Source organism: Capsicum annuum, chromosome 6 (genome assembly GCF_002878395.1).
Source record: "Capsicum annuum cultivar UCD-10X-F1 chromosome 6, UCD10Xv1.1, whole genome shotgun sequence".
NCBI classification, from domain to species: domain Eukaryota; kingdom Viridiplantae; phylum Streptophyta; class Magnoliopsida; order Solanales; family Solanaceae; genus Capsicum; species Capsicum annuum.
The window spans coordinates 11,470,051-11,542,139 of record NC_061116.1 but is presented as its reverse complement, the minus strand read 5'-3'; the positions used below and the strand labels follow the sequence as shown (position 1 = coordinate 11,542,139).

At 35.2% G+C, this 72,089-nt stretch overlaps 2 protein-coding genes and 1 pseudogene across 2 annotated transcripts; 1 reads left to right on the top strand and 2 right to left on the bottom strand.

Moving 5' to 3' along the window:
• Window positions 1–1,776: 1,776 nt before the first annotated feature.
• LOC107873539 (small GTPase LIP1) lies at window positions 1,777–17,090 on the bottom strand. The gene is made up of 7 exons (XM_016720422.2): window positions 16,457–17,090; window positions 5,665–5,756; window positions 5,423–5,564; window positions 4,664–4,968; window positions 3,218–3,271; window positions 3,003–3,133; window positions 1,777–2,228 (listed from the first exon to the last, which is right to left on the bottom strand). The coding sequence occupies exons 1-7, from the start codon at window positions 16,548–16,550 to the stop codon at window positions 2,042–2,044; spliced, it is 1,005 nt and encodes a 334-aa protein (XP_016575908.1). The 5' UTR covers window positions 16,551–17,090; the 3' UTR covers window positions 1,777–2,041.
• Window positions 17,091–36,191: 19,101 nt separating this feature from the next.
• Window positions 36,192–42,024, bottom strand: LOC107875131 (annotated as a pseudogene).
• Window positions 42,025–53,579: 11,555 nt separating this feature from the next.
• Window positions 53,580–70,187, top strand: LOC107873540 (putative late blight resistance protein homolog R1A-3). Its single transcript, XM_047414640.1, is given in 11 exon segments — window positions 53,580–54,912; window positions 56,355–56,424; window positions 57,086–57,163; window positions 58,588–58,658; window positions 59,496–59,622; window positions 64,508–67,304; window positions 67,307–67,387; window positions 67,390–68,257; window positions 68,906–68,999; window positions 69,233–69,410; window positions 69,505–70,187. Coding segments are annotated over 4 exon segments (3,762 nt in total). The 5' UTR covers window positions 53,580–54,912; window positions 56,355–56,424; window positions 57,086–57,163; window positions 58,588–58,658; window positions 59,496–59,562; the 3' UTR covers window positions 68,214–68,257; window positions 68,906–68,999; window positions 69,233–69,410; window positions 69,505–70,187.
• Window positions 70,188–72,089: the final 1,902 nt, after the last annotated feature.

Here is a 72,089-nt window from a genome sequence, read left to right as displayed (position 1 = left end):
TTCATAGCCCGACTACACATCCTACTTTAAAGCCCAATTAAAACATTCATTACATATACAGAACTATTAATCCCATTACTTACCAAAGGCATTCTGTTGGTAGATAGTGGTGGTGTAGACGAAAGATAAAGGGAGTGAGGTAGCCAAGGTGGCGATGATGGTGCGGACGAACAATGAAGGTTATGATGGTGGTGGACTATATGTATTAATCATAAGTAAATTGAACAATCAATTATTAGATTTTTTATGAGAATGATCAAAGTGGCGGTGGTGGTGAGGACGAACGACAGAGGGGTGGGGTAGCCAAGGTAGCGGTGATATTGCGGACGAACAACGGAGGTGATGGTGGTGGTGGATTATATGTATCAATCACAAGTATCAAGACATATGCACGTGTATCAATCATATGTATCAAGACATATACATATGTATCAGTCATATGTATCAAATAAATGTATTTAATACATATATAGATACATATGAAAAACTTGTGTACTCTTTCATAATTTTAAGGATGATGCATATTTTGGTCATTTTAATGAGTTCACCATCCGCATTCAGTTTGGATATTTTTCAATTGATATATATGGTATTTTATTTAATTCTGTGATACATTTTATACGCACATCATTGATATATTTTATCCCGTGAGAAACGACATGTGTAAAACTGATATAGTAGCATAAAATATATGTATTGGTGTTGTTAATTAGTCATCAAAAAGATATACATTACCAATATGATACATTTATTGTTGGAATACTGGTGATACATATGACAAGCACATTGTGATAGTGATTCATATTTTTTATTTATTTATAAATGTACATCTAACATATGTTTGACATATGTAAACTATTTATTTTTGGTGAGAATAAATTTTTAATAGGTATTGAGTAATTTTATCAAATGTATCATCATGATACATCTGGAATCAAATGTATTTATACCACGATTTGCACCTAATTTTACTCTCTTCAATAATTGAAAATCAGTTGCTTCCTTATTTAACTAACCACTAAATTACAAATGTATCATAATGCATATGTATCAAGGCTAAAAATATGTATCACAAATATCAAAATCCGGGACATCATATAATTAAACAAAATTATGGAAAAAAGTGTTAGAATCCATTAAAAATTCAAAATTTATGTAAGTCACCCTCGATTTTATACCAAAATAGTAGAACAAAAACATTCAATATGACGCAAGTAATACAAAGATTTTGATCCCAGCGTGTGTCTCAGATAATACGATAATCAAACAATTGAGCAACATAATCCTAAATTTTGTATCGGGCTCAAAATTCGTATCCAACTAATCAAAACCGTCTCAAGAGGTCATTTGGTACAAAATGAACATTAATTCCTGAGGAAAATGGAGGACTGATTTATCCTAAATTTGATTAGAGATAATAATTAGTCCAGCAATTTTTTCATCACATCATTTGTATTACAATGATGACATAAGTTATTCCACATATATGATGGAATAATTAGTCTATTCCACTATGTCTACAGTAACATATCAATTTGTGTAAGCTTTGATTTATCTACCATTAACCTGTCAAATTCATGAGCACAAATTTGTCAAGGTAATCATACTCCACCAAACTTGATTTATTATTACTTAGATTATATTAAATGGCATGTACAATAGGAACTAAAAACGCAATTTTTTTCAAATAACAGTGATGTCCGATCCAATTTACACGCACAACATAAAGTCATTAGATTGCACCAACAGTCAAAAAGATAAATGTACAAACATATATGGAGAGTGGAACACTGTCATAGCAAATTTAAATAAACTTATACACCCTTTTCCGATACAAAACAAAGGGAAAAAAAAAGGTGCACACTATAGCAAAGATCTTTATATGATGAGCCTTTTCAACTTTACCCTACAATTTCAACAATCCCACAATGAGTCAAAAAGAATGAGTTAGAAACATTTTATAAGACAAGCTTTTCACAGATTAGGACCTGAAAATGTGTACCATTACATGAAGAAAAAAAGAGAAAAATAAGAAAGATAATCAGACGTTAATATCTGAGCGCTTGTATCTGGCAGTGTTGATGTCTTGTGTGCTGGCAAATCTGGGGATGCTATAGTTTTCAGGTGTAGACATGGGTTGCTGTGGGTAAAGAGTGGGAGGCGGTGTGAGATTGCGTTGAGCTGGTAAAGGAGGGAGTGTGTTGTACTTGTAAGATTCACCGATATAACTGCAACAAGCGGAAGACAGATTATGAATATGATTTAAAGAACATGTAAACGTAGATGGAGTTGGTGTAAAAAAGACAAGTAAGAAGACACGGCTGTCACTGAATATGACACTACTCTAAAACATAAAATTCTCTCCATCCCAACAACCACAAACCCAGTGAAGACCCATAAAAGATAAGAGTGTACACCTTACCCCTACCTCGAGGAGGTAGAGAGGCTACTTCTAGGAGTATCTCCATCCCAGTCAATCATAAATTTGTCTTGACACCCGACACTTCTGAACAAGTATAGCACACATTCATCCACTAGTATGCACAAAGCTAAAGGTGTAGTGACTAAGTTAATATTTTTGGACAGTTATAAAAATATTTTTACGTGATAATTTTTTCCTGCTCTCCTCCCCTTGTCTTAGAGAAACGAGTTATCTATCTAGCTCATTCAAGGTGACCATGACATTCTATCCACAACACTTGGGAAGTTCACCATAAATGGCCACATGCCAAGCATCACTTCTTTTGGGTGATGGAACACCAGGGTTTACAACACTATTAGGAAGGTAGATATTCAACTATGCTCACGTTCAACATAAGGAGAAAAAAAGACCTCATCACCCAATTACCATTAAAACATCAAATAGACTCTCATAATGCAAATAACAAATAATTGAAGGGACTTGTGAGAGATTGCTTTATCCCACAATCCCTACTTGAAATTTTCACCCACAATGGAAGGCTTTAACAGCACCAAATTTTCACCGAATTCCACAGGCATACCTTGAACTTTTACTTTTGTACAAGTGATCATCATCATTTGAAATTTCGCTCGATCCCTGCAGTGGTTTTTGAACTGGGGAAGACCAATGATTACCAGGTAGATCATCTGAGAAGTATCTCCTCCTGATTAACTGAAAATCGCAAACCCCACACTTCAATAATGTAGGATAGATTAAGTAAATCTCACTTTAGATGCAAAGGAATAATATACAGACCATGCGGAAAAACTTCATGACAGCTTCTTTGTCATATCTTGCTCCCTTAGCGGCCTGCAGGATTTCAAGGGCTGAAAAATATTACATATGTAAATCCATTGAATCTTACTTAAAAAGAAAATTGAACTTCTTACTAACCATATATCAAAGACATGTATAAACTTACAACAACTAAGAGCAATGAGATACACTCAACATTTGCCATGATTATTGTTTCAAGACTTACTACAGCCAGATGCATGTTTAAAATTTCGAGGAGAGTTGCTGGGGCAGGGTTTGTGGGAAGCAAGAGTAAAAGAAAGCAACTGGGGTGTAGAGAGAGCATATAATTTGATAATAAGCTGGAGAGCATGTCCATAACTCAAAGCACCTGCTTCTCTTCATGTTTACCAAAATTCATACAGAGAAACTCTTACAGAGAAACCGACATTCACTGGCAAGTATCCTCACAATTAGGAGGCTCCTCAGAGAAAAATCAACTGGTGGGAAACAAAAGCTGCCTATTCCATAAGCTCTCTACGAGAGTAAAAAAGTAAAAAAGTTTCTCTTTAAAAGCTTCAGATTAACCAATGTCACACAGTAGCTACTGTTCTTTTCTCCTTTACTTTTTGGGATTTGGTTGCAATGTAATGAAAAGGCAGCCTATGATGAGTAAGGTCAAAACAAATGTTTTAATTTGCCAAAATCAAAACACATGTTGACGAACAGCTTAGACCTACAAGAACATCCTCCTACTAATGGACTGAGATATGTAGCGAGTAAAAATTCAGCCATGAAGAAGAACAAAAGGATGGATCAAAAAACATGGTTTTGACAATTAACAAAGCAATTATTCAAATACAATTAGTTCCAAACGAATAACAAAAGTATGATCAGAGAATTTCAAGCATGAAAAATCTATCCAGAAAAAGTAGAGAAAATGAAAAATGGATGAAGGAAAACACATCCTGTCCACTAGGTTCAGTTGGCAGATTATTTAAGTCAACAATCTCTTTCTTCATGTATGAGACTGTCAGCTTCATATTCTAGTAGCAGGCAACCATTTTTTTACCTCTTCAAACACAAGAAAATGCGCAGTGGTAGAGCTTAGAAGAAGGTCTGAGAATGAGGTAACTGATTTCCTTCAGATTTAAATAAGAAACCTTTCTGCATGCACCTCCCTAAACTGCTACTCTTAATAAGCATTTTTAACCCAACAAGAAGATGAAAACTTATATTGCTACGCCAATAAAGACTTGGCTTGACGAGAGGGAACACTGTGTCAGACCACAACAAAAGCTGACCTTAACGTACTAGCATAGACAAATAAGTAACGACCCTTCTTCAGTAACAGCTTAAGTACCAGAAATTTATCTTGCCGGAAGACAACTGATTTTTATAACAAAACAAAATCACTCTAGAAGTTTTCAATTGTGAATCCATACAAGTTGTGTCGTATAAAATTACCGCAATAAGACCTCCACCACCAGGAAAACTCTCGGTCAAGGGGATCTCTTCGCTAGAAGGAAGTAGACCTTGCTTCTCAACCCACTGTCGAGCCATATCAACAAGATTGCCACTGCTTCCTCTAATACCCTCTTTTGCAGCGATATCTGCTTTATTGCCAATGACAATGTAAGGAACAGGGAGACCGCCAGGACCACCTGAAGCTAGAGGAGCCGAGAATGTCCCTGCTGTTGCTATCTCTACAGCCCACTTCTGCAAGCTTGTCTTTGTCCTTCTTTGAGATAGATCATATACAAAGATAACACCTAAAGTGGAAATTGAAAATCATCCATATTAGTTTTCATCCGACTATCACCAGGATGAATAGTTATAAAAAGTGCTTCCCACTGCCTTAGAGAGAAAGAGAGAGTATAAAAGTAACACCTCAAGTGGAACTAAAAATAATTTCACCCAACTATCATCAGAATTTAAGAACGTATACTTCACAGAAAGAGAGTCATCCATTAAACTCTCCCTAATGAAGGAAAATTCAGGAACAAAAATTTGATGACAACAAACATGTAAGATCTCTGAGTTCTGTTTAAAAGAACAAACATAATCAGTTATCTAGAAAGTTTTCATGCTTTAACCATCTTCTGATATTAATTATCAGGTATCAGCTGAAGGTCATCCAGAACATATATTGTAACTTGTACGAGTGTGCATAGGAAATTCTTTTTGGTATATAAAGCAGTTTACGAGATGAATCTAGTTGCTCACCATTAATTTGCGAGTAGAACAGAGATCGACATTCTTTGTAACGATCATGTCCTGATATATCCCAGAGTTCAATAAAAAAATCTCTCTCGGCATCGCCTTTTATGCTAGTTGAGGAGCTACCAGAATTTCCATAAGTAGTGTGCTTTACAGGAGAAACAAGAAAAGATTAGTTTTGATATGGGCATGCATTCACAGCACACTTTTCATAGTATAGGGAGAACAAAATTAACTGTGAATCATACTTTTACTCCGACTGTACAGCCAATTGTTTGAGGAGGGTGAGGCGTGGAAGAACCATTGAGAATCAGATGAACAAGAGAAGTCTTTCCCACACCTACCAGAAAATATGAAGCAGAAAAATGGTGAAACGGAAACTGAAAACAACGAATCACTGTGTATAAATAAAGAGGGAGAAGCTAATATCCTGAACTTCTTACAAAGTCTAAATATCGCAGGAAAAACATCAAACACCAGACAGGAAAGACTTGAACACTTAATAAGAAGACTACATCAGATGGACTTAAATTATATAAATTGATGACTAAAACCTAGTGTACCCAGCTAAACACTCCACCAGTGCTTCATCTGATGTATCCAGGACATTTCATAGGCTAAAGCCAAGCACCATAGCAAAAATAGTGGCTCCATTTAATGTTTCTTACTTTTCTTATGTTTGTTTTGCTTTAAGGGAGTACAAAAGCAAATAACAACAAATGGAGAAAGCAGGAGAATGACTTTTCTTTGTATATTGCTTAATATGATAAAAGGCAGGAGATAGACTTTTCTTTGTATATTGCTTAATATGATAAAAGGCTATTTATAAGCCTCCGGAAACAAATTTACTTGGGCAAAAATGTTTGCTTACCATGCGTGGGTCCATCTACTTGGACACCAAGATTAGCTACGAGCCACATGGGCATCCAACACTATTTTTACAACACTCCCCCTTGGATGTCCATGAAAAGCTATGTTGCTCGGACTCTTCGAAAATGTCAGCAGGTGTGTGTCGGATTCTCCAAAAGTAGTATATTTTGGAGAATCCAACACGGGTGCAGCATCGAATGTGAAGAGTCCGTGCAACTTAGATGGAAAATTAAATGTTTATATAGGTAAAAATCCATTGAACAAATTGTGTTGATTGCGTGTTATAAAAGTAAAATCATGGCAATAACACGTTACAAAATAATAATAAACTATCAAGACAACAAGAGATATAACCAAAGAAGTTGGAGGAAGATAGAGATTTAATTTCTCTTCAAAGTTGATGTACAAATGAACTAAATTGACTTTCTATTTATAGAAGAACAGAAGCAACTATGTAAGCTACTTGCAAGCTGTTTGTTTGATTGCAAACTTATCCGACTAAAAGCTTATCCGATTGCAAGCTTATCCAATAAACTGTGTAATAGACATCCAAATAAGATGTTTTTTTACTTCAGGTAAGTATAGGATTCAGAAGCTATGACACTAGTAGATTGTCCTGTTGGGACATTAATTCAGATAGAGACATTCTCTGCAGAAATATGTGACTTGGCTATCCTCTTCAAATCAGTAAATGTATCTGGCATTTGATTGCTATTTTCTGCACATGGATGATCCTCTAGACCTCTTGTTTGCAAGCTTATCCGATAAATTGTGTAATGGGCATCCACAATACAGTGCATTTATAATACTCCCTCTTGGATGTTTATTAATAGATAATATGTCTCATTAAACCTAAATAGGGAAACCCAGTGGGAAAAAATTCTAGTGAAGTTAAAACAGTGCATGTATCTAGTATTACACATTGCTAATTGCCTCATTAAAAACCTTATCCAAGAAAGCTCAATGGGTAAAACATTAGCTAATGGAAAAAGAGTACAACGACGTTGACGAGATATCATTTTTAATCGGTTAGCAATGCAACTTCTTACTGAGATCTTATCACTTCATTATTTTCCGGTACCGGAACCTCTTATGAAACCATGAGGTGGTTTCATGAACTATTATGTCGTAGGCTTTTCAAGAGCATATTGCATCCTTATTATGATCACTAACTCTTCTCATTTTCAAGAATTATTGCAATTGAAATCAATTGGTCTGCCATGAAAGAGCATTTCTAGTTGAAATATAAAATTAATTTTAGATCACAAATGCTTCTAGCATTATAACTAACTTATCTTTTGAATAAAGATCATACTGATGATAATTCAGTACATATTTATACGTGGAACCTTTCGTCATAATCTCATTTTGATCCATATCCCCCCGTATGCGACCAGGAGGTCTAGAGGGTCATCCATTTGCAAAATTGCAAATCAAATGACAAACGCATTTACTAATTTGAAGAGCATACCTAAGTTATATATCCTTGCATAGAATGTGTCTATCTGAATAAATGTCTTAATAGGACAATCTAATAGTGTCATAACTTCCGAATCCCATACACCCCTAAAGCATGGTAGATCATTGGGTTCCAAGGATAAAAATCATGCTTTTTACCCATTTTTATTAAGGTAACAATGTATTCATCAATACGAAAAGATTGTATGGACAACAATAGAACAACAAAAAGAAGAAAGCCCTCCAAAAATTCTAAGATGGCATCAAAATCATCGATGCAAAATTCTCTACACCAAAAATCACATTCAAATACAATTCATCTTTACTTTATTTATTGGATTACCCTTGTTCTCAAAACATCTGTTATTTCTTTCCCTCCCGATGGTCCACAAATGCACTTTTTATCCTTAATACACCATATTACGGATTTTCATTTATATACATAGTTTATTGGATAAGCTTGAAATCGGATAAGCTTGCAATGGGATAAGCTTGCAATCAGATAAGCAAAAAGTAGTTAGGCATAAAGTATGACATGGCCCGACAGTTTCTTGGATAGCCTGCAAGTAGCTCAAGCAAACACCTTGCAATCAGATAGTATTACTTTTGCACTTTTGTACATGCATTTTTTATTACAAAGAAGGCTATTTATAAGCCTTGAAAAATACTTGAGAAAAAAATATGCTATGGCCCCATTTTGATTACCTTCCTCGCGTACGTATAAGATTGAATCCATTCAATTTCTAAAAAGGATTACTAATCCTCAACTTACTGGGCACAAAGTGATGGACATCCATTTTACAACACTCTCCTCCCTTGGATGGACATCTATGTAAAACAAAAATTCTAGTGATGTCCATAGGATAGGATGCATATGGTTGAGATCAGTGATACATTTCATCAAAGAAAGATGTTGTCTGACATATGATACCAAATGGTACAAGTTAGTGGGGCAACTTTGTGCCCAAGTAAGTGGGGCCCACAACATACTTTGTGCCAAGTATTTTTCAAGGCTTATAAATAGCCTTTCTTTGTAATACGAAATGCATGAACTGAAGAGGAAAGAAAAGTGATCTTGATACTTCCTCTCTATGCATTTGTATTTTAGCATAGTACATCACTTTTATTTTATAACACGTTATCCGCAAAATATGTTATAAAGTAATTGTGATGCAAGTTTAGTGAAATGTGTTACACAACAACTTTTGTTATTCTATAAATAGGAAGTTTATTCAATTCATTTGCACATCAAGTTTGAAGAGAAATACAATCTCTCTCTCCCTCCAATTTCTTTGGTTATATCTCTTGTTGCCTTGATAGTGTATTGTTATTTATAACACATTATTAACACAATCTTTGTTTGATCTCTGTTTGATGACTAAAACCTATTGTATCCAATAAAACATTCCCCCAGTGCTTCATCTGATGTACCCAGGACTTTTCAAAAAGGCTAAAGCCAAGCACGACTGTGAAAGCAAAACAAACACTTGAAAAGTAAGAAGCATTAAACGGAGCCACTATTTTCACTACCTTCCCAACTATATAAATTTCCATCCCCACAAATAAATTTAAATGGTGATCCTCAAAGTTGTTTGGTTTTATTGTTGTTGCTTTTTGTTTTCCAATAAAATGGTGACCCTCAAAGATTATCAAAAGGATCCAAAGAAGCTGTAAGCTGTAATTCTTCTTTCGCACAAATAAAGACAAATATGGGAGCTATGGAGTCATTTTTTGAAGTGGAATTTCAATTACTAGCACCTTATCTTGCTTCCACGTACAGTATGATATCCGTGCATCATTTGCTACATATATAATGGCCAAACTCCAAAAAGTGCTTCAAATTATCTTATTAATGGAAACCCCCAAAAGGGCTTCAATTAGTCCAACTATTTTAAAATAGTCAATAAGAAGCTGAAACTGAAACTTCAATTAAACATTGCTTGGCATATACTTGTCTGCATTTTGATTCATAAATAAGAAAATAACTACTTTAATTTTGTTCAAGATTTGTAGGATGTCACCGACTGATAATCCGTTTCAGCAAAGTGTTACCTGAAAGAGAGAGAGAGGGGGATAATCTCTTGATGCAGTATTCCATTCCACGTCAAGGACCATGATATTAGTCCAGCTTATTTAAGTGGAAAAATCAAAGCTTGGAATGGGAAAAGTAACTATAAATATATAGTGGATCGTTGCAATATCCGTATCAAATGGTATGTGGACTTTGAATATACAGAAAAAGCATTCCTTGAGCTGACCACATTACTCGGGTATAGGCTTATGTAATAGAGTGGAGCTGCTTTGGATATTTTGACCTTATGGATTGGAGCATTCATATTTTTATAGACTCTTGAATGATGAGGGGAACAGACACATTGTGTTAGGGGAGCTGGAGCACTCAGAGGAGTGTCGTGATTTCAGTTATTGTAGACGTTTTAAGGTAGAGGAGGTAAGAGATGCTATTCAAAGGATATGAAAGGGGTAGGGCGATGGGGCCCAATGAGAGTCCAGTGGATTTTTGGAAGTTTACTGGCGGGGCTCATTTGAGGTGGTTGACTGAATTGTTTAATGTTATTTTCAAGACTGCAAAAATGCCCGAGGCGTGGAGATGGAGTACTACGATTCCTTTATATAAGAATAAGGGTGACATCCAGAGTTGCAACAACTATAGAGGTATTAAGTTGTTGAGCCACACTATAAAGATTTGAGAGAGAGTAGTCGAGTGGAGGTTGAGGAGGATAGTGTTTATTTCGGAGAATCAGTTTGGATTTATGCCCCGTCGCTCGACGACGGAGGCAATTCACCTGGTGTGGAAACTGGTGGAGAAGTATAGGGAAAGGAAGGACTTACATATGGTGTTCATTGACTTGGAGAAGACGTACGGCCAAGTTCCTACGGAGGGTCTTTGGAGATGCTTGGAGGTAAGTGGGGTCCTCGTGGAGTACATAAAATCGATTAAGAACATGTATGATGGAGCAAAGACTCAGGTCAGGATGGCGGGAGATTCAAAGCATTTCCCTGTCTTGACAGGGTTGCATCAAGAATCGACTCTTAGCCCGTTTTTGTTTGTGTTGGTGATGGATGTGTTGACATGGCGTATTCAAGGAGAGGTGCCTTGGTATTTGGCGATGGATGTGTTGATGCGACGTATTCAAGAAGAGGTGCCTTGGTATATGGTTTTTGCAGATGATGTTGTTTTGATTGACGAGACGCGATGGGGTGTGAGAATGATAAATTGAAGGTTTGGGGACAAACTCTTAAGTCTAAAGGATTCAGGTTGAGTAGGAGCAAGACTGAGTATATGAAATGCAAGTTTAATGGCTTAAGGCAAGAGAATGAGGTGGTACTAAGGTTGGATTCCCAGATTGTTTGTAAGAGGGATAGTTTTAAGTATCTCGGGTCCATGATTCAGGGGAATGGAGAGATTGACGAAGATCTCCCACCGTATTTGGGCAGCAGGGGCGGACCCACATGTATAGGTGGGGGTACACGTGCACCCGTTAACATCGAAAAAATTGTGTATATATGTGTGTATATATCTTTAGAAATTCGGATATATGTAATAGTGCACCCAAAGAAAATTGAAAGTGAACCTCGGTTGCACTAGTTGGAATCAGCAATTCCATCCACGCGACCCAGGATCAATCCCCAGATAGCGCAACATTTTCCTTTTTATTTTCAGTACTTCAAGTTTAAAGGCTAAAATATCAAAATTGTTGGACTAAAGAATTGAACCCGCGACCTTGTTGTATGATGAACACGCCTTTACAATTAAGCTACCACAACCAATTGCTAAAAAATGTTAAAAGTCAACATATTTGTTGAACTTCATATTTTAAGAAAGTAAATTAAAGTTATTAGCTTAGAACTCATATCTGTTCTATATATTTATTTTTTCAGTATTATTCGTGTCATTGACGACCAATCGAATATGATAATATTCTTTAATCGACACTGAAGATTTTGCTAACGTCTATGTTAAGATAATATTAGTGCACCACAGTATTATCAAAAACAAAAAGCGCAAAAAAGTTTCAAGGTCCATTGTGTTTAAGCACAAAGTACAAATAAAGCATGAGATTAAACAAAAAAAGGCATAAAAGGAGAAAAAATATAAATATATATATAGTCCAAGACTAATAATATAAGCATGAATGACAAATATATGAACAAATAAATTAATTTTTTTTATGAAGTGAAATATCAATTGTTTAGTGTTCGTCTCTTCAGAAAGCCTCATTGACACGGGAAAGTATATCTTAGAAATTAGAACCTAAACTACACATTAAGCGACGCGAGCTCTCAACACATTTTGAGTCTTGCTTCAAGGCTTATGCGCGCCTTTGACAATACCGGTGCAGCCACAGACTTCAAATCTTGGGTTCGCCTCTGTCGGGCAGGATGGATGAAGTGGAGGCTCACCTCGAGAGTGTTGTGTGATAAGAAGATGCCGCCCAAGCTTAAGGGCTAATTCTACAGAGTGGCAGTCCGTCTGGCCATGTTGTATGAAGAGGAGTGTGAGCCGGTCAAGAACTACCATATTAAAAAATTGAAGGTGGCGGAAATGCAGATATTGCGTTGGATGTGTGGGCTTATTAAGGGTGATAGGGTTAGGAATGAGACTATCCGGGAGAAGGTGGGAGTTGCTTCGGTGGAGGACAAGATGCGGGAAGTTAGATTAAGATGGTTTGGGAATGTGATGAGGAGGGGCACGGATGCCCCAGTTCGTAGGTGTGAGAGGCTAGCTTTGGATGGTTTCAGGCGGGGTAGGGATAGGTCGAAGAATTACTGGAGAGAGGTGATTAGACGGGACATGAAACAGTTACAGCTTATTGAGGACATGGCCCTAGATAGAAAGGTTTGGAGGACACAAATTAGGTTAGAAGGCTAGTGCGTTTGGGTGGGTCGTAGCCAGTAGTTAGGAGAGCTTTGGGGTAGTCGGGCAAGTAGTCGTAGGGCTATGTCCATAGGTTGGAGTTGCTAGTAGGAGGGCATGGGTGGGGGGTGCCTTTGGTTCGTTAGTGTAGGGTATTACTTTGTCTACATCTTGTTCATGCTTTATTATGAATTTGTTTACTATTCTGTCTTGAGCCGGGGATCTATTGGAAACAACCTTTCTATTTCTCCAGAGGTAGTGGTATGGACTGCATACATTTTACTCTCCCCAGACCCCACTATATGGGAATACACTGGGTTTTTTGTTGTTGTTGTTGTCATTCAAAGCTTTATTTGGACTTCGCTGAAAGAATAAGAACTCGCAATGTGAAGAATTTTACATTTAAATTCAGTAAAGCAGAGCAAGAGAGGCAAAATGGAGCTGTATATGGTTAAGGGAATTTTAGAACTGAAGCGCCTGCCGATAAAGTCAAAATAATTGGAATCGGAGTAGTTGGAAAAAGCTGAAGATAATGCTAAAAGATTTGAATACAACACATGCATGAAATTCCTCAGTGGCCATGCTTATGTAGGAAAGCAGTGGAAGAAAATGATAAGCAGAAAAATAAATTGCATAAAGAAGCATCCCGTGGCGATTCTGATGACAATTATACACTATCCAGCAGCTAAAGATCTTCATTAGGAGGATCTGAAGCATTTTCAGTCTCATTGGGTGAAAGGTGCCTGTGATTGTCAGTACTCTTGAGACTACCTCACTGTTAAGCTGGGAAGCCATGGTGAACATGTTGCCAGATAAAGAGCATAAACCATCCTCTTCGTTCGAATGACATAGCCATCAACTGGTTAGATTGGTGTGAAATAAAAGTTAACATCCAACAATTTTTCAGGGGACAAATGGGAGGTCAATTTGATAATGCTGGATAGCCTCAGATCTGCAGTTGAAAGATTGGCCTCCATCTGATTACCCCGTCGCTGCCTGGAGTTTCATAGCAGCTTGCCTTTTAAGGAGTACACATATCCACAGAGTGACTAACCTAAATCTTGCTGTCAAACTGCTAAAAGGGTCGTCAAAGCCTGAGATGCGACCATAGACAATTATTGCTTATGAGTTCCTTGCATTTAGAACCTGTGACTAAGCTGCATCATGATATGTCTAATAGGGTGAATGAGTCGACACAACTATATTATATTAAAAGTGTGAAGGCCTTAGAAATGTTGTTTCAACTTTTTGCCCTTCATTAAAAGTCTCCATAATAGACAAAATCGTCTTTTCACTTTTTTCCTTATTTTTATGATACTAAATATTGACTGTAATAAATATATCCTTATTTGAAAAGGGTTTTTGGTTGTCTTATTATGGTTAATTCCTAATTTTATGGTGTCGTCTTTTTGTTTATCTTCTTCCCGCCCTAGAAGTAGCACGATAAGAGGGATTGATATTATTGACTCAATGATAAAGCACTAACACCTTCCTCATTGGGATTTCGTGAAAAGACGATTTTATCTAAAGATTAGTCTCTAAATAAGGGGCAAAAAGTTCAAACAACACTTCTAAGGCACTTCGCACTTTCAGTATATCGGAGATAGAGATTGGAGATTGGAGATTAGAGATTAGAGATTAGAGATTATTAGCAATTCAAGTTTTATAGTATTAAATAACTTGGGATAAACGTGCAACGTATGATCCCATAGAATAGTACTCAAGCAATAATCCGACAGCTGACCAGCTTTCAGAAATGGGAACATTGTAAAATAAATAAAAAACATGTTGCCCAAAATAAAAGGGAACTTCAGATGGCTGAGGACAAGAAAGAATGTGAAAACGAATTGTTGCATGTATCTGAGCCAGAGGGAAAGACTAGTGCTGGAGGTGGTAACAAAAGGTGCAGTCAATAGTACAAGCAATTACGAAGCAAGATAAGGAATTAAGTGATGAGTGCAAAGATAACTCTGTGCCTGAACAAGGGAAGAATTTGAGAATATAGAAGGTGGATCACTCTGGAACATCTTTAGAAGGAAAGATGTACCGAAGTTACAGGAACATCTCAGGGAGAACTTTAGAAACTTCAAGCATATCCACTGCTGCGTGATGCACAGGTTATTCACCCTATGTACAAATGGGCTGAAAGGACAGAGAATGCTGAATATGTTGGAACTTCAGGGAATTCAGGCATGTCCACGGTTGCCTGGTGCACAGGTTATTCACCCTAGGTATAAATAGAGCTGTATATAGCGCTGAAAGGCCAGATAACGCTGAATAGGTGCATATTTTACTTCCCGAGCTTCTGCTAAGTTAACAAAGTCACTACCACAGAAGCTTAATGCATTAGAATTTAGATGTACTAACTACTGATTTAAGCATCATAAAACATTTTAGTCAACAAGTAACAAAGCCTTCAGGTTAAAGTTCTTAGTCACATTTTGAATCTACAACCTAATGGATGTTCAGGAGGAAATTCAGCAGACAGTATCAGTTACTGTACTATACAAAAGGCATTCAGAAGATCATATCCAAAACATTCGGTTCATTTCAACCAAAGAAAAAAAAATGAGGATATCCATTTGGATTGAGCCACAAAACCCACAAGATGATTTGTCAAGAGAAAATGAGGATAATGTTTAGGTTGTACATACTTCTAAGAATGAGTACGTGTACCAATATCTGTTGTCATCATAATATCGAAAGAAATTCATTTTATTTTTTTCTTGATAAATATCTCATTGTAGAAAAAGTTATATTTGTCTACTCTTAATAATCAGCTTTTCCCATACATTTACACCATTACCAAATAACCCCTAAGATGGTGTTCAATAGCCTCTAACGTATAAACAATCATCTCATCACAGCTATGAACCAGACTTTAACACAATTGTAAGACGCGGTCACACTCTAAATGAGTTAGATCAATCATTACTATGTTTTTCAAACGGATGTAACAGTATGTAGTGTGCCCATTATCCTCCAAATTTAGTAGGTTAAAAGTAATTCTTGCACTACATTTTAATGTCCATTGCCAATTCTTTGATAACAATAGAAAACAACAACTCTTAGATTATAAATACACTCTTTCTTCATCTTGCATTGACCTAAATTTTCCAAATTGCGAGAAGTCCAAACTCCAAATGAACCTATGTCTTTGTTATTTTTTTTTGGATAAAGGTGGTGTCTGGGCTAGTTGTGCACACCTCAATTATTCCACCTGGTACTCTCTACATACCATCACTTTCACATGCATCAAGTAACCCTACACACTAAGACCTAAGCAGATGAGAACAAATAACCAAATGTTCCATCTCTATTGGAATTTGGGACCCTGATTTTCCATAGCTTTCACCACTTCATCGATTACTAAGATACATACTTGGTGCAGCCCATAAGTAACTACGTCCAAAAATCAGAAAACTCATAATACTCGCATCTACTTGTTATCTCCCGTCTTCAATCATTTCTGAATCTATGCAATTATATTTACCATCACTACCAAAGGGCAGCCCGGTGCACTAACGCTCCAGCTATGCGCGAGGTCCAGAGAAGGGCCAATATATTATACGCAATCTTACCTTGCATTTGTGCAAGGGTCTATTTTACCATCACTACCAGTTTCTCAGAACACTAAGTTTTACCACCAAACTCTGACCTATTGACTAGAAACCAAGTTCAAGACGATACATAACTAGTAATCTGCTTAAGAAAACAAAGAAAAACATCCTTACAAGTAACAAAACACACACAAGAAAAAAAAATGGAAAGTAGATCAATATAACTAATAGAATAAAAAGGAGAAAACAAAAAGCATTTGCATTGTAGCTCAATACCTGAATCTCCAACAACAAGCACTCTAACTTGTCCACAAGGTGGTCCACCATTCTGGTCTTTACTCTCCCTTTCCCTTTCCCTCCAAAACATCATCTCCTTAAAAACCCCAAATCAAAACCAACACAAACAATCCAATTTTTCCCCGAAAAATAAGAAGTTTCAAACTTTAAAAATTAAGCCAAATCAGCTAATCAACTCAAGAACCATAAATCAAGAAAAACGAAGAGATTTTTTGGGGATTTCGGGACAGGGTGGGTCAATTCGACGAGCGGGAGCCGATTCCGGCAAAAATTTCGCCTGACAAAACTCGAAAACCAGCCGGATTCTCACCGGTTTCACTGTCCTTCTCGCCGATTTCCTCTTTCAATCCCGATCTCTCTTTTCCTCTTTGTTTCTCTCACTCTCCCTCGTCCCTTAGTTCCTTTCTCGCTCAATCTCTCTCAAACTCCCTCCATTTCTCGATTACTCCATTTTTCGTGTGTATCCCGTGTGTGTAGTGTTGTGGTGTGTGATTCGAAATCTGTGAGTGAGAGTCGATGTGAATTGTTCGTCTTCCCCCCCTTCTCTATGAAGCTGTTTATATTAAATTAAAAAGGCGAGGGGCCCCCAAAAAACGTGAAAATGGGGTAGAGCAGGGGTGTTCATGGTTTGGGCGGTTATTGATTAAAATCGTAACTAAATCGATGAGAATCAAATTGATGGTATTGTTATATTTGGTTTGGTTTGGTTTGCTTTGATTTTAGAAATTTTTAGGGGTATTCATGGATCGGTTATTGGTCAAAATCATAACTAAACCAACTTCGTTGGTTTTAAAATTTCTAAAACAAAACCAAACCAAATAAAAAAATAATCATTGGTTTGGTTTTTGTCGGTTTAGTCGGTTTGGTTCGATTTTTTCGGTTTATAACTTTACCTAATGATAAAAGTTGAAAAATTAAAAAACAAATTCAATCTAATGTATGAGATGTCAATCGAGTGTTGTATATCAACCTTGAAACTATGATGTCAACTGAGTATTATATTTCGGCAAAGCCATGACAACACCATATGAACACTTCTAAGAAAATATTAAAAAGCAATATTTAACAGAATGAACACATAAACTTCTTGCTCAACAAGGTTAAAAAAAGAAATTAAAATTAGTGATTGTCTATAGTCTACTGAATCTCAGCTGTAAAATTCAATATACAACAAGATATTATTTTCACAATTAATATCATTTGTCATTCAAAATGAGAAATTCATTTAGAATCTCATAAGGTACTGTCAATTGGATAAAGACATATGACTGAATGTGTTATGACTAAAGTTAAATCATGATTAAAATATAAAATGTAACAAATATTTAGATTATATTTATGAATAATATATAAATAATTATAATATATATATATATATATATATATATCGGTTCGATTTGGTTATTTTATCGGTTATTTTAGAGTAAAACCAAACCAAACTAAATTAGTATCGGTTTTTTAAAATTCAAAACCAAACCAAACCAAATATCAGTTTTTTTTAATCGGTTTGGTTTGAATCGCGGTTTGGTTTGGTTAAAAACCAAACCGTGAACACCCCTAGGTACGAGGGGGAGCACGTGGGTATGGGGTTGTGAGGTGGAGTGGTGATGAGTTGTTTAATTTTTATAGGTTAGGTTGTTTTCTTTTTTATGCACTAAAGGTAAATTAAGGTTTGTACAAAGTAAGGCCTAATCAGGCACAAAAACATACATGTCGGGATTAACATTCCCGTTGCTAGACACTGTTCGGCTAAAGGATTTTCTAGCAAAATCCTCCCAAAAAACTACTCCTACGCTAGCTGGTGGAGTTACAAAAACATGGAGTTTGTCAAAAAGATCCAGCTCCGATCCTTTATTTGCCATCAAGTCAGCCACTCTATTTTGCTTCCTGTAACTATGTTAGACTGGTGGTCCTCCCAAACTTCTCAGCAATGACTTGCGTTAAAAGATTGTTGGGTCATATAATAAGTTACCATTTTGTAGCATGCTAATGATTTCCTGTGAGTCAATGCAAATTTCTAGGGGTTTGAGATTCTGTTCTAGGGCCAATTTCAAGCCTTCATTTTAAGGCCAAAAGTTCCATGAGATTGTTTGTGGCATGGGTGAAGCTTTTTCTAAAGCCGATGACCCAGTCGCCACTGCTATTCCTTATGACACCCCCAATACCATCTCTACTAAGGTTGCCAAGGCAAGACCCATCGATATTTAACTTGAAGTGGTTAGAGATTGGGGGAAAGGGGCAGGAGTGGTGCTGCAGAGCTGATGGTATTCCACAGCTTCAGCATAGGGAATGCTAAATCAGGGTTGGGTCTGAGTGTTATGAAAGTTATTAGCATTCCTAGTTTCTCATATGTGCTAAAGACAATCGGGGATGAGGGTTCCCCCAGGAGTATTCCTATCAAACCAATCACTCTTCAAGTTTCTTCAAGTATTGGACCAGTTGTTGGTGTCAAACATAATGAGCTGGAGATGGTTGTTATCGTCATATTTTTAGATGAGCTTCTGCCAAATCATCTTGGCAAAGCTGCACCTCAAAAAGATGTGTTGTTGGTCCTCAGGGCTGAGGTTATAGCTGTTGCAGAGAATTGGGATGTTTAAGCCCTTTTTTGAGAGAGTGACTCTTATGGGGAGATTATTGTGGTGCATTAACCACAAAATGGTCTTGATTTTATTAGGAACTCTAAGTTACCAAATCCAATTAGAAGAGGTGGTGTTATCATGGGGATTTGGCTCAACAATTTTTAGATAGTAATAGGCATTTTTACAAGAGAAAGTACTATCTCCCTTCAATCTCCAGAGGGGGTGTCCCGGCTAAGATAGCTAGTTAGTGAGAAAGAGTTTTGGATGTTCAGGGAGATGTTGTAGGGGAGAGGACTAAGGTTCCACCTCCCATCCTTCCAAATGTCCTTAATCATAATGGGAGTAGGGGTTAGTTGGATTGGACCCTGGAGAATAGTGGATAAGAGAGGCATTCTGGGGATCCATCTATCCTCCCAAAACTTAACTTTATACCCATCCTTGATAGCCAAGAAGAGGGCATCCTTGCATAGATTCCAACATCTGTGGATGCTATTCCAGGTCCTGGAACCCCTACTGGCTGCCCTTCTTCCTTTTCCATATTTAGAAATCAGAGTGTTGGCCCAAAAGGATGTGGGGTTAGTATACATTCTCCAGGCCAAGCTGCAGAAGAGGGAATCATTCTTAATGGCAGCAAGCTGCATCCCTAGCCCCTTATCTCTTTTTGGTTGAGTGATGGTGTCCCACTTAACCAAGTGCATTTTCCTTTTGGCATCAGTCCCAACTATTTCACTAGTCGATATCCTGATCAACAAACCATTTCGAGGCTAGACTCGAAAGACTCTCTCTAAAATAATCCATGAGTAATTCTTCTTCACCTCCAGCACCCCTTAATTGGTTACAATAACACCTCAAATGGGCCACTGGATCTCTATGTCCATCATACTTTTCAAACTTTGGCATCTTAAAGCCAAGAGAATGGTTAACACCTAGAAACATGCATAAATATTTATAGGAAACATTTTTATAACCCCCAATTCTCTGCAAGTTTCTCATGGCCTGTTCTAAACTCTTTAATTTCTATGTTATGCCTTTCTGTTATTCTATTGCAACAGGTTTCTCTGTATCGAATGGAAATGCAGGTGGCGGATTGTACCCATACGGATCATTCATTTTTAAAGTAGTATCCAGGGATAATACTGATCACCCGAAACCTTCAACACCGGCTCACTAGCAGATCAAGGGAGCATGATTGTTTGACAAACATCATAAGTAGGAAATTTAGGTGGTGGAGGAGCCATGAACACATATGCCACAGGTGGTGCTGGATGGGCAGAGGGCCTCTGTTGAGGGACTTTCAAAGGCACACTAGAATTGCTAGGATAATACTGATGTGGTGTAAATCCTGGTGCATGCAGGGACGTATTAGTGGAACCAGCAAACTGCACTTGAGATAGCGGTAAGTAATTGGAAGTGTTTTTGAGATCATCTTGGTATGGAGGAGGAGGCATGCCACTGAACCATGCTCGATCATCTCTGTCAGTTGTTGTCTGAGTCTCAATATCTTCTCATTATGTTCTGAAATCCCTTCCCCAATACTTTGGTTCGAGTCAATGAGCATATTTTCTACTTCTTTGTTGTCCATGATAAGCTTTTCTTTTAATCCGGTTAAGTAAGGATGATGAACCAGAGTGCTACAAACCAACCACTTCTTATCTGGAAGAACATGATCATCAAAGACAAAAACCGTTAGGATTAGGTCACACAACAAGCATGAAAACCATATTGTATGTTGCCCTAGATTCATTAGCATTTCTACCTGCCTTTGAGGGTAATAAAGTTATTTTAACATCATTCCGATCTTTTTTTGCAACTTCTTCTTACACTCTATTGGCATTTCGCCTTTTTCTACTTTTTGTCCTCGGTTTTTTTTTCTCTTTTTTGTTCTATTCCTCTTTTTCTTTTCTTCCTTCGCTATCCTTTTCTTTCTCTTTTCTTCTCTCACTATTTTCTTTATTTTTATCATTCTTTATGTCTTTTTCCCTCTTTAAAAGGGTAAATTTAAGAGAAAAAAGAATCAAAATGATTAGATTGAACCCAAAAGCAGGTTTCCTACGTATCATGTTGTACAAGAATTAGATCTTGCGTAGTTCAAAAAGTTAGGCCAATAAATGACCAACCAGACTATCTTTCTTTTTTTTTTTTCTTGAAACTTTAAGAAGAAAAAAAATAACAAATTTTCAAAAGAATTGATGAAAATCTTTCTGATTTTTTACAGCGTTACAATTCCTATCCAAAATAAAACCTACGATTATTAAAGAAAAAACTTTTTGGGTTTTCGATTTGCATTTCATATGAAAAATGTAACTTGTAACTATTAAAGGAAAATGTTTTTATATTTTTCTTTTAAATATGTATAAGAAACACCTACTCTAAATGAAGAGTTGAAATTTTTTTTTTTGAATTTTTTAAATAAGATCACCGAACTCATGAAGGGCTACCTACATATCTCACTCTCGAAAGAGCAGAATTAGGTGTGCATAGTTCGTCCAGTTTGAAAAATTAAAGAATAAATAACTGAATGAAGCTTGACTTGAGAGACATGACCACAAATACATAATGAGAACGTCAATAAAATCTTTTTTGAATTTTTAATTTGACACTTAACATGAAAATGACACCAACAACTATGGAAGGGAAATCTTTTTAGTATTTTCGTTGTATGAAATGTATAAAATTTCTACCATTTTTTTTTGAATTTTTGTTTTATGAAAAGCTCATATTGAAAAGAATCTTTGTAAAATATTTGAGTTATGAATGCATGCTAAAGGAACAAAAGAAAAATCTTTTTGAAGTTTTGATTTTTGAGAAAATACGTGCCAAAGGTAAAAAAATCTTTTTGAATTTTTGATTATAGAAAACAAAAGCCATAAAGAACTCCTAAAAACTACGATACTCTTTTCTTTTTTCTCTTTTTTTTGGAACTTTAGCTTGCCTAATCACATGCTTTTCCTTAATTCTAGCACATGCTTACCCAAATCAGTCTGTCAAATGACCCCATTACTCTCAGAGGACCAGATGGATCTCGCTAGGTCTCAACATGATGCAGATAAAAATGTCTTAATGGTTGACCTACACTGAGGTTCAACTAACAAGGCTGTTCGGAGGAGCGTATGGTTGATAATGACTGTGATTGCTTTCCACCTACTTCATACCAGCCGATGGCTCTCCCTCCTAAAATAAGGGTGACTCAACGAATAGTCGTGTATACAACATATACTACGGGACTGGTCGCGAAAGAATGACTCAGAGTAATGCATATGATGTCAGATATAAAGCGGTAACACATAAGAGAAAACTCTAAACAAAGAGCACATAGGCACTCAATAATCATGAAATAACAACATAAGCGATAACACATACAAGGCGTCTATACACCTATAGTGCCAAACTAAGCCGATACAACTCAATATTGAAGCTCGAATTCTTAAAATCCCCAGCAGAGTCGTCAGAGCTGTCACACCCCCTTTTTACAAAAAAAAAAAGATATTGATTTTAAGTTCAAAAAGAGTTTTATCATTAAGTGACAAAAAAAAACAATTTATTTCGAAAAGGACTTTTAACAATCAAAACTCAGAATCGTCACTTGACATAAATCAAGTGTGCCAAGTCACCTTTGGAAGTCCTTTTTCAAAATAATTTTTGACTCTTTAAAATTGATCCACAGATAGAGATTCCAGTTAAGGAATTCTATTGACCAAGGGGAAGGTGTAAAGCATCCCTCGGTCCCGTGGTTCGACCACGGTCGCTACGTGAAGTATATCGGTTAGTATGACACTATGAAATACATAAACCACACAAAACACATAACACGTAAACAATCATACAGCCAAAAAGCCTAAAAATAATGTCAAGTTCAATTTATTACAAACCAAAATTAAAAAAAATGCTGAAATGAAATCCTAATCTATTCTAATTACCCTAATTATACTTTACCCGATGCCTCGGGCCTTGATCACAAACTTGCTTCGCATATATGATACGTCGGGGCATCCCCTAGTGAATGAATACAATTTTTCTTGGGGCAATCCCCGGCCAAATGAATACAATTGAATCAAAAGCGATAAAATAAAATTATTCAACAAACATTTCAAACATTCAACAATCCATAACCTTAAATTTTACCTAACCAACCTATCGTTTGCCTACCTATTTCGACCTAGCATGACACTATTGCGTTCGACAAAATTAACATCATTTCAATCCAACAACAAGCAATGAATCAAACTAACTAATACTCACCTTTTTATCAATTTTAAATTCCGCACCAAAACAACTAGTTTTAAATCTCAAAAAGAGATTCCATTTTATCACACAATTCATAGCCAAGGAGACCAACAACGAATCACTACCAACAACTATTCACCACCAAAAAGGATCAACCAATACACAAATATTCAATCCATAACACCAAATATCATAAACAATAAAATAAAAAAAGTAAAAGAGTAGAAATGAACCTCAATTTGGAGCTTTCGAAAAGTGTTGCTTAGTTAAAATAAAGAATTCACTTTCGATAACCTAGACTCAAACCTCAACAACGAATGAACTCCAATGAGAAAATCATGAAATCCAATTCAAATAGAAATCCACAGAAATAAATCGAGCAACCTAAAATAAAAGTATGAAAATAGAAGACCCGTGTAGCGATTCCCAATGACACCTCATCGAAATCAGCTCAAATGATCGATTTTGGATTATTTGGCTACTGGAATGCATTTTTTGATGGGATTTTGCCTAAGAATTCAAGAAAAAATGAAGATATTTTGGGGGATTTTGGGACAGGGTGGGTCAATTCGATAAGCTAGAGCCGATTTCAATGAAAATTTCATTGAAAAACTCGAAAACGCATTGTATTCTCACCAATTGCATTGTACTTCTCATCAGTTTCCTATTTCAATACCAGTCTCTCTCTTCCTCTCTGTTTCTCTCGCTATTCTCTCACTTTCATTCATCCCTTAGTTCCTTTCTCGCTCAATCTCTCTCAAACTCCCTCTATTTTCTCGATTACTCTATTTTTTGTGTGTATCCAGTGTGTGTAGTATTGTGGTGTATGAGTCTAAATCTATATGTGTGAGTCGATGAGTGTATTGTTCGTCCTCCCCATTTTCTGTGAAGCTGTCATATATTAAAAAGAGGAAGACCGCCAAAAAATATGAAAAAATTGTAGGAGGTAGGGGGTACATGGGTAAAGAGGTGTGAGGTGGAGTGGTGAGTTGTCTAATTTTTATAGAGTAGGTTGTTATTTTTTTAGAATGATGATATGTGAGAGAAAATTGGAGATTAAATTTGTTAGAAGTTATTTTGTTTTCTTGTGAGGGGATTTTTTGAATAGGTGAGGGTGCACATTTTTTTGGTGAGGTTGTTATTTTGTCTTAAGTGGAGGGATCGTCATACGAGGGTGAGGTACATTGTACAATGAGGATAAATGGGTAAAAGTTGACTTTTAGGAGGGACAAAGTTATGTGTCTACAACCATAAGATTGAATATCATACACTGGATTAATCAAAAACTCAATACAATAGATCTATAACAAATCTTGAAATGAGTGATTTTAACTTTTTAAGTTTCAATGATTTTCTTTGGTTTTACTTATAGCAGCATAGTAGTGATTGGAGTATAGGTTTTGTTAATTTTTGTTTTTGCGAAATCTATAGAGATCAAGTAAAGGTTGTTCATAAAGTTCTACGAAGAGACAATTTAGACGGTTGATGTTGTCACCGACTAGAATTAAGCAAGCCCAATTTGCATTAGGCTTGATCTAACTACTTCTAGCTTTTAAGGAAGGGCAACCAACAACATACTCATTCTAATCACAAAAATGGAGTCTTAATAATGTAACAGTGTATTCAGACTTTAAAAAGGCTTTTCCCAAACACCCCTAATACAAATATTCTCTCCTTATTAATATTTGAGCTAATTCCACTCAGTATGGCTATGACTTGATTTGTGAGACATATAGTGTCCGGACTCAAGTATTCTCTCCTTACTAATGTATTTGATATCTAATCAACCTCAGTCTTCTATTTTAAATCAGTAAAATATAAAAACTTAGCACTATATTAAAAGTTCATGAAATTTAAGAATGGAAAAGAATCTTCTGAAAACCCCCAAAGCTATAACTTAAAATCACATTATTAGTATAATTCCTTTTTGTCGGGAATTCCTTAATATGTGAAATCAGTCAATTGGGAAGACGCTAAATTGCAAGACAGTTATAGTATTACAACAAAACTAACAGCTAAAGAGGGAAAAACAAGAAACTAGAACAACACAATTTTTCAATAATTTTAATCCAAAAATTAAAAATAAAATAAACTGAAATTGACGAAATCAAACAAGAAATACTAAAAACTGTAAAAAAAAGATGGACAGTAAATATTATGTTTAAAAAAATTTTGTTACCTTAAAAAAATGAAGGAAGCAATAAGGGAGAGAGAACAAGGGGTTCGGTAAAGGGTGACAAATGGGCCGGTTTGACGCGACCCATTTAGGAACCCAGACCGTTTTGACCCGGCCCGATCAGCCTCCGAGCTGTAGGGTTCTGAGTCCCGGTCTGGATCAAATTTTTTTGGGCTCGGTTAACCCAGCTCGGACCAAAATCGTTCCTAGCCCGTCGGTTAACCGCCCCGGCCCAGCTCGATTATTTTTTTTTAAAAAAAAATCAGTGTTTGACATTTGTGCCAAAGTAGCCATTGGGCCCAATGTCTATATGGCCATTTGAACCCAAAAATGGCTACTTGGCCATTTTTCTTAAAAAAAAAATATTTTTTTAATTTAAAATATTTTTTAAAACACAAAAAAATTTCTATAAATTCCCTACACTCTTAAATCATTTTTCACATAATTTTCATTCTCTCAAATCTCATTCTCTCTCAAATATTCTATATATCTCCTAAAGTTCTCAATTTTAATTTTTAATTTTGCGATTACAAAGAACGTGTGGAAGTTTCTAAAGTCACAACTTTCGCATACTTTTAAAATTTGGTATTATCGTTTTATCTCTTACATTTAATTTTTAATTAGTGTATTAATTATTGAATATTTAATTTTATTATTTTTTGTGTATTTTGAATTTTTTTTAGTTTGATTTATATTATGGATAAATTAAGAAACATTGCCAGTAAAAGTGTCAAAATTTTTTATCCCGAAAGTGATTGTGGTAGTAAAAAGTGAATTACTGGCAGTAGAGGTAGTTCAAGTAGTATATATACCCATGTGACTCCGGTACCGCTTAGCTAACCTTTTGAGAAAGAAGTAGGTGTAGGTGCACACGATATGGATTATGCAGAAGCTCAAAAAAATTACGGTATAGAAGAAGAAAATGAAGTAGATGAGGTTAATTTAGAAGAATATGATGAAAATATTGGTGAGACACCCGCAATAGAAAATGCTAATGTTAGATCTGAATCGGTTAATCACCCTCCCCCACCCCGTGCCCCAAGAGCTCGTAGAACAACTAGTATTGCATGAGAATTTTTTACACGTATAGAAGGAGAGACTAAGGTGCAATGCAATATTTGTCAACAAATATATGAGCATAAAAGAGGAAGCAATCAAGGGAGTATGGGTACGTTAATGAGACCTATAAATGATAATCACAAAAGAGAGTTATTTATTGCATGAGGTGGTGAGGCTATTGGTGGCCCAACACAAACTAGAATGGACCCAGCAACCGATCAGGTAATTCAAAATTATAATAAATTGAGGGATCGAGAAGAAATAGTAAAAATGGTAGTTGTAGGTTGTTTGTCTTTCAGTTTTCCTTCTTCGGATACTTTTATTCATTATAGTCAAGCAGTTTATAATCATATGTTTAATGGTATTTCTAGAAGTACTTGTCAGACCAATATTTTTAGACTTCATTCACAATATGTTTTTTATTTATCTACATTGTTAAAGAATATTCAATGTAGAGTAACTCTAACTTCTGATCTTAGTGGTGCTGTTAATAAAAATGATTATTTAACCATTACTTGTCACTGGATAGATAGTAATTTTGTTATGCCTAAACGTATTCTAACTTTTTTATATGATGAAGATCGTAGACATACTGGAGAATTTATTGCTGATTCGATTAGTAAAGTTGTAGAATTTTATGGTATTGAAAAAAATCTTATGTATTGCTTTTGATAATGCTTCTAACAACAAAACTGCTATTACAAAGTTAAATCTCTCCGCCGTTACCTAAAATATTTCATGTTAAGTGTGCTTGTCATATATATAATTTAACTAGTAAATTGGACCGCGCCGGTTACCAAAAATCTCATTAGTTCTACAAATTAATCTTTATTCAAAAATCAAATATTTTAAAGTATCCTATTTAGTGCTTAAGATAATTCAAATAGGTTAATTTTAAGTTGTAACTCATTTTATTATTAACACGATTTTATATTTTTTTCTCTAACTTTTCATCACCCAATAGCCTAATTATTTAGTTCTTAGAAAATTAAACCCATCATTATTTATAGTTTGAAAAATTAAACTAAAAAGATGAAATATTGAAATGCGTAATATAATCCGCCTCCTCCTCCTTATTCTGAACAAAATAATTTGTGTGACTTAACCATTATAATTGAAAAGATTCAATTTAAATATCTAGAGAAACATAAGTAATACGATGATCATTTCTTGTTGACATCTTTTGCCTCAGCCTTCTTGCAAGTTTTATTCATTCTTTATAGTAGTACATTTTATAATTTTTAAGAAGTTGTATAAATTTTTCATTTGTTAAATTTCTAAGAGTTTTCTTTTATTTCAATTCTTTACATATTCAAATGAATTACTATATTTAACTTATAGCTTTTGTTTCCCTAAGGAACTGACGATATTTATAACATAAGTATATAGAAGGTAAGCAAAATAAAAATGTACTATTAATCTCTACTTTTTAGCGAAAAGCAATTATTTCTACTATATTTTATATCTAATAAAGAAAATAGAACGTAACAAATCACATATTTTAAGCCTCGAAGCACTTAAAATACCGCAATATCTTGTAGTACACTTAATTACATTATTGCCTGCTCTCCATTTCTCTTTAAGGAGTTACTAAATTCTTTCTTGCTTGGCTCTATCATAAATGAATTTTCTTTCTTGTTTGGCGATGTCACATATGGATCTTCTTCGTTTTTGCTAATCATGATAAGAACATAGAATTCATTTTTGGATCTCGACTTGTGTTGCCGCTTAGAAATAATAGAATATAAAATTTCTTACTTCTTTCTTTGATCTGCATCGGTATTTCAAGTTCTTCGGTTAGAATATAACAATATCAAAGTTTAGTTAATAATACAAACAAAGATTTTTTCCTACATTAATCAAGAATAGAAAAAATTATGATACTAAATGAGACTTAAAACTTTTCTTGAATATGACATGTGAAAGCTTAATCAATAATACTCGAGATTTTATTCTCGTCATAAGAGGAGAAATGTTATGTTCAGCAATAATTTAAAAACTGATAGATAACAATAAATCATAAAAATTTACATTTTCATATGTTTAAATAAAACTTTTAAAGATACTTCTTGGAGTTCAAAGAATCTCCAACTTGCTTGGAGATCTGCAAGAAGAAGAAGAAAAAAGAATGCGGAGAATTTAAAATCAGAATTATATAAAATTGTGTTGAATTTTGTGTATATATGAGATCCAAAAAGAGTTTTCTTTGAGTCTTTATTTATCATACCTCTTTAGGTTCTTAACAATTGATGTCAATCAACCACCACAAACTCTATTTTGTTTAGTATGCTGCATATGACATCCATGGGTAAATTCATCATTACGATATTCGCTTTATCAAATTTAATATATTCACGTGAACCATAAATTTATACATAAGCATTCATTAAAATTATAATAAATAATATATATGAACTAAGAATTTTTGAAAAATACACTTACCATAAATTAAATTTACATTTTGAATCCTCCTCCATCTCTCCATCATATACTGCTTGCTCTCACAACAGGTTGATCGTGTGTTTCATTTAGGTTTTTATTTTTTTTTATTTTGATTTTTTAGAATTTGCATTTGCAAGCAAAAGTTGATGAGACTTTTATACTGGTATAATTAGTTGAGTATTTGTGAGGAAGTTGAAGAATTTTATCCTCTTTTAAAACGTAAAATAACATAATGTGATAGTGGATTAATAAAGAATCAAAATATTTAATTCTTTTAGATTTCTAAAATGAAGTGTATATATATCACTTGCAATAAGCAAAATGAAGTAATGCATCAATATTGCTACATTATGCATGAATAGGAATTTAATTATATTTAATGTTAATTACATTACTCCTATGTGGAATTCAGTCAAATGTCAAAATGGTAGAATTAGAATTTATTGCAATTGATTAATAGTATTTTACGATTAATAAATGAGAAAAATTTAAAAAAAAAAGGTTAAAAAAATCACAAAAAAGATAAATAGCTTTTCTTGATTGTTAGGCATGCCACATAGGATGAACTAATATTCTCTTTTATATATCTATTGATTGTAACAACAACAACAACAAACCCAGTGTATTCCCACTTAGTGGGGTCTGGGGGGTAAGATGTACGCAGTCCATACCTCTACCTCTGATGAAGTAGAAAGGCTGTTTCCGAAAGACCCCCGGCTCAAGGCACAAGATATCACACAAACACATAGTAAAGCACAGAAGCAGATGACATAACATAAATACGGCACCCATAAGGAATATAAAACAGAGGAAAGCAGAGGAATGCACACAGATTCGTAATAAGCATGGAACACTGAATACAGAATCATAACGGGAATAAAAAATAAAAAAAACCCCCACCAAGTAATTCCCTACACTAGCGACCCAATCTGGCCCTACTCTTCTGCCGTAATTCGCGTCTTCCAGACCTTCCTATCTAGGGTCATGTCCTCGGTGAGCTGTAACTGTTCCATGTCTCGCCTAATTACCTCACCCCAGTACTTCTTCGGCCTACCCCTACCCCGCCTAAAACCATCCAACGCTAGCCTCTCACACCTACGGACCGGGGCATCCATGCCCCTCCTCTTCACGTGTCCGAACCATCTCAATCGTGCTTCCCGCATCTTACACTCCACTGAAGTCACACCAACCTTCTCCCGGATAGTCTCATTCCGAACTCTATCCCCTCGAGTCAGTCCACACATCCAGCGCAACATCCGCATTTCTGCCACCTTCATTTTTTGGATGTGGGAGTTCTTAACTGGCCAACACTCCGCTCCATACAGCAAGGCCGGACGGACTACCATTTTGAGCTTTATATTGAAAAAATTCGGCTTGTTGTTGGCTTTATTCAAGAAAATAATCGAAGAAAAAGAATTAGAGAATTTAAAGTTAAATTTCAAGAAAATGGACTTAGACCGATATTGATGCCTGAAGAATGTGATACTAGATGGAATGCTACGTATGATTATTTAAAAACTTGTCTTCCTTATAGAGTTCCTATTACACTAACTTTTACCCAACATTGTGGTTCATTTGCTGATTCGATTGAATGTATGCTACATGATTCTTATTGGACTGTAATTGATGATCTTATTAAGTTTTTGGAAAAAATTTATATAGCTACAGTTGAATTTTTTTGTGCTTATTATCCTACTATTTGTAATATTTTAGCATATATAGCCGATGTTTCTTCTTTGATCAAAGAATATAAGAATAAAGAAGGTTACAAAGAAGTTGTTGGTGCTTTGTTTGCTAAATTTAAAAAATATTTTTTTCGATTCCCCCTATTTACTTGGTTGGTGCTATGCTAAATTCATGTATGAAATATATTACTATGTGCCGCTTTAGTACTCTTATTTATTCTAACTGAGATATAAATACTAACAATGATTTTGATGATGAAGAACAAGTACAACCAGATTTGTATACGGCTATGAGTGATGAGAACATTTACATAGATAAATTATATAACCATTATGACGATTTACTTGATTTAGATGTACCGATAAATATCACTCCAACTATCGCTCCTCATCCTCCCGAGGAGCCATCATCTTCTAAAAGGTTGGCGCATAGTGATTTTCCTGATCACTTTATGATTTAATTGTTTGGAACAATATTGAGGCGGGAACTTACACAACAGGTTTTCGAGAATAGCTTAAGTATTATCTTCAAATGCCACTAGAGGATCGTAGATGATGGATCAAAGCGTTGGATTGGTGGAAGAATAATGAAACACAATATCCTGTGTTTTCAAGATTAGCTAGAGATATATTGAATGTTTCAATGTCAACCATTGCATCGGAGAGCGTTTTTAGTCAGGGACGACAATAGCTTGGAGACAACCGGCACTCATTGAAAAGCAATGCTATGAATGTTCTAGTTTGCCTTAGAGATTGGATTAGAGTGGAACGAAGAAATCAAGGAACAGAGGTGGAGCCGAAAGACGAATGAAATCTTGAAGAAATTATGACTTCAAGGGAGAACTCAACACAATCAAGTCCAATGCATGATTTTGCCCCCATTGATTTTGACTATCCTATGCCAGTTCCCGTTAATGTTAACATGGATGGGTTGGAAAAAATGATGAAAGCTTTGTAGATTTTTCATTCATGTACATTATAAATTTTGAATCATTTTGCAATCAATAAAATATAACATTCATTCACTCCTTACTTTGTAATTTTTTCCATTTAATGATTTAAATTTAATTTCTAGTTTAAATTAAATACTTAATTTTAATATATTACTAATTTACTATCAAACTTTACACTAAGTAATAGACAATTAAACATAACAAACATATAATCATATACACACATAATGAAAAATAAATTTCTTTTAAGTTCAAAACCTCAAGTATTATTAATTTATTATATCAAGGTGTATTTTTTTTTTCAAAGTAATACATATATTGAATGGTACGTATATATGTGTATATATTTTATATAGACTCTAAAGTAGTATATATTTAAGAAAGGTATACTTGTGTATATGTTTTATAAACTAGTATATATGTATTGTAGTATATATTTTATTTAAAGTAGTACATCTATTGAATGGTACGTATATATGTGTATATATTTTCTATAGACTCTAAAGTAGTATATATTTAATGTATACATGTGTATATGTTTTATAAATTAGTATATATGTTGTAGCATATAATTATATATCTTGTAGTATATGTTTTATTTAAAGCAGTACATATATTGAATGGTACATAACTACATATATAGGTGTATATATTTTCTATAGATTCTAAAGTACTATATATTTAAGGTATACACGTGTATATGTTTTATAAATTAGTATATATATTGTAGTATATATCTCGTAGTATATGTTTTATTTAAAGTAGTACATCTATTGAATGGTACGTATATATGTGTATATATTTTCTATAGACTCTAAAGTAGTATATATTTAACGTATACATGTGTATATGTTTTGTAAATTAGTATATATATTGTAGTATATAATTATATATCTTGTTGTACATGTTTTATTTAAAGTAGTACATCTATTGAATGGTACATAACTACGTACATATGTGTATATATTTTCTATAGATTCTAAAGTACTATATATTTAAGGTATAGATGTGTATATATTTTATAAATTAGTATATATATATTGTAGTATATATCTTGTAGTACATGTTTTATTTAAAGTAGTACATATATTGAATGGTACGTATATGCATGTATAGATTTTCTATAGACTCTAAAGTAGTATATATTTAACGTATACATGTGTATATGTTTTATAAAATAGTATATAACTATATATATAGTGTGTGTATATATTGTAGTATATATATTGTAGTATATATCTTATAGTATATGTTTTATTTAAAGTAGTACATATATTGAATGGTAAGTATATATGTCTATATATATTTTCTATCAACTCTAAAGTAGTATATATTTAATGTTTACATGTGTATATGTTTTATAAAGTAATATATAACTATATATATAGTGTGTGTATATATTGTAGTATATATATTATAGCATATGTTTTATTTAAAGTAGTACATATATTGAATGATACGTATATATGTGTATATATTTTCTGTAGACTCTAAAGTAGTATATATTTAAGGTATACATGTGTATATGTTTTATAAATTAGTATATATGTTGTAGTATATAATTATATATCTTGTAGTATATGTTTTATTTAAAGTAGTATATATATTTAACTAACGTATAGTCGTATACATGATTACATGTGTAATTGTGTATATGTATATATGTTTTTAAATTCTAATGTAGTATACACTATATATATAGTGTATAGATATATTGTGTGGGGGGTATCATATAACCGACATGTCGGAAGGGTGTCAGTACCGTGCCACAGGTACTAATACTGGGTATGTGGATCCACTAATCATGAGTCCCGAAGGACTAGGGAGTCGGTCCTAAACTGGCGGGTGACTCCTAAGAGAGTGTTAGTCCTAAACTGACAGGTGACTCCTAAGAGAGTGTTAGTCCTAAACTGACAGGTGACATCTCATAATCCTACGCTGGCTACGTAGTTCTAGAACTTAGGGACTGCTACTAAGGACCCAGTCCTACTCCAAACTGAATGACACTGGTATTGAACTAGACTAAATTCAACTAAACTTTATTTCTGATAGTGCTTATCATGATCATAAATATCTGAGTATACTGATAAGATTCATGGCTTGCCTGACTTAGTACTTGAAATTCTGAAATCATGTAAACACATAGGTATCTGGTGTTCATAACCTGCCAATACTAAATGATCATAAAATACAATATTAAAGCTTAAAAATTTAGGATTGAATCATGGTTCAAAGACCCAAAAAGTAGACATTTCATCAAACATGTGAGAATCATGAACTTGAACATGGGAATATCTTAAAACATGAAAAAACAACATGGTTACGTGACTAAGATCATAACTTGACATTATAACATGAAATTCACTTGAATATGACATGAGAGATTGAGACTTAACGCATGAGATAACCTAACTTTTCATGGAATCATACTTGGACATGAATTGAGTTCAAAATACTAAGGAAGAACATGAATTTAACTCATCTTGAACATTGAGACTTAAAGCATGAGATAACCTAACTTTTCATGGAATCATACTTGGACATGAATTGAGTTCAAAATACTAAGGAAAAACATGAATTTAACTCATCTTGAACATAATAAACTTCACAATAGAGGAAAAACTCATACTTTACTCAAAAAGGGCTTTCTGGGCTCAATGGGTGAAAGGACCCATTGATGAACATCCACATACCTCAATAGATGGTTTCTTGAAATTTCTTAGGGTTTCTTGAACTTGGAAGCTTGGATTCTTGATTTCTTGAGAAAGGGCTTGGATTTTGTTCTTGAGAAGGAAGGAGGGTTTGAATCGAGACTTGAATGCTTGGGGTTAAAGGAGTGGAATTTACGTGTTAAAGACCCTTTATATCGATTAGGAGTGATTAGGGATGGTTTAGAGGTGTGAAAAGACTTCAATGCCCTTGATTTAAGTCAAAACGGAGCACTTACGCCGCCATGAAATCACCATGCGACGCACAACAATCGCCCAAGCCAAGGTGGGCGACGCATGACCATTGCAGAGCCCCAAGTGGGAGACGCATTGCCATCGAACACCCTTTCCAGTGGCCTTTTGCTATTGTCATGCGACGCATAACCTTTGCATGGCCATAACTTTTCGCTCGGGTATCGATTAAGGCGAAATTGGTATTGTTGAAAAGCTAATTCAATTTCTACAATTTGTGGGGTCTTGAGCTGCAAAATTCCATATATGTAAGAAGTTATACACGTTCAAAGCTGACCCTTGTGGAATCAAATACGCAAATTTGGCCAAATCAAAGGCTCTTAGCTCACTTTGCTCTAAGTGATTCTTATGAACATTTTTCCACTTCACAAGCTCTCTTCACACTAGGCTAATGATCATGAAACATGCATTCAAATATGAATCATGGGATTAGAGCTTACACACATAGGAACGACGGTTTGATTTCTAGCATAGAAACCTGCGGGGTGTTACAGTCCAACCTTGTACGAATCTATATCAATCAAGTTTGTGAACTTCACACACATGTTTACACAAAAATTGTTAAAATTCTTAGCTTTTCATGTCTTGGATATTTGAATATACTCAATGTATTTATATGCAATATCATCCATTTTTTGGCTATTCGGTTAAAATTTGAATTGTATATTAGTGTCCATCTAGCAAAATAAAAAGGAACTGAAAATAACAAAATATTTTGAGTAATCATATCATTGACTGATATTGTATTTTTTTACTCTTGTCACTTAGCGTGCTTTAATTTTCACGGTTTGCACCACCAGACAAATCAAATATGATGGATACACTGGTGGTGGTGAACAGGCATCAAATATGATGGATGCACTGGTGGTGCATGAAACGGCATCAAATATGATAGATGCACTAGTGGTGCATAAACTGGCACCAAATGTGATGGATGAACTGGTGGTGGATGAACCGGCATCAAATATAATGGATGCACTGGTCATGGATGAACTGGCATCAGCCCATTCTACATGGACTGTGGACAATTTTCCAAGGTTGAAAAAGAAGTAGTACTACTCCGACATTTTTAGTAGGCGTTTGTGGCTATGAAAACTCAAAGATTTTGAAGTTGGAGTTGAAGTTGGAACTGTGTTTGGCCATGTCTTTTCGAAGGATTTTTTTTAGACTTTTGAAAAGTCTTTTTTAAACATAATTTTATGCCCTCAACTTTTAAAAACTATCAAAATAACCCAATTAAATAATTTACCTACTAACATACAACCAAATGTGATTCTTAAATGATGAGAAGGATCCAAATCAATTTTGTTATGATGTTATCCCTTTTGTAACACCAACTAACCAAATAACTATACAATAGCAAACCAAATAACCAAATAATAAGTTGGTGACTTCACATTTTGTAGCATTGCTTTAACAGGTGAACTGTTTTCTTGCGTTTCTTATGATGCACTGGTACTGGTAACATTTGCCTGATTAGCACTAATTAACAACTGATGCAGCTTTGGTGTAGGGATAATTTTTAACCTGGAGAGCTTTGGCAAAGACATGCTGTAAATACAACAATAACAACAAACCCAGTGTATTCCCACCAAGTGAGGTTTGGGGGGATAAAATGTATGCAGTCCATACCGCTACCTTCGAAGAAGTAGAGAGATTGTTTCCGATAGACCCCCGGCTCACATGCTGCAAATACAACTGAGGAATTAGATGTTGATTAGGAGAGACACAAATCACAATTAAGCCTTATTTTAAGGTCTATATATTAACATATATTAACATATGGATTCAATTAGACATACATATTTTGTCCCTCTCCTTTCTCTTTTGCTTTGATATCAAGATCAAAGCTCTTAATTTTTAATTTTTAATCTAGGCCAAATAATAATTAAGTTAAACAATCTGCAAAGATAACAAATTGAAGACATTAAACCCCGCGAATGATCTAGCAAAAACATAATAGTGAATCAAGAATTCTCCAATGTAGTAATCCCACAACGAGAAGAAGAAGCCATTTAAGAAACAATTAGTATCCACTATTTTATGTAATAATAATAAAAATTGGGGTTATATGTAATAATAAATAAAAGTTAGAATTGGAATTGGAAAAAAGTGAAAACAATAAAAAGTTGTTTTTGTTAGAGTGGGTAAAAGTCCCACATTGGTTGGGGAATGGACTGGTAGTTTGCTTATATAGACTTGGGTAATCCTCCCCTTATGAGCTAGCTTTTGAGATTGAGTTAGGCCTAAGGTTCATTCTTGACATGGTATCAGAGCCAAGTCCATCCCGTTTTGGGCTCTCCCGGTCCACGCGCCAGTGCCAGTTGGGTCTGGGCGTGAGGGGGGTGTTAGAGTGGGTAAAAGTCCCACATTGGTTGGGGAATGGACTAGTGTTTTGCTTATATGGAATTGGGTAATCCTCACCTCTTGAGGACTAGTGGTTTGCTTATATGGAATTGGGTAATCCTCACCTCTTGAGCTAGCTTTTGAGGTAGAGTTAGGCCCAAGGTCCATTCTTGACATGATATCAAAGCCAGGTCCATCCCCGTTTGGGCTCCCGGTCCACGCGCCAGTGCCAGTTGGGCCTGGGCGTGAGGGGGGTGTTAGAGTGGGTAAAAGTCCCACATTGATTGGAGAATGGACTGGTAGTTTGCTTATATGGACTTGGGTAATCCTCCCCTTTTGAGGTTGAGTTAGGCCCAAAGTTCATTTTTGACAGTTTTCACTTTTCAGAAAACAAATTTGGAATTATTTTTGGAATTTTCACGGCCAAACACTACAACTTTAATAAAGTGAAAAAAAATTCCGGAAAAAAGGGAATATTTTTTATGGCCAAATGGCCTCTTAGTGCCGGAGAGTATAAATGGATTGATCTCAAAGCCATTACCATATACGTCCATATATATCAAGTATGTCACTCACTTATTCACAGACACCTGGTTAACCTCCACATATAAACCTTTTAAAGACACCGTATCCCAACTTATGTGGAACATCCACTTCTCAACAAACAAGTAAATTGCTCTAATGTGTTGCAGAGTATTTAAGATAATAGCAAGAAAAGGTTTTTACTATTACCTCTTCTGTCATAATGTCCTCGATTTTGGTTGACTTGGATGATCTTCAACAACGATTTTCCTGAGATAATCTGGTCCAACAGAGTTAATAAGAGAGGGGAGAAGGGAAAAAAAGGAGAAGAACAAAAATCATTTGGCTGTAAATTTGCATCCAACTATGATCTTCCAAATACTACAAGCAGAAAATGGATATTCAAAGCCCTTCACCCTAGCAATTGTCTGTGTATTCATTTCTTTCCCAAAGAAGAATGCCACAAATACAAATTCTTATACGTAGACTCAGGGAATCATCACATTGCCACTGAATACCCCAGTAATCTTCAGTGGCGAGCTTCCTTATTCTATAAGGCTTCCCTTCACATGGACAAGACAAGGCAAGTGAACGCAAACAAGAAAGTATAAGCACGACATTCATAAACATCAAGTGCATTCTATTATGTTAATGAAGGAGAAACAAAAGATCACAACTGGCATTCAACTGATTCTATGGAGGAGGTTAAATTAGTGATAGAACATGATCACATTGATAAACTATACTTGAAAGAAAATAGATAAACGTTACTCCTATCTTATAGCGTCCACAGGATTCAAAATTCTATAAATCACTAAATATGTTTAAAGACGACTAAACATATATTGCAGTTGGAGTTACCCGGTAACATGCTAGTGGGAGATAGGAGGTACTCGGTGAAAAATCAAGCTACACACAGGTGGGACTGAACATCACCGTTATCAAAAAAAAAAAAAAGACTATGTGGGAGCTAACATGCTGGAGACATGATCATGGAACAATTACAAAATTCAAAACTAGTACAGATGAGCAGAGAGGTAGCATCACCAACTTTAAAATGCAGAAGAAGCCATTTTATTTTAAAAGTGGTGTAATAATTCCAGCAATTGCCTTATTTTCAAGGTTTCACAACCACCAAAGCTCCTACATTATCATCTGCATCCATCCAACCAAAGTTCTCATTACAGAAGCAACATTACACCCCTAGACTAATAAGTGGATTAGAAACATTAGTTACCATACCTAAAGAATTGGTAAGTGAGCATTTAAGTGCAACACCAAAGTGCAACACCAAAATAACCACTAAGTCTCAATCCCAAATAAGCTATATGAATTCTCACTGATCATATCACTCAACTAACTTCCATAAAAAGGGCAGCCCGATGCACTAAGGCAAGGTGATTCACTCTCACCATAACTATTTATTCTTGCTCCTCTTGTCATTGAATCTATTATTTCCCTCCATCCAAACAGACTAGAAAATGTGGGAGTGAATAGCAGTCAGTCCATTGATGAAGAGTGACTAATACTGCTCGTACCAGCTTCTTAGTGCAAGTTTAATGTGGCACTGGCATATAAGACACCAAAATCGCAAGAAACATTGTCCAGATCTGTCTAGTGTAGGTACAGTGAAGCAGTAGATAGTTTATTTACTGGCATGTACACACAGTAAGCATCTGTTGCACAAAAAGGGACTACTTTTTATTATTTTTGCAAGTTGCCATGGGTTAAACAAACTTAGCGAAATAGGTGTCTCTCGGAGCTGCAATTGTCTTTCAAATTTTTCTACATGGCCAGTGCTTTTGAGTGCCTCTCACATTCCCCAACAGATTCTATAACAACTTTGACAGTAAACTTGCTGTCTTTCTGATCACTAAGAGAGATAGCCTCCAATTTCAGTAACAACACACTTACATCTTCAAATTCACAGGAACAATGAACTCACTTAGACAATGTGACTGTTCCATAAGAAAATGTTTTCCCAGTAAGCATCAAGTACTCTTGGATCTATACAAAATTCCAAAATGTATATTCTTAAACTATTTGAATATGATGTTGACCATTCATCTATGGTATATCCTATCAGATCCAAACTTGTTTTATTTGAATTTCAGGAAAACCAAAATATTTCATACTATATGGTTTAGAAAAGAAGGACGGGGTTGATCTTGTCAACGCATTCAATTTATGGACGATGTAACTACGACTTTAGAAACCACCTAGAAGATTGTTCTGGTAGCAATTCGTAAGTTAAAGGCAGTTGTTATTGACTTCAAGAAAAATAGAAAAGGACAATTCCTGAAGAGAACCAAAAGAAAAATTCTTGAAGATAACTAAATAGCACTGAAAATGATATTGCTAGACTTATAATATGTACATAAAAGGGTAAGTAGGAAACTTACCATTATTCCTTTAAAAAGGGAAAATTGAAGGTCACCATTGTTTCTCATATTAAGAGTGCAATAATATCTGATTTCTAAGAAAAAGAAGACTGAAAAAAAATATCTCAAGATATCAAAACTTCTCCAGAGATAGATCTCAAGGAAGAAGTCCCCGGCGAGAAGTGATCGAAGCATCGGTGAAATTGATGTACCTCCTCAACAGGTCTGCCTAGAAAGCTCAAGCAACGTTCTAATTGGCATAACCTTCTGCAATTGCACTGGATGCCATTTCTTTTACAGGGACAAAAAAGAAATTTCACTCCATACAGTAGCCGAATAAAACAAGAAAGAAAAAAATTCACTTAGTTTTTCGAGTGAAGCTCCGGTATCATGTCAAGTACAGAAGGATTCTCCCTTACAACGTTTACCAAAAGTCCAGTTGTACAACTAGCATCAACTGAGAATCTCCTTCCAGACATTTCCTTCATAAAGGTTTTCATTTCACCAATTTTGCTACACCTGAGAAATCCTTGCACAAACACATTGTAAGTCACATTGTTTGGCAAACAACCACTGTCCTCCATTTTTCTTAATATATCTTTGGCTTCATCTAACAACCCTGCTAGACAAAGTCTATTTATCATTGTATTGTAGGTTCTCACATTTGGAAGCAATCCTATTGAAGAGAACTTCTCAAAAATAGCACGAGCTTTGTCGACTTTATCATTTTTGCACAATCCATTAATGACAGCATTGTAAAATGAAACATCATAGTATTCCCTCTTTATTGCCAACTCATTAAAGAGTAACACAGCTTCTTCAATGAGTCCATACTTAAGATAACTATCGAGCAAAGTAGTATGAGTGCATATATCAAGTGTGGGCCCTACACGTAGCATCTCATTAAATATCTTTTTTGAATCACCAATTCTTCCCACTTCAAACAGACCGTGCAAGATAGTATTGTAGGTAATAGTATTAGGTTTTAATCCCTTTTGACAAATTTCATCAAACAATTGCATGGCCTCAGCAAGATTCTTTTTCTTACAGTATCCATTAATTAGTATGCTATAGCTAATAATGTCAGGCTCAATGTCTTTATCTATCAAGACATAAAAAACTCTCCTTGCTCTATCCACTTGACCATACAAACAATATCCATCCATTATCACGTTGTAGGTGATTATATCAGGCTCTACACCTTTTTCTATCATGTGTCTCATTACTTCATCGGCTTCTTCCACTTTCCTTTCTTTGCATAGTCCATCTATTAGCATGTTAAAGGTGTGCACATCTAGATAAATATTAAGATTCACCATCTCAGAGAACAAAGTCCTAACCTTTTCCCATTGACCAAGCTTACGCAGACCATCAATTAATGAACCATATGTGACTATGTCCGGAAGAATTCCTTTCTGCTTCATCTCATTCTTAAGGGTGATAGTTGCAGCTAAGTTTTCATCTTTGCAAAGGGCATCAACAACAATGTTGTAATTAAATACGTTCGGTAGTGTTTCCCTGTTCCATTATCCGGAGCAAACTTCAAGTTTTTGGAGTATGACCCCTTTTGTTGAGCCCATTCATGATGGTTGCATACATGACTTGGTCGAGCTCACAAATATTCTCTCTCGACACTTTTTTAAATAATTCAACAGCATCTTTGACTTTATTTTCAGCAAATAATCCCCTTAATAAGGTGTTAAAGGCGACGACATTAAATGGAATACCAGTCTTCAAGTAAATGGGTAACAGCGAGAATGCACAATCAGCATGATGTATCAAGCAATAACTGTTGATCAGGATACTCAACATGAAATCATTAATTGGGGTACGCAATTTTCGAATTTCTTGAAAAAGAGAAACAACAACAGAATAATGCTTCATAGTTAGCATAGTTTTAAATAGTTGACAGAAGACAGGAACAGAAGGAAGAGGCTTCATTCTGACCATTCGATTGAATAGCATTACAGCATCATCTAATCACTTTACCTCATTCACAACATTGATGGTTACCCCAACTTTACCCTTTATTGAAGAATAACATCTAATTGCGGAAGAAGAGAGAAAGGGAATACAATTGTTGTATTTACGCAGACAAAATCCCCTCATCTTTTTGATTACCGCTAAAGAAAATCTCTAAAATTGAACTTGGGTGCCCCAATTTTGTGGTAATAAATAAAATTCTGGAGAACTTTTGTGTTAGCTGAGAGTGCACTTTGTTTGGATGGTGGTTTGCCGTTTCATAATTTCATAATGTATGCTATGTATGTTCATCACTGTTTGATGACAGCTTTATTGTTTGATTTGACATTATGATATTGTATGGTAACTGATAAGTTTATTAAAATATTTTTAATCATTGTAAAATATAATAATAATAAATTCAGTGTATTCTCATATAGTGGGTCTGAGAGGGTAAAATGTATACAGTCTATACTACTATCTTTGGAGAGATAGCAAGGCTGTTTCTGATAAATTCCGGCTCAGGACAAAGAATAATAAGCAAATTCATAATATAGTATGAAATAAAATAAGTTAGCATAATATAGAAGAGGTATCCATACAGTAATACCCTATACTAACAAATCAAAGGCACCCTACCCACATACCTTACCCCAAAGCTCTCCTGATTACTGATTACGGCCCACCCGTAAGCACTAACCTTTTTGACCCTAGATAAGAAGGTTTGGAGGATGCGGATAAGGGTAGAAGGTTAGTGTGGGTGGGCCGTAGTCCGTAGATAGAGCTTTGGGGTGGGGGTATGTGGGTGGGGGTGCCTTTAATTTGTTAGTATAGGGTATTACTATTTGTGTGCTTCTTCTATATTGTGCCAACTTATTTTATTTCATGTTGTATTATGAATTTGCTTATTATTCTTTGGTCTGAGTTGGGGTTCTATTGGAAACAACATTGCTACCTCTCCGAAGGTAGTGATATGGACTGCGTACATTTTACCCTCCCCAAACCCCACTGTATGGGAATATACTGAGTTTGTTGTTGTTGTATTTTATCATAATTATATCATATGGATATATTAAATTGTTAAATTCATGTAAATTCTAACAAAGTCAATAAAATGATAGATCAAATAAATATAATCGGATTCATTTTTTATAATAACAAATTTCATTTTTTTTTTTGTGTTTTGAGATGAGACACCGGTGATAAGTACAAAGTTTAAATGCATTTTTTTGTGTATTCTACGGGTGTGTTTAATAATGAAATCCAAAAGAAAAAAAATCCAAGTAAATAAATTATTTCTTACATATTTTCTTGTGTTCGTAACACAAAGAAAAAAAAATTCAAAATCATTTGTATATATTTAACACAAAATAATGAAAAAGAATAGCATAAAGGGTGGCGGGGTTAAAAAATTAATTTTTTTAAACAAATATTTGGGGGAGGGATAGTGGAGTAGGGGGTGGCGTAGGGGTAATTTTTTTAAAAAAATTAATGAAAAAAATTATTATTATTATTTTTTTTTGTGTGTGGTGTGTGTTGGGGGGGGGGGGGGGGAGGGGGTAGGGGGGGGGATGGTGTAAGAAAATTTTCTTGAAAGTTTTTAAAAATAAATTTTAAAAATAAAAATAAATTAGTGGGGGGGAGGGGGCTAGTAGGTGGTGGGGGTAGGTTGGGGATGAGGGTTGGGTAAGAACAAGCTTTGAAATATTTTTTAAAAAAATAAAAAAAATTGGGTGACGTGGGGATCGAAGTAGGAGGTGGAGTTAAATAATATGAGGTGAATGAAAAAATAAGATTATATAAATTAAGTAAGGGCATAGTTGAAAAAAAAAAGTGAATCATGGGATACCACCAAATCGGTGGTTATATAAAATGGGGATTTTCATGGTTACCAAACCATGAGATTAAACTATACCATACCATACATTTTTAAGAAATCATCAAAACAAACACGATTCTCTTAAAAACAATATCATACCATACTATCGGAAACCACCATCCAAACAGAGGGTAAGGGGGAATTTGGGCATAAATATTATTTATTTATTTAAGTTAAATTTCAAAACATGTGTTTGGCGTAAAATTTTGAAAAAAATAAAATTCATCTTTTTAACTCCAAATTACTCAGAAAAATTCAAAAATAAGATATGTAGACATATCTGAATCCTGCTTTTTAAGGTTAATCGATCGAGAAAAAAGATTATAAAAACGAGAGATATTATTTGTGTATAATCCACGAGTCTTTTATCAAATCAAGAAGCAAGTTTGGAGTGATCAAAACAACAACATCAACATTGAATCAACATATTTTCATAATAGACTACACAATTGAGCGTCAATCTTCTCTCATTCGCCCTTATCTTTTTCATCAACATCCTTAGCTTGTTTACTCAAATGGTCCTGAACGAAGAAAGATCAAGATAAGTAGTTCACACTATCTATCAAGGATTCAGTGGTGATGGAGTGGTTCGAGTGGTTGAAAACCACAAGTTTATTGAAAAAATGAACTAATGGACATAATGTACATGATAGATGTTATCCGGATATGAAAAAAATCTGCAATCACAGAATTCTAAAAGTAAAAAATTGACAATTGACTGAAAATTGAAAGAAAATGAACTGGAGAGTTTTATCTACAAGAATCTGAAAAAAAAAATAGATATGTCTATCAAAATTTGACAGCTTCGATCGATGTGTGAAATGAATGGTGATGACGAAGTTGTTTAGGTTTTGCTCGCGTCGATGGTCCAAGTCTCAGGATGGTGTTGATTTGATCACAACATCTCCAAAAATAGAGATCTACTCGAACAATCAAGAAAAATAGTTTTTTTTTAAAAAAAGAGTTTCAATATTAAACTATTTTTTTTTGTTGTAGAAATATTTTGATATGATTTAGTAGACCATGTTGCAAAAGAAAGAATTTTTTTAGAAAAATCAGACTTAGACTTAATGATCTATTAGATTATGCAAGAAAAATTAGAAAATGCCAAAGTTTATAGGGTAGAAATGTGGCAAAATTTTCCTCGCTACTAGAATTACAAAGAATATTAAAAATTGAAGAAAAAAAAGAAGGGAAACCAAAGTGTCTAAGAAGGATGACTCTCCACACAATGCATGAGTTATCGTTAGATTGTTGTTGATGATAAAATGGTACGTAAGTTTTATCAATTTAAATGTTTATTTCTATTTTAAATATTTTTGCTTTTGAAGATTTATAATTTTATCATGTACAGAAAACAATTGGGTAGGAATGTAATACAACATAAGTTATTCATGGAGACCCACATAAAAAAAACTCAACAAATGAAGATGTGTAGGTTTAAGTCACGTGCAAAAGCTACCCATGTAAGTACTATATTCGTACTTTCTTTTTACTAAAGTTGATATTATTTAAGTATGAGTATCTTTTTATTATTTTTTTATTTACTTTAAATAAAGAATAAATATATGAGGAAAATTAAAGATTACGTAGTACTCAACCTCCTAAAAGTCAGGGAACCCAATACCTCAAGATATAGAGGGAGGGTACTGATCACAACTGTCACGGCCCTAGACTACCCCCTAGTCGTAACATGATGCTTGGAACCACAAGTGATTCCAAGCTAACCCATGAACTGGCATACTGTTGAGCAAATGATTTAATATGTATATAACGAAATATAATTTGATGAGTGAAAGCATAATCATGAGAAAATCTGATTGAATCTAATACTGAATAAGCTTACAACATGATACATCCGAAGAAAGAACTTGATTTACAATATCATGACTCTGACTGACTATATATGAAGCCTCTTCTATACTGACTATAGATAGCTGGGACATGCCTTCAACTACCACTAATCAATACATACGAATAATCAAAATAAATTACATGAACTATAACTGACTGGAGTCCCTGAAATAAGAGAACTCTTCACCTGTTGGTTATAAGCTGCAAGCTGTCTGAATTTGGCCAAATCAAAGGCTCTTAGCTCAACTTTGATCTAAGTGATTCTTATGAAGATTTTTCACCTCATAAGCACTTCATACACTAGGATAAAGATCATGACACATGCATTTAAAGATAAATCATGGGATTAGAGTTTACATATGTAGAAGTGATGGTTCGATTTCTAGCTCAGGAATGTGGGATGTTACACTTTCTCCCCCTTGGAATCATTTATCCTCGAATGTGACTGGTTAGATTGAGAATACTCAATAACTACGACCATAAACTGAACATGCATGACTTGGAACATGATTGTATAACTGAGTCTGAGCATGATACATGAACTGAACTGACTTCGTGAATACATGCAATGACATGAGAATGGTTATAAGGCAGAGATAGAAACGAGAGAGTCAACTTAGAGTAACCAATACCTCAGGTTGGATCTGGTTTCATGAAGAAAATTTGAGAGGTTTAGGACATGAAACTCAGGGTATTATGACATTTCTCTCTTGGGATCATTCGTCCCCCGAATGATACTGACTTGGCTGAAATACTACGAAAAGACTGAGATGGTGCATGGGACACTTACGGACTGAATTATGACTAAATATCTGAATCTGAAACATGATGCATAAACTGTAATGAATTCACAATGTACATGGATGCGAACAAATTAACTTTTGGAATGGCCATACTTAATAAACTTTAGATTGTAAGACTAGATTGAAAGATGGAAAAAGCATAGAAACTTGTCCATCCGACTGCTAAACTGAATTGCTGGCTATACGGACTGAATTATACTGAAAGCTTATACTCAACTGAAGTATTTCTTCAACATTCTTTCTAAGAATTTCTAATAACAGTGGGGAACAAAGAACTTGGGCATGATCTGAATAACATATATGAGTAAGGACTCTTAATATGGCTATAACTCTGTAACATGGAAAATAGGCCTATGAAACATAAACTAAGATATAATTACTAGGCCTTAGGCAATGCAACTGCCCAATTCAAGCTTAGCTCCGCTTCTCAAATATTCGCATGGGTATATATAACTACTCCAGCCAAAGTCTGAGTTGAGCTACATACTTTCACCATGTTCAAGCCTAACTCGAAATCACAAGGTATTGCACATAACATCATAATGCTAGTCTGAATCATAAATTCAATACCCCATGCATTTTAACAACTTCTCAAATCAAGAATTATTCTTCTTACCACTTCAACAACTAAATTCAACCTCTTACTAGGAATTCACTAGCGCACAATGCACCCATCCACTTATATACTAACATGACATTCAGGTCTATTAGTATAACCGCCTAAGAACTTCTAAGCAAACACCTATAAAGCATCTTTCTTATATTCTCTGAACCTCTATCAATAATAACTTTCTTGCACCATTCTTATAAAGACACACAAAATTTTTAACTAACCATGACATATACCAAAAGCGTTACCTCAATCTTCCTTTAACCTTACATTCTTACATAAAACAAACATACAACAATTTTTCCTCCACAAGAAACATTTACTCTCTCCCATCTAAACAATTGTTTATCACCATTATCTTTACACTAGGAAAGGTCACTAAAAGTTAGAACATGAGGACCTGAAGCATGAAAGAATACTATGCATAACTTGGACACTTAACTGAGACGTGAGGAATAGAGTATCCACAACATAGATTAATTACAGAGATCAGAACTAAGGATATACATGATATAATTTAAATTTCACTAGTTATTAAGGGTGTATAATGAGTGTCTGGGATGACTAAATATTCTGTAAAGCATGGGTACATGAGTTATGAGCTGCATGACCTGAGTTTGGACTTCATAAATTCATGGAATATGATTCGTACTGTTGAGTGAACTGGAACTTCTTATACTAGAAACTGGACGTGTACATAATTTTTATGACAAATGCATGAATATGAGCTATGATCATGGAGCTGACATATAAGGCATGAATATATACCGTGATAATTGAAGTACAAAACTTTGCACTGAGATAAGAATGGACCTGACATCTTCCTCCCCTAGTGTTGCTCTATAACACACCAGCCTCACTACTAGAATTTGAGAGCCTGACTTGGTTCCTTGTTCTATCATCCCCCCCTTAGCTTTAAGCCAATATTCTAAGTCTATGGACCCCCTTAATAAACTCTAAACTGAACTGCAATTATTTTACTCTAGAGTTCGAGACATAACAATACACAAAAATAATAAATTCACCCTGAAAGACTATATCTTAAAGTGTAAAACCTACTGCTAATACTTTCTTCTGAGATACAACTCTTAACTTTTTATAGCCCCAATAGTCATCGTATAAGTTAAACATCGACTAACTTAGAATCTCCATGAGTATCACCATACCCTGAGTTCACACCATCTAGAATTTTAACTCTTCTTTCTAGTAGCTCAATCATCTAAGATTCAAACTTAGCTTCCAATACTTAACATAGATATCCCCAAACCTTTAATGAACTATACTAACTTCCTTCATAGCCTACTAATATCACATCTCTAAGCTTATATTTTTCCTAAACCATGAGAATTATCATTACACCAACATACCCAACATCATCAACCGATAACCCATAAGTTATCTGATAAGAACATCATATACTACATAGCCTCATTCACACTTATAAACTCAAGGGTACTATCTAAGCACACACACTATTAAAACTTAGAAATAATAGAATCCCATATCACCTTGGGTATACCTCTAGATCATACACACATTATCATACTTAATTTTGAATCAACAACTTAAATGCTTGCATACACTATTTTAAGCCTACTGATTCACCTTTCATACACCTATCCCCATAGATATATAATCTATTAAATCCAGATAAAGACTATCCCCACTTTATTGTTGCTAAACTTCTAGGATCATGCTTCTAACTCAAGATCATATCCTGCCATAGGATTCTGAGAAGGGATCTGAGGGCACATATGACTTTAGCTTAGGGCACGATTTTCATGAACATAAATGAAATATTTCAAACATCAAAACTTAAAAGCACTGATGGGATATTTTTGAGCATGCGTACAATCCCATAACTTTCTATGGGGACTATCTGAGAAAACTCTATCTGTAAGGATTTTAAGATTAATTGTTTTTATTGCCTCAAAAATAAGGCAAAGTTGACCTGAATGGAGTAAGATGAGAATCTGTATAAATTTCTTATAAGACACTTCTATTGCACGATCTAAGACATGAAATAAGAAAAATATTTCTTAAATGCCCTATAGCCATTCGAAGAAAAGTACAGACATCCATGTACCATTCCGCAAGACTCTACTAGACACGACTTCATAGACACCCTAGGTCACTTGAACTATGGGCTCTGATACTAAGTTTGTCACGACCTGAGACAACCCCCTAGTTGTAACATAGTGCTTGGAACCATAAGTGATCCTAAGCTAACTTATGAACTGGCATACTGTTGAGCAAATAATTTATTATGTATAGAACAAAATATAATTTGCTGAGTGAAAGCATAATCATGAGAAAATCTGATTGAATGTAATACTAAATAAGCTTACAACATGATACATCTGAAGAAAGAACTTAATTTATAATGTCATGACTCTGACTGACTATTTATGAAGCCTCTAATATACTGACTATAGATAGTTGGGACATGCCTCCAACTATCACTAATCAATACATATGACCAATCAAAATAAATTACATGAACTACAACTGACTGGAGTTTTCGAAATAAGAAAACCCATCACCTTCTAGTTAGAAGCTGCAAACTGTCTGAGTATGATGTGTAGGCTACAACTGGTACCGACATTATGAGACATATATATGGATCAACACTTTGGAATGTACTGAGTAAGTGGGGTTGAATGCAATAAATAAAACTGATTATGAACATAATCTTAAAACATGCATGCTAAGTGCAAGTAGACTCACCAAGAGACTGAAATAAACTGAAACTGAAGTATCTTAAAACATGAGTAACAAACATGATCTGATAAGCTGGTGAATCACTACACATAGTTTCTTAAAATCTTTACTTTTGTAAGATAAATAGAACTGAAGCTGGGAAGCGGTAAAACATGAATACTGTATATAAATCTCATATAAAGCTGAACATGCTGTAAAACTAGACTGAAGATCATGTATGGATATTGAGCAGGAAAAACATGAACATGTAAAACTGAGAATGCAAGACCAAGCATAAATATATTTTTGAGATAATCTGTAATATGAAAGACTAAAATCTGCATAACTAAATAACTGAAAATCTGTATGCTTTGGTCAAGCAAACCTAAGCTGAGACATATTGAATACTGACTGAAAGTGTGCGAGTTATCATGTAACCGACATAAACCATGTGAGCTATCATAGAGTCCAACGTTTGACCCACGTTGAGGAGGGTTAAGCTATTCTTGCCATCGGAGTAGAACCTGAACTGGAGTGATCACTAAACTGAGCCCATATTGGGCAAGGGGAAATACTCTTTGACGTGGCTCCTAAACCTACGGTGGCACGTAGTTTTTGGAGATGTAAGATACGCTGAATCCCCACTTTCCACTTGGTGCTAAATCCTACTCCCAACTGAAAGACACTAAAATACTAAATGGTGCATGCACTGATAACTGATAACTGATAAGCTCAGGTCATGGTATTCTGAAAATAACAATGCATACGAATTCTTAGGTAATTATAAACATATAAATGAATAATGCTCAAAATGATCTTGGCGTTCTGAATATGATATTAAAATTATGGTCTGACTGACTTGTTACTTGAAAAATGAAAATCATGTAAAACACATAGGTATCGGGTGTTCATAAGCCGCCAGCACTGAATGATTAAAAAGAAAATACTGTATCAAACTTGAAATACCAAAGTATGTAATCATGGTTCAAAGACCCAAAATATAGACATTTCATCAAACATGTGAGAAGCATGAATTTGAACATGGAAAGTACTAAACATGAGAAAACAACAGAATTACATAGCTAAATCTCATAGTTTGGGGATTTATCCTGAAATCAATTGAGCATGACGTGGGAATTGCAACACTCAAAGTATGATATGAATCATTCCACTTGAAACACATGTAACCGTAACTTGTTATTGAATTAACAAAGGATTCATGGATTTATTTCATGTTGGACATGTATAAACTCATAAATTAAATCAAAAGAGGGTTTTTGCGCTCTATGGGTGAAAGGGGCCCATGGATGAATATCCCACATACCTTAATTGAAAGAATTCTTGAAGAAACTTGAAATTGGAACTTCAACCTTGAATTCTTGAGGAAGAAATCTTGAATCTTAGGACTTGAATGATGAACTTGTGAAAGAAACCTTATGCTTGATGTTTTCTTGAAGATTCTTGAACTTGGAAGTATTGAATTCTTGGATTCTTGGGGAAAAGAGTTTGGATTTTGTTCTTGGGAAAGAAAGGGTTTATACAAGGGTTTGATGATGAAAAGTGGGCAAATAATGCCCTTTTGGTGTTTTAATCCGTCACTTGGGTGCTTAGGAGCAAGGGGAAATGACTAAAACGTCTTTTGGGATTGTACTTTCGAATGCAAAAAAAACATCCTCCGCGTCGCGGAGCTTGATGCAGTAACTTAGTCTTGTGTCGTGGTGCTATCACGCTAGCTTACTGGTTCTGACGAAAATGGTCATAATGTTTTGCTTGGGTATCAGATTAAGGCGATATTCGTATCGTTGGAAAGTTAATTCAGTTATCTATAATTTGGTGGGTTTTGAGCTGAAAATTTTCACATATATAAAAAGTTATACACGTTTAAAATTTATCCTTGTAGAATCGAATGCCAAAATTTGGCCGAATCAAAGGCTCTTAGCTCAACTTTGCTCTAAGTGATTTATATGAAGATTTTTCACCTCATAAGTACTTCACAAACTAAACTAGGATAAAGATCATGACACATGAATTCAAAGATAAATTATGGGATTAGAGTTTACACACATAGAAATGACAGCTCGATTTCTAACTCAAGAATGCGGGGTGTTACAACAGTGTGTGGGTTCTCTGGTTAGAGATGTAACCTATGGCTACTCAAGAAAATGCTTAACGGAGAATATTAGATCTTCACATTGTGGATCCTCCTCTACCCCACTAGTTAATAAAGAAATCATTATTTTATTACAAAATACAATTTCTCAGCTCTTTAAAGAACTTGCTGCACGTGCTGAGAGAGCGAGGAGAAAGAGGATAAAAAGTGTTGCGCAAATGAAAATAATGTAGGAGCATTAATAATTTTCTTCATTAATCATGAATTCTTTCTCCGTGTTTTGATGAGGCACTTTGGATTGCGAAAGACCTAGGCCTACTTGAAGATTACTCTACAGAGGAAGAGGAGGAAGAAGAGAATGGGGATAGGGATGATGAGGATAGATTATAACTTACTCTTTTATATGTTTTGATGGTTTGTAGTTTATTTTTGATTCATAAACTTTGATGTATGAATGTTTTGATTTTGATGTTTCAATGTTTTGATTTTGACGTTTGAATGGTTTATATCTAAACAGGTGGACTATAATATTTGTATATAACAGGTTGATTTTAATATATATATATATATGTATATATATATATATATTGCATCACTAATCCTTCCAACTTAGAAAAGACTTTACAAGATAGTAGTATAGTTAGCTTTGTCAGTTTTTAATCCCTTTTGTGAAATATAATTACATAGGTAAGCTCATTTGGATAAATGTTAAGATCCATCATCTCACAGAAAAATGTCTTAATCTTTTCCCACTGATCAAACATACGTAAATCATAAATTATTGAACTGTATGTGAATATGCTAGGAGGAATGCCTTTATGCTAACGTGAAAGTGGTGTCCCCTAATTGTGCATGCAAGGTTAATGGGGAAAGAATAAACACTCAGCACTTTTACCCATTTAATTTTTACTTTTATTTATTCGAAATTAGCTATTTAAGATTAGTTATCATATTCGTAAGTTGAAATAAAAATAACATTATAATCATACAGAACAATCAATCCTAAGATAAATTATTATGTATTTTATTCCAACCAATCAAGAAATAAGTTTATCTTAAAATTAATTTCAAAATATTTTATCTTTTATTCTTTCTACCAAACAAACTCTAAGTTTGAGTTTTAACCCGGCTTAGCATTCATTTTAATAAAAATTGAAATTACTAATAGATGGACAAAATTAATTAAGTGATAAGTCACTTGGCATTTTTAAATAAGCAGGGTGTACAGAAATATGAAGAAAACGAAATAATGGTTAGTGAGGTACGAAATTCATAAAAAAATGATGATTTAGATGTATTTTTTATTATTAACTTTTAAATAAATTGTGAAAGTTAATGTAAGTTATTTCGAAAGAAAATGATTTTATTTCATAAATTCATACTTCAGTTATCCATTGTTCTATTTATCTGCCTAAACTATCACTCATTATATTAAAACACACCTCAATTCTAAGGTACCTACACGCGTTTGTTATCGAATGAATACTAAAATAAATATTTGACAACTCAACATTGAGGTGTGTTCTAATATGAATGACAGTTCGGTAAGTAAATAAAACAATGAATAGTTTAGATTTGAAACTCAAAAAAATAATATTTTAGATGAGTTTTTTTATCATCCCTCCCATTCATATTAAGTGATGCTAATATTAGTACTCACACGATCTACGGATATATCTTTTCATTGCAAGGATATTAAATAAAGAGAAAAGGGTCAAAGATACTCCTCTACTTGGATAAGTTTGCCCCTGGTTAAACTATGACGTCAACTATGCCCCTATTGTTACCAAAGTATGCAAATATATCCCTCTTTTTAACTGTTTTCCATGTAGGCTAACAAGTGCGTGAAGTGGACGCATCAAATATTTATATTTTTTTCATTTAATTTTTCTTTTCTTCTTCACAATTATTCAGTCTATTTACTGTTCTGATCTTCTCTCAGTTCTTCTATACCACGTTTCAGATTGCTTTTTGCTGCATAGTCTATCGTTATTCTTGTTTTTCTCCATAGTTCTTGCTCTAATAAGATGCCTTTCCAGTTATTAATCTAAGCTCTTTAAATCAGTTTGAGCAGCTATTACAAATCCATCACTGCTTTTCTCTATTTTCGTGGCAAAATCTTAATTTTGTAAAGTTGTAAAGATTGGAGTTTCAGCAGTTTAAGGAGTAGAAAAATTGAAAAAAGGAAGAAGACAAAGGGCTTGTTTTGGTGTAAGGAGAGTTGAGTTTGTTTGTGACGCAAAAGGAAAACAAACAACAATGTTTAAACATATCCATAGATGGAGAACACCATGATGTTCATCGGAGAAGATGAACAGTGACCGACTCGTGTAGCACGTAGACTGCTCCAGCTTCGCAAATTTGTGATTTTGGTTGTGGCTTCGTTCTGGTGGGTGAGTAGTTGTTGTTCGGCGTTGTAGTTGGCTTCTCGTCGGAGTTAGCGTCGTTGAACAGGAGAAAACTGAGAGGATTGTGTTAGTTGTTAGCTGGAAAAAATGGATGCCTATGGAAGACACAGATCTGAACAGTAAACAAGAAAATAATATTAAATGAAACAAATATAAATATTTGGCAGTGAGGTGGCATCCCACATGGCGTCCAACTCAGTTAATTGTTAGTCCACGTGAAAACACCTTGGCCGATTTGTGTAGTTGTTGGGTTCAAGGTTTGTGCTTGAATTAGTGGACTGTTTTTGTGTGTTTTTGGTGCAATCCAAGTTATTCTTGTATCAAACTCTAAGGTGGCAAGCACATACTATGCAGAGGTGGATTTCAAGAACCCTGATGCATATGGTTAGTGTTCCAAGAAACCTATCTGGTCTTTATATGGCTAATTCTTTAGTGCTTCTGAAGTACAAATTTGATATTTTTGTTGCACGACTTTCCTCTGACATGTGATTCACTATCAACAATAGAAAGAAACTGCCCAACCTTGAAGAGTTGTTCCTTGAGAGGGCAATCATCCAGGCAGAAGAATCGAACATGGGGAGGATGAAGTTGACTCTTGACAAATGGAAAATTGGAGAGAAATCCTATTTTGAAGATGTAGTAGGTTTACAAATATTCCTCCTAGTCTTGGGAATATTTATTCATTGAAAATTATCGAACATGCACAGAGCCCTCAACTTGAGGATTCTGCTATGAAGTTCAAGGAATATGCAAAAGATATGAGGGGAGGGGAAGGGCTTCAGGTACTTGGCCTGAGTGATTTAGATACAAGTTGACATTACTTATTTATCTTACCCAGGAAAGTGCTACTGTCACATTGATGTTGCATTTTTTTCACCCTTTGAAATAACACAAAGTTTTAAAATAAGAAGTTTAAATTTATAATCTAAATTTTATTTGATCGTTTGTGTGACTAGTTTGTAATAATAATAATGTGATATTTTTTTGGAACGGACTAATCACTGGAATAAAAAAAGTAGTAAATTTCAGACATTGCAGTATGTAACAATCATCGAAAAAATAAAAAGAAAAGAAGGAAAATCCATCAAATTGGCCATAAAATATTGTTGGGAAATGAAGATTAAATCGTTTAATAGGTACGATAAGAACAAATAGGAGAACAAAGGAAATAATATTCTCTGTGGAGACAAAAAAACACTCTTCCCATTGCGTTGGCAAATAAAGTTACTTGATATCTATTATTGGTGAATGGTAGCAGGTATTACATGAACTTAGTCAAGGTGCGTGAAAGTTGGTCCGAACATCACAATTATCAAAAATAATATTCTTCGTTTTTGATAAAAAAAATCACTTTTCCGATTTGTCTTAACTTTGGCTGCCTGAGTTACCTGATATCTGTTGCTGCTAGTAAGAGGTTGCAGGTATCCCATGGATTTTAGTGGAGGTGCACAAAAGCTGATCCGAACACCAAGGTTATCAAAAGTAATATTCTTTGTGGAGACAAGAAGAAAACACTCTTTCCATGTGTCCTAGTCTTGGTAGACATAGTTACACGACATCTAGTTACATGATATCTAATGTTGGTGGGAGGTTGTAGGTATCCAGTGGACGTAATCGAGATGCGCGAAAGTTGTCCAGTATCAAAAGTAATATACTTTGGAGAGAATAATTAAAGTGAGAACAGCACCAGAACTGGTTCTTCTTCATTCTTACACCATTTTTTCTGTTGTGATTGGTTGTGGAAATTGCTTATATTACATTCCAATTTACAAGTCACATATATATTGTCAATAGACAAGAGATCAACATGCAAACAATTGATTAAGTCCAAGTCAATGATTTGTATTTTTAATATTATTGTTTAATTGATTGCTTTTAGTTGTGTTGGTGGTGTCCTTTCAAGTTCATCTTTAGCCAATTACCAGATTTTAAGGAGTAGAATAAATAAACAATCTCTTATAGGCTTCCAACAATCTGCCCATGTGAATACTTATCTCAATAACACCAACTTATCATGAAGCATTTACACAAAGCAGCAGCATTAACAATTGAAAAAACAGACTAAGATGATAATGATTATTAAAATAATCCAAAAGTCAATGAGTTGTATTTTGATAATATTGGATTTGTAAATCTGGATCCACCTATTTCATTCTTCTTTCATCTACACTTCATTTAGCAAACTACTTCAACTACTCTGACAAAAATCATTTTGATTCCATAGGTGGCATACTCTCTTTGCCATTGTTCAAGAATATTTCTCAAACAAGGGCTGAACTTCAAACAGTGAAAAAGTAGGATCTCTGTTTTTTTTCTTTTCTAGTTTTCTCTACCTAGGTTTTCATTTTTCATTATGACTCAAAGATAGAACAAAAAGTTTTCTTTCAATTTTATTTACAACATAATAACATGATGTCGGTGGTTGAGAAAGTGATCCCTTATGTTTTACAGTTTTTAGATATACGTTCATAATTTATTGGAAGGAGAATAAGGATGATTAGAAGAAAAGGGAAGAAGAAACAGTCTGAAATCTGGTGGAATTGTAATTTGCACATGATTAAAAAAATTAATGTTGGTCCTTAAAAAGTCTCTTCCGTGAAAATTCTTGATTATTTCTAGTGATTTCTTCCCATATGTTCAAGTCTTGGTGACTAGAATAAAGCTAGAGTTACCTGGTACTTGTTGTTGGTATCCCATAGAATTAGTTAAGGTGCGCGCAACGTAGCCTGGACGTTACGGTTATCAAAAAAAAGAAACTTGATTATTTGTAATATTTGGATCCACTGTGTGTTTAATATAATTATTTCTTATGCCTGGTTATGACTACAAAAGTCAACGAGTTGTATTCTAATAATGTTGAGTTGTAAATCTATATCAAACTAGTTGATTCTTCTTTCAATTACTTCTTTAACCAAATTATTTAACTATTCTGACAAAATCTTTTTGATCCTATAGATAGCTTACTCTCTTTGTCACTGGTCAACACTATTTCTCAAACAAGGACTTCTATTGCTAAACTTCAGACGTAAAAAGGTAACATCATGTTCAAATCTATTTTTTTTTTTTTTTTTTTTAATCTTTTAGCAGAAATCTATCAGGGACTTCATTTTACATTAGGACTCAATGATATAACAGAAAGGTTTTTCTTATGATTTTATTGGCAGCATAGTTAAATGACGTGGGCGGCCAAGTAAATGATAAAAATGGTCTCGTAAAAAGGGTAAAATGGTGCATAAAGCATCCAACGTTAGCAGGGTCAGAGGAAGGGACGTGCCTTCTTCCACGGCTCGAACCTGTGACTTGTAGGTCATATGGAGACAACTTTATCTTTGCTCGTAGGCTTAATACATAAATCAGTTACTACTCTTGATACGTAATGTACAGTGTGATGCTTAACATAAAAATGTAAATCTAGATCCATAGCTATTTGATTCTTCTTTCTGTTGTTGGCCTTTCGACTACTTCTTCAGCTTATTATTTCAACTTGTCTCACAAAAATATGTCTAAAGGTAAGACTAAGTTAAACATCTCTTAATCAGAGGTCTTGGGTGTAGTAGAATGAATGAGAATTTAGAATTTAATCTGGGTTTGGTGATGAATGCAATGGTTCGTCTAGTGGGTTGTGACTTGTTAGATGTCAGTCCTAGATTCAGAATTTGGGTCGTGACATGATCCCCACCACGGTCACTACGGCAATAATAGTGCCAATAATATGTAACCAAGGTGGACACAAAAGATTTGTAGCGTATACAATCCTCCATTCTTGATCAAAGGCGCATTTTCCACTGTTCGAATTCTCATATACCAAAAAAGAGATGCAATGTAACTCAACACTGTCAATCAAATAGTGGGATAACATCATCTACATTCACAAGCTAACCATCTCAACAAGTCTAAGTCAACTCGTAATTTGGGCCACTGAGTTCTGTATATCAGATGATGGACACAAAAAAATGATGGTGGCTGGTAAATAAAATTGTATGAGTTATAAAAGTATAGAAACCTTTTGTTTTCTTCAATATATGTGATTTGTATTTTCCTTTTCTTAAAATGCAACAGTTGATGTTATGTGTGATTAAGGTTTGACATTTCTGGTGTTAGAGACTAATTGCATCTAAAGTTACTATTCGTCAAAATAATTTCTCTGTTAGCACCATTTGGAGTCCGATCTTGATCGAGACTAATTGTAAATCTGGATCTACCTATTTCATTCTTCTTTCATCTACACTTCATTTAGCAAACTACAACTACAACAACAACAACAACAAACCCAGTGTATTCCCACCTAGTGGGGTCGGGGGGTAAGATGTACGCAGTCCATACCTCTACCTCTGAAGAAGTAGAAAGGCTGTTTCCGATAGACCCCCGGCTCAAGACACGAGATACCACACAAACACATAGTAAAGCACAATTTAGCAAACTACAACTATTCTGACAAAATCATTTTGATCCCACAGATAGCATACTCTCTTTGCCATTGTTCAAGATTATTTCTCAAACAAGGGCTGAACTTCAAACAGTGAAAAAGGTAACACCACGTTGAAAGTCTCTTTTTCTTTACTTCTCTAGTTTTCTCTACCTGGATTTTCATTTTCCATTACGACTTAAAATATAACAGAAAATAATGATAAATGAGCAGTACTTGGGAAAAAGACTATTGACGTGGATATGATTTAGTATATTAGATTACAGGTAATTCACAACTGATTAAGAAGACTAATAATATTGGGATTTGTAAATCTAGATGTATAGCTCTTTGATTCTTCTTTCTGCTGTTGATCTTTCAAATACTTCCTCAGCATATTACTTCAACTTGTCACACAGAAATATGTCAAAAGGTAAGATTATAATGAAGGTCTCTTAGTTAGAGGTCTAGGGGTGAGGTGGGATGAATGAGAAGTCAGACTTTAATTTGAGTTTGGTGATTGAATGTAATGGTTCGCCTAGCGGGTTATGGCTTATTAGGTGCCAGTCCTAGCTTCAGAATTTGGGTCGTAATATGATCCCCGCCATAGTCGTTTGGTCAATAATATGAACTCGACCCTGTCAATAAAATTGTAGAACAACATCATCTACTTTCACAAGCTATCAATCTCCACAAGTCTTAAGTCAACTTGGAATATGAATATCAGGTAGATGTACATGTTTTCACAGTTAATTAAGAAGACTAAGATGATAATGGTTATTAAAAAGACTTGAATAGTCAAGAAAGTACGATTAGTTGTTGATCTCTATTTGGTTCTTCTTTCTTTTTCTGGCCTTTCAAGTTCATTTGCCAATTACTTTAGCTACTCTCACGAAAAATCTTCTGAATTTCCTTGCTGCAGTTTTCTGTATTCATTTTCTCCTGATAAGTTTTATGTAGGTACTCTTTGTGCCAGAGAACTCGAAAGGAAATTTTACTTTTTCACTGACCAGTGAAAATTACAATTATGGAAAGAGGAAGAGAAAATGAACAAGTGAGAAAGGAAGAGGAAGCAAACAACTCATCGGTATGTCATCAATATATAGCTTATGTCTATTGGGACATGATTGATTGTGTAATAAATTGTGCAGATTTCTCTCCCTAATTTGTGCTCTATTAAATGTATATAATATTCTAGCTGATTTCTAGTGATTTAGATATCTAGTTACCTTAGTTAGCCTTTCCTTTACTTGTATCTATATCTATGTAACCTTTGGATTATACACAAGTCTAATACACTACTCCTTCTTCATCTCTCGAACCTTTATGGTATCCGAGCCTTTCTAAACTTCAACGAGTCTTCTCATCTCTTTCAAGTTTTCTTTTTGGTTCTATGGCACCCATGGTGAATCCAAGTGATTCTACTATCCCTGCTAATAACACCAGCCATCTGGTGCAATTTAACCCCAGTTCCCAGCTTCCCCTCAAACTTACTGGTCCAATGAACTTTGTCATTTGGAAGGCGTAGGTCGAATCTCTCATGTTCGGTCATGATCTCTACTGCTATCTCGATGGAACCTTGATAGCACCATAAAAAACGGTAACCCTTAACAACCAAGAGGTACCCAATCCTAAGTACAAACTTTGGTTTCGCCAAGACCAGTTGATACGCAATGCCTTAATGGCATCTGTTGATCCTACAATCACCTCTGCAATCGCCAAAACTTCCACCTCAAAGCAAGCATGGGACACACTGCATAACTTGTATGCTAACAAATCACATACAAGGGTTTTTAGTCTCTGAAACTCTCTGGCTACCATCACAACAAACTCTCGCAGTATGACAGAGTACTTGCGCGATATCAGGAATGTTGCTGATGAACTTACAACGGCTAGAACTCCTATTCTAGATGACGAACTTGCGGTCAAAATTCTCAGCAGTCTAGGAACTGAGTATGATTCAATTTCAGCGGTTATCCAAGCGCGAGATACACCTATCTCGTATAAGGAACTATACAACAAGCTTCTCAACAGAGAGCTTCTCCTCAAACATAATGAGCCTAATCAGGCCTTAATTACAGTTGCAGTGGCACAAAAACCATCACCAAATAACTTTACACCCCGCAATAATAAGAGAGGAAAACTATGACGTCCACAACATCCCAATCAGCAAAATGCACAGACCCCATTACCAAATTGGCGTCCAACGAATGCACCAGCCAAATCACCAAATTGGCGTCCAACGGCCCCTCGACAAAATCGTCCAGTTGTCAGTTATGTGTTCGCACTGGGCATACTTCCAATTTGTGTCGTTCATGCTCCCACAATCACTTAAAAGCCAGAGCAAACTTTGCTTCCGTGCCTTGGGTTGTCGATTCAGGAGCATCGTATCATGTGACTGCTGATTCTCAAAATCTTCAACGTCTGGATGACTACACTGGTACTAACGATATTACCATGGGCAACAATAACAAAATCCCCATAACTCATACTCGTCATGTTCAAATAAATGCTTCAAATAAAAAGTTTCATCTTTCGAATACCTTGTGTGCACCAGAGATTAAACGTAACCTTATATCTATATCTTAATTTTGCAAAGATAATCTGACATCCATAGAATTTTTTCCTTTCGATTTTCTTGTGAAGGATCTGAGTACGGGGGCACCGTTAGCACAAGGCCAGAATAAAGGACTTTATGAGTGGCCTGTTGGAGGATCCCAATGCAATTTGAGCTACCAATCCTATATGGCAGAATCTCAACAATCTTGGCATAGAAAATTAGGACACCTAAATAAAAGTGTGCTTAAAAAACTCTCACATAAGTTTTCAATTCCAAGTTCAAATTCTGAAATGTTTGATCATTGTAATTCCTGCTCTTCTAGTAAAACCCATCGGCACCCCTTTTCTGAGAATACTCTAGTGAGCAAAAAGCCTTTATAAATTATTTTCAGTGATGTATGGGGCTCATTACCTTGTTTTGTCAATTGACAAAAAATTATATTATGTAATTTTTGTTGATCAATTTACAAAATACATTTGGCTATACACACTTAAAAATAAAAGTGAGGTCAAAATAGTTTTATCTAAATTTAAACCCCTTGTTGAAAATTATTTTCATACAAAAATACTCTCAGTTTATACTAATGGTGGTGGTGAATTTGAAGGTCTTAAGTCATTTCTTCACACCACTGGCATTGAGCACCTTGTATCGCCACCATACATACCACAACGGGTAGCTATGGCTGAACGTAGACATCGGCACATCATTGAAACAGCAAAAACCATTTTACACCAAGCCTCCATGCCTCCGGTATTTTGGTCCTTTGCCTGTCAACAATCCACATTCTTGATTAACATGCTTCCCACCCGCATACTTTATTATGATTCAACATACCAACGATTATTTGGAGAAATTCCAAATTATCAATCCATTCGTACTTTTGGTTGCCTATGTTATCCATGGCTTAAACCATATGCCAAACACAAACTAGAACCCAAGTCCACTCCTTGTGTTTACTTAGGCTATTCTAATATCCATCACAATCATTAGTGTAATGATCCTATTTCACAAAGGATATATATTTCACGAGATATTATTTTTTATGAAAATAAATTTCCTTTTTCTGATATATTTTTATCTTTGAAAGACCAAGGAATTTCTAAATTAGAGTGGAATATATTGTACAAAGAGTCAAATGACCTTAGTGTCAAGTCTATGCCTCTAGTGGATTATGAGATTATCCAGCCAATCAAGGTTGCTCCAGAATTGCCGGCGACACCTCCTACAGGTTCTTCTTCAGGTCCATCATTGGCAGCAACGCCAACTCTTGCAGTCGGCTCAGATTGCTCCACACAGCCTACTGTTGTCCCACCTACCACGCAACCACTAATCCAGTAATAACGCCGAAATCGGTACACCCCAACAAACCCTTTATCTACACTAACTCCAGACCCCTCCCCGTCCATTCCATCTCACAATCATCACCAATACTCTACCACAGCTTCCGAACATACCTAACAACCATCCATTCACCGACCTGTTACTTGTTCACAAAATAATACCACCAAACCCAAGCAAGCATTTGATTATCTTGCAATTGCATTAACTGAACCACTTCCCACCACTTATAACCAGCCCAAAAGAGTGCACACCGAAGAGAAGCGATGAAACATGAGTTTGAAGCATTGATGAACAACAAGGCGTGAGAGCTTGTATCACCATCCTCTTCTCAAAATATTGTTGATTGTAAATGGCTCTATCGTATCAAAACCAAATCAGATGAAAGTGTTGATAGGTATAAAGCTCGGCTAGTTGCAAAGGGCTTCATGCAACGACCGGGTGTGGATTTTAACTCTACATTCAGTCCAGTGGTAAAACCTGTTACTGTTAGACTCATTTTGTTGCTTGCAGTTCAGCATAATTGGCATTTGCACTAACTGGATGTGAATAACACATTTCTTCAAGGACACCTTGAAGAAGATGTTTATATGCGTCAACCTCGTGGGTATGCTCATCCCGATTTTCCTCATTATATGTGCAAATTAAAGAAAGCAATTTATGGACTTAAGCGGGCCCCTCGATCTCGGTACTCTGAGTTCAAGCAATTTTTGCTTCAAATTGTCTTTCAAAAGTCTTAACTCAGACTCTTCTCTATTTATTCGTTATCAAAATGAAGCATTGGTCTACATTCTTTCATATGTTGATGACATAATTATCACTGGATCGAACTCAGAGGTTATCAAGAAAATTATCCAGGTTCTTTTAGCCGGATTCTCTCTCAAAGACCTCAGACATCTCCACTACTTTTTGGGTATTGAAGTTCTCCGCACTAAAGAAGGGATCTTCCTTTCTCAGGCCAAGTATGTTTCTAATCTTCTTGCTGCCCATAAAATGTCTGAATGTAAGCCTGTTACAACTCCCATGAGTTCCACGGCCTTACTATCCTTAAAGGGTGACATACCTCTGGCGGATGCCACTTTGTATCGTCAAGTACTTGGTAAGCTTCAATATCTGTTATTCACTAGACCAGATATAAGCTTTGCAGTTAAAATATTATCTCAATTCATGCATGCTCCTACACAAACACACTAGTCTTTTGTTAAGCGACTCTTACGATACCTCTAGTACACCAAAAATCATGGCTTACAGATAACGAGCAAGACACTTCCTGGGTTGTTTATGTATTCAGATGCCGATTGGGCTGGTGACATTAATGATAGGAACTCAACTTTAGGATATATCCTGTACCTTGGTGCAAATCCTATTAGTTGGTCATCCAAGAAAGCAACGCACTGTTGCGCGCTCCTCCGCTGAAGCAGAGTATCGTGCAGTAGCTTCTGCACTTGCTGAGGTTAATTGGGTTCAAAAACTTCTTGTAGAACTACATGTGCAGCTGCTTGATCCACCCATAATCTATTGTGATAATGTTGGTGCTATCTATCTTTGTCAAAATCCGGTACTACACAGTAGGATGAAACACATTGAAGTTGATTTTCACTTTGTTAGAGATCAAGTACAGCGAAAACAGGTGGTCGTTCAGCACTTACATGCTGCTGATCAACTCGTGGACACGCTTACAAAACCTTTGCCTTGTCTGCTGTTTCATCAACATCTGTCCAAGTTAAAGGTTATTGATGCCACCTTCAACTTGCGGGGGCATATTGGGACATGATTGATTGTGTAATAAATTGTGCAGATTTCTCTCCCTAATTTGTGCTCTATTAAATGTATATAATAGTCTAGCTGATTTCTAGTGATTTAGATATCTAGTTACCTTAGTTAGCCTTTCCTTTACTTGTATATATATATCTATGTAACCTTTGGATAATACACAAGTCTAATACACTACTCCTTCATCTCTCGAACCTTTAATGTCCAACATTCTATTTTGAAGAAAGCCCTCTTCTATAGCTATGTTAAGTGCTGTGACATTGAAAATTTGATAGGAGTATACTGTTTGGTCTTTTTGCAGGTGTCATTTTCTGCTCTTCGCGAGGATGTTATCAATGTTCTGGATTTCATGGAGAGGCTAGAGAATGAAGAGGATCAAAAAGCTGTTGATGTGGATCTTATCGAAAAATTGAAATTAAAGCTGGCATTTTTTAGCACATACGTCCAGCTTTGTTATTCCGATTTGGATCAGTTTGAATATATAATGACTGCTGTAAGTCGAGAGGTTAAAGATCTGCTTCGATCACTTTTATATGATGTTGACACCAACATCGAGTGTAAATACAACATGAATCATGCCCTTCCTTACCTTGCCAAAAATATGGATGACTGTATCAGCTCATGTCATCATTCTAAATCAAGTGCTACGATGACTGACAAGCAGTTGAACTTCCTCCTCCAGAATCTCCATTATCTATCCATGTCTCTTGCTGAACAGATTTATCCATTGGTGACTCAGTATGAGATTCTTCAGAAAGTGTGTGGCAACATAAGAGATTTCCATGGGTTGATTTTGAATGGTTATGTTGAGCGCGAGATTGTCAAATATATCTTACCTCAACTTCAACATATGGCTGAAAAAGTTGGAATCTTCCTTTGGGATGATCTAACTAATGAAGACTCTAAAGTCTTCAAGCTAGCTCATCTACTCATGAAGATTATTCCAATTGAACTGGAGGTGATGCAAATATGTTATACAAATTTCAAAGCTTCTACTTCAGAAGAAGTTGGACGCTTCATTAAGCATCTCCTGGAAATCTCTCCGGACATTCTTAGAGAATATCTGATTCATCTACAAGAGCACATGGTAAATGTCATTACAGCTAGCATTTTAGGGGCTCGAAATATTCATGTCATGATAGAGTTCCTATTAATTATTCTTACGGATGTGCCCAAGGACTTTATTCATACTGACAAATTATTTGATCTTTTGGCACGTGTTGGAGCACTTATCTGGGAGGTATCAACTCTTGTTCGTGACTTAGAAGATAAATCAAGGAATAAAGAGAGTACCAATGGAACAAATCTTGCAACTCTAAACTTGATGGAAAATATTGAACTCCTCAAGGAAGATCTAGAACAAGTGTATCTGAAAGCCAGAGACTCATCTCAATGTTGCTTCCCCTTGAGCGATGGACCCCTCTTCATGCATCTGCTACACATACACTTACATGATTTGCTAGATTCCAATGCTTATTCAACTGCTTTGATAAAGGAAGAAATTGAGTTGGTGAAAGAAGACCTAAAATTCATAAGAACATTCTTCATGAATGTTGAGCAAAGATTGTAAAAAGACCTATGGGCACGTGTTTTAGATGTGGCGTATGAAGCAAAAGATGCCATTGATTCAATTATTGTTCGAGATAATGGTCTCTTACATCTTATTTTCGCACTTCCCATTGCTATAAAACAGATTAAGCTTATCAAAGATGAAATCACCAATTTATCAGAGAAGATTCCCACGAACAGGAGCCTCATTGTAAACTCTACCAAGAAGACAGTTGAAAACAAGTCATTGACAGCTGGTAAAATAATTGTAGGTTTTGAGGAGGAGACAAACTTGTTAATTAGTAAGCTCACCAGTGGAACGAAAGATCTAGATGTCATCATTATCACTGGTATGCCGGGTTCGGGCAAAACTACTTTGGCGTATAAAGTATACAATGATGAATCAGTTTGTAGTCATTTCGACCTTCGTGCATGGTGCACAGTCGATCAAGAATATGGAGAGAAGAAGTTATTGATGAAACTTCTTAATCAAATTATTGGTTCGGATTTGAAGTTCGGCGAGGAAATTGATGTTGCCGATAAACTGCGGAAACAGTTGTATGGAAAGAGGTACCTAATTGTGTTAGATGACGTGTGGGATATTGACACATGGGATGACCTAACAAGACCTTTCCCTGAAGTTGAGAAAGGAAGTAGAATTATTTTGACGACTCGACAAAAGGAAGTGGCTTTTCATGCAAAGGCAAACACTGATTCTCTTAACCTTCGATTGCTAAGACCGGAAGAAAGTTGGCAGTTGATAGAGAAAAGGGCATTTGGAAAAGAGAGTTGCCCTGATGAACTATTGGATGTTGGAAAAGAAATAGTCCAAAATTGTAAGGGACTTCCTTTGGTGGCTGATCTGATTGCTGGAGTCATTGCAGGGAGGGAAAAGACAAAGTCTGTGTGGCTTGAAGTTCGAAATAATTTGAAGTCCTTTATTTTGAACAGTGAAGTTGATGTGATCAAGGTTGTAGAATTAAGTTATGAACATTTGCCTCATCACGTGAAGCCATGTTTTCTCTTCCTTGCACGTTGTCTGAAGGACACAGCAGTGGACAGAGATGTGTTGAAAATGTTTTGGCGTGCTGAAGGGCTTGTTGAACAGACAGAGATGATGAGTGTGGAAGAAGTGATGGAAATTTATATGGATAATTTAATTTCCAGTAGCTTGGTAATTGCTTTCAATGAGATAGGTAATGTCCCGACTTGCCAACTTCATGATCTTGTGCACGACTTTTGTTTCATAAAAGCAAGACAGGAAAAGTTGTTTGGCTGGATAAGTTCAAGTGATCCATCTTCTTCTTCATATTTGATGCCACGTACAGTGGACATTTTTTATGATAAGGAGCACTTTGAGCTTAACAATTTTGTCCTGTTTTGTTCAAAAAAGAAACGGCATTCTGGTAGACACCTATATTCTTTGCGGGTAACTGGAGACAAGATGCAAGATTGTCTTTCAGATGCATGGCACCTAAGAGACTTGAGGCTTCTTAGAGTTTTGAACCTGGATCCCTCTTTTATGATGGTGAAAGATTCTTTTCTGAATGAATGATGTTGAATCATTTGAGGTACTTATTCATTGGGACAGAAGTTAAATCTCTTCCTTCGTCTTTCTCAAACCTCTGGAATTTGGGAAAGGATCAACCTTGATACTATTACCGAGAATTTGGGATCTTGTAAAGTTGCGAGTGCTGTCCATTGATGCTTGTTCTTTCTTTGACCTGGATACCAATGTATCAATTCTAATAGCAGAGGACTCAAAGTTAGAGAACTTGAGAGAATTAGGGATGCTCGTGCTTTCCTATTCGAAAGACACAGACGATATTTTCAAAAGGTTTCCCAATCTTCAGAGGCTTGTATTTGATCTCAAGGAATCATGGGATTATTCAACAGAGCGATATTGGTTCCCAGAATTGGATTTTCTTCATGAACTAGAATACCTCAGAGTAGATTTTAAAAGTTCAAACACAAATGATAGTGGGTCATCTGTAGTGACAAATTGGTCATGGGATTTTCACTTCCCTTCCAAGTTGAAAACATTGGTGTTGTGTGACTTTCCTCTGGCATCCGTCTTACTATCAACAATAGCGAGACTGTCCAACCTTGAAGAGTTGTTCATTATTAGAACAATCATCAAGGGGGGAGAATGGAACATGAGGGAGGAAGACACCTTTGAGAATCTCAAATTTTTGAAGTTGGATAAAGTGACTCTTGCTAAGTGGGAGGTTGGAGAGAAATCCTTTCCTGTGCTTGAGAAAATAGTACTGAGGGAATGTCGTGAGCTTGAGGAGATTCCATCTAGTTTCGGGGATATTTATCCATTGAAAATTATCAAACTTGTAGCGAGCCCTCAACTTAAAGATTCCGCTCAGAAGATTAAGGAATATGTTGAAGAGACGACGGGAGAAGACAAGGTTCAGATCCTTGTCCCGAATAATATCCCATTGTTTAAGTAGCTTGAAGAATTATGTGTGGAAAGTCTCGAGCACCACCATAACAGGTTTCTCTCTATTATATACGCGTGCTGTTCTGATTCTTGTGTTTGATGTCTAAACTATGTTTGCTGACTGTCTTTTTGTGAATAATACTAAGTAGAAATTTAGCAATTAGTTGTTGTTTTGTTTCTTCGTCTCATTTACTTGTATAGAAATTTACATCTGGCCTGACCTTGGTAACTCAAAAATAGAAGCAACAAATCTAGCTATATTGTTGTGTTCTTACTTCTATGACTTTTTACGCTCCTTTCTTCCGTTCTCTTGTATTCTTACTTCTTCCAACTGATTTTACACGTCAGATCCTGAGAACATCGAAAGGAATAGAAGGGGAAGTTACTTTGGTATTGACTATTGGAAAGTACAATCATGGAAATAGGAAAAGAAAATGAAAAAAAAAAAAACAACTCATCGGTACATCAAACAATAGTCGTCCATTGTCTTAAGGATTGTTATTCAAAAGTTCATAATCTGAAGCATAAATAATAAAAGTTTATTTCTTTCCAACTCATTTCAGTTTTTTCAAGTTTTTGTAAATCTTTCAAGAAATACCATCATCCAAAATATGTGAAAACTCTTAAGGTACTAATGTTACTGAGAAATTCCAATGCAACAAGAGGGATATTCACATGCAATGAGTTTGAATTGTGATGCAGGGTGGTGGAATTCACACACTCAAAGAATCAGCCACCGATTTGCATTTGGAGTAGAGAGGCCGATACCGTACAACATTTGGCCTCGTGTGCAATAGTAAGTGTTGCGTGTATGCTCAATACAGAATATGCCATCTCAAAATTTTGACAAAATCCTCCTATTTCTAAGAAAAAGAAGTTTAATTTGAGTACTGCCACTACCGCTACTGAAGAAATTAAACCAAATGTGCCCGTGCCATTTGGATAGATTGCACTTTCAATATCTTCTACAGACTGAACATAGCTATCACCTCCTTCATTGATAGATTGCACTTTGAATATCTTATACAGACTGAACGTAGCTATCGGCCTCCTTCATTTGTGAGCACACTTTGCATGTTCCTTGCTCAAGAATCTTCAAGGCCTCAATTATCGTCTCTCACAATTTGATGCCAACGTTGACGCCACAAGCTATTAATTGTATTGAATTTGTCCAGGGTAATGGAGGTGCTAAGAATATCAACTTCCTGTATGTTGAATCACCCTAGTTAATTCCTTTCCAAATTTTGATAGTCTCTCATTTTAATCACCAATATCTTCTAACCGTGGCTTCTTTTCTGGAGGTGGTATGATACAAGCCGAGCTTCATCCAAGTTTACAGACGAAGACGAGATAAGGAGTTGGTAGACTTGTCATCAAATCACTACGTTGGAGGCTTGGTGGGTCTTTGGAGGAAGGCATGAAGCTCGAGAATGTGCGTGCTTGGAAGGAGCTCCCGGGAGAGCTACCATGTTTGGATGATAGCTTGGAGCATGCGTGATACTAGTATGAATAGCACAGACTTGTTAAGACCACTCACGCGAAGCCAAGCCCAAGATCTCAAAAACAAAGACCTTACTGTCCACTTTGCGATGGTACTACCCATTTTGGTGATGGTGGTTACCACTTTTCGATGGTGCTGCTCCTTTGGCGATGGTAGAAGCACTTGAGCGATGGGCATGGTCACTTTGGCGATGGGAGGTCTCCAAGATAGCCCTTTGTGCTATGTTTTAAATAAATGCTATGTTTTTAAAAGGCAAACCATAAATAGATGCCTTAGTCATTTTATTATGAATATTATCTCTTGTGGGAGATTTGAAAGCTTGGTTAAGTTTTTTCTTGAACTTTGTTTAGAAACGTGGGTTGCAAGGAGTTTCAATCATCCTTGAGATCTTAGCAATAACATACTTACACATGCCTCTGGTTTGTCAATAAGTATCATGTGTATGTTATTGCTCAATAAATGAACATCTTAAACTTTTGTTTTCCCCAATTTCTGTCTCCTATTCCTTTTGCTAATCATATTTATCTTCAGTTTCATAATTTGGACAAATCATATTGGAGTCTTGATGTTGAAAACATACATAGAACTGTTATGGTTGATCATTTAGTGCTTCGGAAGAACAATTTTGACAATGTGGAAATAGATATGTTAGAATATAATGAATCTTTGAATGAAGAATCAACATAAGGGTAATTGCTGGTGCAACTTTCACTTGTATTGCAGAAAACTCAAATCCTCCAGCCTCTATATCAAACGAGTGGCTTCCAGTGCATGTTGAGCAACAAGTTGATGCACATGTGATGAATTTGCTGAAATTGCTGTTGCGGCTAACTCTGCATATGTGAATAATTTAGCTGCTATTCCTGATACAACTGTTATCTGACCCCATAGATATATAGCTCGGGCATCTTCCTTAATCGTCCGAGTGCAATAAGAGGCTTGACGTAGCTCTGAGAGTCGTTTCTGTGCCAAAAATGCTCCAACTTCCACAAGATCCAGCTGGTTGTGACAATGACCATGTATATTTAACTTATATGCAAAGGCAAAGAGCAAGATCGTCAAGTTACTTTCCAGCTATGTTTCTCAGACTCTTAAAAAATATGGATCAATGCGTGTCGGATACTCCAAAAATAGTGCTTTTGGAGAATCCTACATGGGCACGGCAACAACTTTGGGGAGTCCGAGCAACATAGCTTTGAAGCAATAGATAAAAAAGTGGTGCATATATCCCTTCAATGCTTAATAAATTGTACATATATATGCTCATTATCTAATAAATGGTGCATATTTAACCTTTACGTTAATAGATTTATATCTACTGAAGTAAAAATATCTTAGAATTGATTCAAAAAGTATTTCAAATCTTCAAAAGAAACATGAGAAATTGAATTTTGAGTATTTGAAAGATATGAAAACTAAATTTAAATAACATAAATACCAACCCTTTTAAAGTAATTACACTCCGTCCCACTTTTTTAATTACTTTACTCTCTTTTCCTATTAATATACATAACATAGCCGACATATACATAGCATTCTGTGAATATGTTGGGATTTTTGTAATATGATTAGGGAACATAGCCGACATATACATAGCATTCTGTGAATATGTTGGGATTTTTGTAATATGATTAGGGAGTTGGGATTTTTTGTAATATTAAAAACATAAGTTGTGTATTTGTGTAATTTTTAGAATTTGAAAACCTTAAGGAATTCTCTTAAGAAAGTATAAAGAATTCACAAACTTGTGATAACGGGTCATGTTATTTGTGACGTAGTCACTTTTGACTCAAGGAACTATATCCAATTCATCCATATTTCTGTTAGATATCGTTAAGTCATTTTTTTTAAAAAATAAAGAGCTATTTATTTTATGGAACCATTAAATTTTATCCACCTTTTATTTTACAATAACGAACCATCTTTAATATTTTAAAAAGATTGGCCTACTTTCCATATCAACAATATCTACGGGAAATATAATTTGAATTGTTTTAATGAATTTGTAGGTGAAATGGAACAATTGAGTGACTTTTCTATTACAAAAAATAAAGTTAAAGGGACTTTGCCAGATAATTATTATTAGTTGAATAACTTTTGTGTTATAAAATAAAATTGAATAACTTTATAAGATAAAAATTGTTAATTATGTAGCCGTTGAAGAAATTAACTTCAAACCTTCTTAATCAAAAGTCAAAAACATCGTGGAGTTAAAGGGTCGTTTGGTTGGGAAACAAGTTGTCATAGGATTAATTATCCCGAGATTTGTTATCTACCCTTAAGATGGGATGAAAACAATGCCACAATCCTGAGATAACTAATCTCGGAATGAGTTATCTAATACATTTTATCCCAACCAAATAAGGTATAAGATCATCCTAAAAT

Coding starts and splice junctions, on each gene's coding strand:
- LOC107873539 (XM_016720422.2), bottom strand. CDS start 16,550: ATGATGTTTTGGAGGGAAAGGGAAAGGGAGAGTAAAGACCAGAATGGT. Junction 5,565..5,664: donor GCTGTACAGTCGGAGTAAAA/GTATGATTCACA, acceptor TCTCCTGTAAAG/CACACTACTTATGGAAATTC. Junction 4,969..5,422: donor GTTCTACTCGCAAATTAATG/GTGAGCAACTAG, acceptor TTTCCACTTTAG/GTGTTATCTTTGTATATGAT.